The sequence below is a fragment of the Thalassophryne amazonica genome, chromosome 7, assembly GCF_902500255.1.
Source record: "Thalassophryne amazonica chromosome 7, fThaAma1.1, whole genome shotgun sequence".
In the NCBI taxonomy this organism is placed as follows: domain Eukaryota; kingdom Metazoa; phylum Chordata; class Actinopteri; order Batrachoidiformes; family Batrachoididae; genus Thalassophryne; species Thalassophryne amazonica.
The window spans coordinates 87,155,500-87,207,049 of record NC_047109.1 but is presented as its reverse complement, the minus strand read 5'-3'; the positions used below and the strand labels follow the sequence as shown (position 1 = coordinate 87,207,049).

General features: G+C 40.0%; 2 protein-coding genes and 1 long non-coding RNA gene across 3 annotated transcripts; 2 read left to right on the top strand and 1 right to left on the bottom strand.

Annotated features, from left to right (window-relative positions):
- Positions 1-8,288: 8,288 nt before the first annotated feature.
- Positions 8,289-24,420, bottom strand: LOC117514462. The gene is made up of 3 exons (XR_004561888.1): positions 24,277-24,420; positions 14,742-14,747; positions 8,289-8,299 (listed from the first exon to the last, which is right to left on the bottom strand). It is a non-coding gene; the product is annotated as an uncharacterized LOC117514462 (long non-coding RNA).
- fabp4b (fatty acid binding protein 4b) lies at positions 23,177-24,028 on the top strand. Its single transcript, XM_034174934.1, has 4 exons — positions 23,177-23,335; positions 23,457-23,632; positions 23,711-23,812; positions 23,890-24,028. The coding sequence occupies exons 1-4, from the start codon at positions 23,263-23,265 to the stop codon at positions 23,938-23,940; spliced, it is 402 nt and encodes a 133-aa protein (XP_034030825.1). The 5' UTR covers positions 23,177-23,262; the 3' UTR covers positions 23,941-24,028.
- Positions 24,421-25,556: 1,136 nt separating the features above from the next.
- LOC117514460 (protein FAM8A1-like) lies at positions 25,557-50,749 on the top strand. The gene is made up of 5 exons (XM_034174932.1): positions 25,557-26,097; positions 49,339-49,459; positions 49,579-49,702; positions 49,777-49,916; positions 50,020-50,749. The coding sequence occupies exons 1-5, from the start codon at positions 25,629-25,631 to the stop codon at positions 50,162-50,164; spliced, it is 999 nt and encodes a 332-aa protein (XP_034030823.1). The 5' UTR covers positions 25,557-25,628; the 3' UTR covers positions 50,165-50,749.
- Positions 50,750-51,550: the final 801 nt, after the last annotated feature.

Here is a 51,550-nt window from a genome sequence, read left to right as displayed (position 1 = left end):
TGTCTTGTATCATAACATGACATTAAAATCTGCTCCAGTAATATATGGGGTACAGCAGGGTTCTGTATTTGGCCTTCTGCTATTCTCTCTTCACAGAGTAGTACCTCTTGGACAGACACTGAATCACTATGGAATTACTTTTCACTTTTATTCTGATGACACTCAGCTTTACATGCCAACTATTGCAAATAATCTGTCTCAAAATAGGATTTTAGAGGATTGTCTGGCATCAGTGAAAAACGGGATGCTCTGTAATTTCTTACTTTTACAATCAGACAAGACTGAGATGATGACCATTGTTCTTGCAAGACCCAGACAGACAGTCTGATCAGCTAACGTTAACACTGGATGCATGTGTCGTCATAACAATAAAGCAAAAACTCTCGGGGTGATCTTTGATGTCACACTGTCCTTTGACCTACACATTTGAGAAATTACAAGGAATGCTTTCTTTCAACTCTGTGGGCAGCATGATGGCCAAGTTGGTACACATGCTTCCAAAACAGAAGATAAAACAGTGAGATTCTGTGGCAGTATTTAAATCCAGATTAAAGACTCATCTGTTCGCTTTATCTTATAATTGATATAGACTTAGTTGTATTGAATCATTGTATTTTTGAGCATATTGAGGACTTATGGAAGCAGTCATAAGTTGGCAATTGACTGACTGGCCAGTGGTGTGTTTGCTGTTCCCCTGTTTTGATGTCTTATGAGCCATAGGTCCTTGAGATCACTGCACTCTATGTGTGTACGGTTGCTTAGCTGCCACATTTCTGTCATTACATGTGTGATGGTTCTTTGTTCTGATTTGTTTTATTAATTATTTTGTTATTGTTACTGCAGCCAGAGCAGATGGCCACTTCACTGACTGGTCTGATTGAGGTTTCTTCCTAGGGATGGTAAAGTTATTGTAATGAAGTGAGATGGAGTGACTTATGTTGTGATTTGGTGTTGTACAAATAAATTGAATTGAGCTGAATTACTCTACCAGTTTGACACCTTCATATTATATATAGATACACTTCTAATGGCTCCAATAAGTCAAGCCCAGTTGCCATCGCTCACTTCTCTTCTCCTCTGCAGTACTATAAACAGAAATAAGTTAGCAGAAAAAGACATGTAACTGATTAAATAAGTGTTTTAAGAATATGCACTCAAAAACTAGTTATTAGAACCTAAATATCTTAAGTTAGTGTTCCATTAATCCTGTGATCTGTGTGAATTTAGTTGTAATTTTACACAGAGTTTTATAAATGAGGCCCCTGGTGCTTTTGGGAGCATGTGATGGGACAGAATTAGATTGGAAGCCCATCCACATTGTTCTAGTTCTCTCGTTACCATTTATCCCAGACTAACCCACGTATGGCTTTTCTGACAGACTGACCTTATGTGGCATCACAGGGCACCACATTTTTGGCCATCAGGGCCAACTCTACAAGTCATGATCATATCTTGCACTTGCCTGACCAGGTTCTTAACATGAGGATGTTTTCTCCTTTGAATAACAAACAACCTTTTCTCACTCATGGCATCACATTATTTCATCAGCCTATATGCTTAAAATGAATCTTAAATCAGATTGATTTTGCTGACATGCATGTGAACAGTTTTGTGCATACTTGTGATTCTGTTTGAGTTACAATGATAATGTTTTCGTCTGTGCTTTGTAAAGTATCAATGCTGTCAATAAACTGAAGAACATGCCAACCTGTCTGTTGACTGCAGGTCGAAATCAGGCACCAGTCTGAAGCGATCGCTGCCAGTGCCAGGAAGCTAAGAGGTATAAGCAGGCATTTGTTTGAACCTGGCGTGTGCCCAGCTGCCTTCCTCAATCTTCTCTTAGGTTTCCCTTGGCGACTCTTTGTGTGCAAGAGTGCGCCTGAATGTGTGCTGGTACGTCTGTATGTGTTTATGTGCGTGTCACCGACAGTGTGCGAGTAAGTTTAGGAGATGCTGTTTCCCACAGCCCTGATCTAATTCAGTGGTAACTCAATCTCCGTGTGAGCGCTACCCGGCGAGTGTTCTCCCGCCCGTCCACAGTCTCACCCTGGCTGCATGAGTGGCTGAGTGTGTGTCTGACAGAGGCCGACTCAGTCCCATAGGAACCCCCCCACACACACACACACAAACTAGGATTGATTTACTATGTCAACCGTCGGGGCTTGCAGCAGCAGCGACGCTCGCAGCCGTGCCTGCATCCTGTGTGCACACCATCCTGACATCTTATACCTGTCATTCAACAACTGCTGGCGTTAAGTTTGCATTTGTGTTGGGGGTACGGTCGTGTGTGTGTGGGTGTGTGGGTGCATTTATTTTTGAGTGTTCCCTAATATTAAGTAGACTGTAGGTGGATGTGAAAAAGGATGAATGCTCCTGTGAACGATGCCTTATGTTAGACTGTGAAACTTTTTTGAATGCCACCCATGTTGGACTTGAATAGCTTGTCAGACTGAGGGAAACATCTCCCAGATGGCTTCCATACAACAATGTTATCCTATGGGCCACAGCTTCCTGCTTGACCACTTTGGTTCCAGTCAGCACCCAGGCGCTATATTGGGCAGGGACCAGACAAGACTGAGACCCATTCCCACCGTTTGACTGTAATACACCCACCTTCTCATTCTCTACCTTCCTGTCTTTGTTGGCACCCATTTTCCTTGTGCTTTTTGGCTAGGGAAAGCCACAGAGGATATGGTGACTTCCTTGTTTCTTTGTTAAGCAGGTGTTTTTTTTTTTTTTTTACCTTTTTTTTCTAAACATGGCTTCTCAGGTGATAATACTGAAATCAGGATCTCAACACCGTCTGCCAATTTCAGGGTTTAGAGTCAATTACATGGCTCAAACAAGGGTTTGAAAAGTTTTACACTGGGAATCCTAACCTCCCAGCTTGATTGTTGAACTTCAAAAAGGAGATCGGACTAACTTGAGTAACTCCTCAGTGAATAAAATCTATTTCGTCAGTTTTTCCACAGTGCTGCACGCTCCTTCACAAAGGCCTGGAGCAATTATATTGTTCATAAGCTTTCCCGGTACGCTGCCCATTACGAGGTAACACATGCACGTCCACAATAGAGGGAAGGCAGATCACAAGACCAGTTCCCAAATAAGTACAACAGAAGACAGCACGTGATGTTCACACAGAGAAACGAGGACGGCGGAGCACGGTACTTTTAAAGCCACACATTGTGTTGCCACAGGAAAAACATTGTTTGCATATCAATGGGAGTGTGTGTGTGTGTGTGTCTGCATGTGTGGGGTGAAATGGGGAGGGGGTTATGGCTCTAATTGAAATGTATCGCCTGTTTTACATCACAGAAGAAGAATTTCACAGCCATTGGCTGCATGAATTATATGTGGAATCAAGCTGTCAAAAATTAGAATGACTTATTTTGTGCGACCGGTGGCGCAGTGTAGTATGAGATGGGTCACATACGAAGGAATTTTAAAGCAAATGCATCCTGTCTTACGTTACACAGTGTTCTTTCCCAGTGTCTTAGGTGCAGTTGCACAGTTGACCAGTGCACTGAGGTATCTGTCACACAATCTGATTGGTAGTGGTGGCAAACACTGATATTTTTAGACAGCGTAAAGAATCAGAAAAGAATCAATTCATGATGTCTCACAAGTTTCTATATATTTTTAAAAACTGCCTTTTTTGTGAGCCGGCTCCTTTCTCAGTGGATGCTCTGTGCCAGCTGTCCACGCTGGAGTAAAGTACTGCTTTCCTGAGCTCCGACCTATGGGAAAATCTGTTGTAGCCAGTAATTGATTCCGCCCTGCCAGCCCCATTACTCTCCACTGCAGTCAAATTGCCAGTGATATGCAGAAAGCCTGTTACCACAGCCCCTTACACTCTCTCCAGTCCTAACATTAAGTCCAATCTTTATTTCTGCTTTTGTCTGTTCACTACTTCTAATTCACATGCTTTTCGGACTGGATCGTGCACTGGTAATGAGTTGCTATTGCATATTTAACTTCACTGTCATCTTTCGTCTTTTGAAAATTGGTATCTGCAACAAAATGTGTACTTACTGTACAATGTTTTCTATGGATGACTGATTTTATAACATTGTAACACTGCCTATTTGTTTTTCTTCATTATGCCACTATGTCACCGTGCCGTCCCTATGTGACATATTGATTTTAATTTTACCTCAGAATATTTATGTTGACATGGCAGGATTGACTAAGAGACTGAAATGAAAACTTCACCTTCATCAACAAAGCTATCACCTCCCACCTATCACAGATTCCAGAGAGCTGTTTGGGTGTGATTAAAGCTGCCTCAAGAATAGACAGCTGCTATTACTACAACTACTACTACTAGCACTACTACTACGCTACTGTTACTTGTAAAAATGAAGAGGCAAAAAGTTCAAAAGAAAAAGAAGAGTATAGAAAAGTATGACACAAACCTTTTAGCACACTTGCTGATGATGCAGCACAAAAGTGTTACTATGCTTAACTACTACTACTACTAAAGTACTCAATAGCCTGTGTCAGTCCTCCTACTGAAATTTTCAAAAGTGCCACAGAGAGTATTTATGACAGCTATCAAGCTGAGAACTATGATTTGATTGGGCTGTTTTGAACTTGAACAAGAAATGGAGAAGCAATGTTGCTTTGAGAATGTCTTCATCTATCACCGTGCCCAACAGTAAATATCAGACTGTGCCATAATGCAAATGCTGAACCTATAATTCATATCTTGAATCAACACTTAATTATTTCTTTTGTCATTTTACATGTACAATCAAGCCTTCCCAAGCAGAGAGCACATACGTGGGTAGGAAGTCATATAGTATATCTGACTGGGTTAAGGTCATGGCATACTCCATCACAAAGCTTGTGGGGACTGTTGAAAAGAGTTCAACAAAAGCTCTTGTTTTGATGGTGAAAAGAGGGTAGATATGCACACCCCCAAAATTGAAACCTTTGTACTCTAGTGCTTTGACAGTTATGACACTGAAATAATGTGGACAACAATGAAAAATAGATCACAAAGATGAGAAAGCTGTGGAACCTGTCTGCGGTATTCTAATGTAAGATAACCTCATATGTGAGGACAAGTTGTTCTGTCCCATCTTGGGACAGACTGAGAAGAGAAGTAAATGTACTGTACAGAGACTTTTTGACATTTCCCAGTGCTCAGACCAGCTCATGAAAATAAATTATGCTGCTACCTTTAGATTAAATGAGGTTGAACCCACTTGGTTGCATCATAGTCTAATTTAATGCAGAATACCCCACTGATCTGATCAGCCATTTCCATTAAGGAGCCTTATTACACTTAAAATAGATGGGTGTATTTCAGTCTTCTGGGTCAGCAGGTCCCTCCTTAATAATTGGTGTTTGTTGACTTCACTTGAGAACGCTCAACATTGTGTTCCAGTGCCCTAGAACCTCTTTGTCTCTGCTACATTTTCCAGAGTGATGTAATGACTATTAAGGATCTTTGTCATCTTCTTTAAAGGACCTTACACGGCACCGGCGTTGGCTGCACCCACACCGGCTCCACTGTAACTACGGGCAGCTCAGTTACAGTCAACGGCACCCACACCGGCTCCACGGTAACTACGGGCAGCTCAGTTACAGTCAACGACACCCACACCGACTCCACGGTAACTACGGGCAGCTCAGTTACAGTCAACGACACCCACACGACTCCACGGTAACTACAGTCAGCTCAGTTACAGTCAACGGCACCCACACCGATTCCACGGTAACTAAGGGCAGCTCAGTTACAGTCAACTGCACCCACACCGACTCCACGGTAACTACGGGCAGCTCAGTTACAGTCAATGACACCCACACGAATCCACGGTAACTACGGTCAGCTCAGTTACAGTCAACGGCACCCACACAGACTCCACGGTAACTACGGGCAGCTCAGTTACAGTCAACGGCACCCACATGACTCCACAGTAACTACGGGCAGCTCAGTTACAGTCAACGGCACCCACACCGGCTCCACGGTAACTACGGGCAGCTCAGTTACAGTCAACGGCACCCACACCGGCTCCACGGTAACTACGGGCAGCTCAGTTACAGTCAACGGCACCCACACCGACTCCACGGTAACTAAGGGCAGCTCAGTTACAGTCAACGGCACCCACACGACTCCACGGTAACTACGGGCAGCTCAGTTACAGTCAACGGCACCCACACCGACTCCACGGTAACTACGGGCAGCTCAGTTACAGTCAACGACACCCACACGACTCCACGGTAACTACGGTCAGCTCAGTTACAGTCAACGGCACCCACACCGACTCCACGGTAACTACAGGCAGCTCAGTTACAGTCAACGACACCCACACAGACTCCACGGTAACTACGGGCAGCTCAGTTACAGTCAACGGCACCCACACAACTCCACCGTAACTACGGGCAGCTCAGTTACAGTCAACGGCACCCACACGACTCCACGGTAACTACGGGCAGCTCAGTTACAGTCAACGGCACCCATACAGACTCCACGGTAACTACGGGCAGCTCAGTTACAGTCAACGGCACCCACACCGGCTTCACGGTAACTACGGGCAGCTCAGTTACAGTCAACGGCACCCACACCGACTCCACGGTAACTAAGGGCAGCTCATTTACAGTCAACGGCACCCACACCGGCTCCACGGTAACTACGGGCAGCTCAGTTACAGTCAACGGCACCCACACCGGCTCCACGGTAACTACGGGCAGCTCAGTTACAGTCAACGGCACCCACACCGACTCCACGGTAACTACGGGCAGCTCAGTTACAGTAAACGGCACCCGCAACCACTCCACCTACTGCTTTGGAAGCTGTCAAGTTACCTGACTTTCCTGTTCACTCAGGGCCATCAGGAAGTGACACGTCACCTGCTCTGCCTTCACCAGGGCGCCGACTCCGGAAAGCTCTGGTTCCGACACCTCTGCACGTCTCAGTGGGACTCTCTGCAGCACCACCCGCCGACATCATCAAGGCATGCACGCCGCCATGGACTCCTGCTACGCCGGTCACAACAATCATGACACGCAATAGCGACACAGCTGCCCACAGCGTTGGACAAGACAGCCCCAGCACACACATCGGAGGATTCTACAGCCCCACCTGCCAAAGCCGTCATGGTGCACATGCTGCCACGGATCACGGCAGCAGCGACTGCATCTACCATGACATGCACAACTCTGCCATATTCCCCGGCGATGGATGAAACCATCCTGGGGCGCGCTTTGCCACCAACAGCAGTGGCATCAGCTGACGCAATCACAATGCCCGCCGCTTCAAAGACGTCTACGGCGCTGACGGAGACAATTCCAGCACCCCCATATGATGAGAGGGAGAGAGAAGGAAGAAGTACATCTGCTTCTGCAACATTTACAGAAATTCATTTGTGTGTTGAGTTTTACAGCATAACCAACGCAAAATAATAAGAAAGAAATGGTTCTGTAATTTAGTACATTTCAGTGTGGACAAAGTCTCTCTGTTACTGACAGCCACACCTGCTCCTAATCCATTATCAATTCAGCATCCACTCACCATCCAGTAGTTTATGGTATATTACACAAGTAAAACAAATCTGCGTTTTCAATTGACTTGGTAAATGGACTGCATGTATGTAGCACTTTTCTATCTGAATCAGAAGCTCAAAACGCTTTACAATGATGCCTCACATTCACCCCATCACAGACACACTCACACACAGATGTCAGGATGCTGCCATGAAAGGTACTCACTACACACCGGAAGCAAATTGGGCATCAAGGACCTTGCCCAAGGGCCCTTAGTGTCTGTCTGGTCTGCCTGGGGTTTGAATCGAGGATCCTCTGGTACCCAACGCGTAACCACTAGACCATCACCTCCCCCACAAAAACCATCGTTACTCGACTGTGTGGTCCTTCGAAACTCATGTGTGCATTCATAATTCATTATATAATTTTATATCTTAGTATGCAGAGTGCACAGAGTATATATACATCATCTCTCTGATGCCTTTCACTTAATTCTCTATTCGCTCAATGTATTTTAAGGGGTACTTTCCCAGACTTTTCCCAAGCCTAAGAAAATGCATTGGTTATAGGCTGGGGAGTTGTACTGGGAAATCCCTGACAAATCTCCCCTCCCTCAAAATTAGCCATGAAATACTAAGCAGTCATCTGCAGAATGGCTTAGTTGCTTGTAGCAGAATAACACTTATCACATGTCTAAATAAACATAAGGAGCTCCCTACCCCCTCCCAATCCAATTAATCTTCAATTAGGGGCTTTGTATCTGTGTCTCCTATTCCTGGCTCCACAGGTGGGGTATGTTTTGTGTGTGCTTGTGTGAGAGTGCATTGGTGTGGGTGTGTGCATGCGTAATTATTAGGTTCAAGCCGGGGATTTCTATCATACATATTCATCTCATGGCTAATACTGTTCCATGACTACCAAGACTTTTTTTGTATCTCAGCACAGTCTGCCAGCTTCAGCAGAACGAGACGCATGATACTGACCTGTCAAAGGTAAATATATTGTGTACGATGCCGAGAAAATGTGAGGCCTCAAACCGAGTGATTTATCAGGGATTTTCGTTAGTCTTTGCAGGCTTTATATAACTACCAGCTGAGGTATGCACTTTCCCATGTTGTAAGAGGTCAGGAGGTCACTCTCTAAGGACTGTGGCAGTTGTTTTTCACACAAGAATCCTAGCCCACTGTTCAGGATCTAAGAGAGCATTAAAGAGCAGTGGAGAACTGCACACTGTGCATCACTTTAGCTCCCGGTGAACCCTCCACCCACTGTGCTCTGCACCCGGTGGCTGTGCTCACGGCCAGCTCTTCCTGCACGTCTCCGTGTGTCGACAGAACAAGCAGTGTCTCTGTCAGAGGCAGCTTGCCCCCCCTTTAGCTCCCCATCAGCCCCACAGTTGGTGTGCTGCAAACCAGAAGCCTGAGGCACATGGAGCATGTGGGACGACGGGATGAGAGAGAAGATCAAAGCAAGAAGCATGAAAAGCTCAAAGCACACAAGCAAGAGGCACCTCTCCAACCTCCGCCAGACACACACGCGCACACACATGTACGCACACACATGCACCCACTCTCTCTTTCAGGGTAAGTGGGAATTAGACCTGAAGTGATGCCCCCTGCTGGTGTCAGGTGTTTATGCACTATCCCATTCCAGGGTTTGCAAACTAAAACACATTAATCAGATAATAAACATACATAAAATTAAATTGAATTTAAATTTTAAATTGAGCTTGTTTTGTTCTGCTTGGGTTTATTTTAATCTCCATTCTAATTGCTATAACACGTTGCATAGGATTAAAGCTTAACCAGCAGAGTATCAAGTACATGAGCTTTATGAAGTGTGCTTTGTGTGTTTATTTAGCTTAAAACCTGTTGTTTTCATATTAACAGTGAGCTGTGGTCTCCTCGCTCCACTCTGAGCCTAGAAACCTTTTATGGAAGTGCATTTTTAATTAGCTTACACTTACTCTTAAGGGCACGGTCAGACGACACACGGCGGAAGCTGAACGAAGGAAAAAATGTCACAAAGTCACAAATCGTCGAGAAAAAGTGGACGAATGAGCCTGCACTTCTCCCATCATTTCTGCAGCCAGCCTGTGGTGTCCGCGGCACCTGCAGGTGTGAGATCTGGTTGTCTTGACAACAGGTTTATCTTTACTAAAACGTGTGCACCGCAGACGGCTGCAACATGTATAAATAGTTAAAGTAGTTGATCAAATGTTCTTGCCGCTATTGTTTCTGTATGAAAACGTTGCTTTTCGTTCCACACATGTATGAGTCACGTTCAGCTCGTCTGAGCTTTAGTTACTGATCCATTCAGATATCGTCAATGTTCGTGCAAGACGTCGGACTTGGGAGGTTGGACGAAGTTGGACAACAACCAAACAGAACGTTGACGTACGGGAACTATGCAAATGATGAGGAACCATCAACACAGAAAGCAAAATTGATGAATTGAGGTTGTCGTCAGGATTCGTTCACATTTTTCAACAGTTTGAAAATTTATACATCAGAGGAAATTTAGTTGATAAGCTTCCTGATTTAATAATAATTCACGTGAACATTTGCTGATAAAGTCATGTGGGATGCAGAGGGCACACACTGTGGACTGTGATGTCATGGAAATTTGTCATATGCTACTGGAGGTCTTGAGGAAATTCTCTTGTACCTACATTAATGGCCACTGTCCACCAGGTGGAGATATTGCTCTATTTCAAGAACCTTGAGTACTGGCTGCTGTGGGACAAGATGACAACTAACCTGTTACTTATATTAGTAGATAGACATAATTATGTCAGCTGCTAGTTTTGAAATTTTGAATTTGACTGCTATGTGGAAAAGGTTTAAGTCACACTCTGAGCAAAGACAACACATACAAAGTGCACATGAGGATGACACATTAATTACAAGGTGCCCTCAGAGAGCACATAGCTCCTCTGGGGTAATAATCGCCAACCATTATTGATGCAGAAGTTCCATAAAGGGCTCCTTCCAGTGCCAGATTATCTCCTCAGTTGAGGTCAACAGAGTCCCATCCTTACTGTATACAGCTTGGATGGTTCTCTGTTTTCCTCTGCTGAGGAGCCTCACGGTCCTCCAGAAGCACCTTGGTGCTGACCAAAAGTCCTCTGTGGTTTTTCCGAATTCTTCCCACACCACTGGTTTGCCTCCCTCATAGCACAGGCTGCCGCCCTTTAGGCCTGTCGGTACCTCACAACTGCCTCCAGAGTCCTCTGAGATAACATATCCATATCTTCAGTCGGACAGCTTCCCTGACCAACAGTGTCCACCATGGTGTTTGAGGATTGAGGCCCCTTGAGGCACCGAAGACCTTCAGGCTACAGCTCCCTACTGCAGCTCCAGCAGTGGAAGCTTTGAACGTTGCCCATTCTGGTTCAATACCTCCAACCTCCACAAGGATGTCAGAAAAGGTCTGCCGGAGGTGTGAGTTGAAGATCTGTTGGACAATGAGCTTCTTCAGATGTTCCCCCTTTCACCCACACTATCCATTTGGGGTTACCAGCTCTGTCCAAAATCCTCCCCCATCCTCTGATCCAACTCACCACCAGATGGTGATCAGTTGACAGCTCTGCACTTCTCTTCTCATGAGTGTCCACAACATACGGCCTCAGATCAGATCATACGATCACAAAATTGATCATCGACCTTCAGTCTAAGGTGCTGTGGTACCAAGTACACTTATGAGCATCCTTATGTACATGGTGTTCATTATGGACAATCCATGACTTGCACAGCAGTCCCCTAACAAATGACCGCTCAAGTTTAGATCTGGAAGGCCTTTTTTCCCAATCACACCCCTGCAGGTGTCCCTGTCATTGCCCACATGTGCGTTGAAGTCCCCCAGCAATGGAGCCCCCCACTGAAGTCCCATGCAGGACTCCAGTCAGGGATTCCAAGAAGGCCAAATACTCAGAACAGCTCTTCGGTACATACGCACACACAACAGTCAGAGTCCTCCCCCCTCTCCCCCTCACAACCCGAAGGCTGAGGAACCAGAAACATAAATGTCACTGCTAAGACAAGTCACTGAAGACATGGATCTTAGTTTTGATTCAGGAGCAGTATACATGTTTTGATGTCATGGATGATGGAAAAAATGTAAACTCACCATCATCATGATCACCTTTGACTGGAGCTTTACCATGCTGTTTAGCTTTATAAGGAGTCTAGTCAGACTTATGAACACCCCACTGGCCTTTAGGATCCTCTCTCCATTATTCATGAGTGCTCAGGTTGGACCCTGGGAACAAGCTGAGTGGGGCACTGTGTCAATACAAAACATTGGCCGCCACAATAGGCTCGGCCTCCAACTACACTGTTGACAGACACCAACACAAAGGAGTTGAAAGGGGTCCCCCTTCGTTCTCACACACACTGAAGAATGAGTCAGTGTGCTGCCGCTCAGAGCTGTGTTTGTACAGTATATACAGCTTTTGTCCCGGGCCACTGTTCTCCCATCAATGGGGACTGAAGTGTTGATGAAAACCAGGAGCAAAGGACTTCTCTGTGGATGCCAGTAAGAGTTCATTTTCATTAGATGGGCTCTGCGCCTAGCTGCTGGATGGCATCTAACATGCACGTGAGATCAAAAACGCATATATCAGGTACGCAGCATTCCATAATATATCACCATTCAGCTTTTCTGAGCCCTTCTTGAGTAAAAAAAAAAACATAAATGCAATGGTGGGCACAGCAAACCAAATGGTTTAATTCAGTATCCGCTACTCCTCTAACTGAAGAGTTAATTCAGTCATTCATGTTCTGCCACTTATCCTGGTCCACGTCGTAGTGGCAGTAGATAAAGCTGCTCATCTCACACTTCCCTATCCTCAGCTAAATCTGCTATCTCTTCCTGGGGGATCCCAAGGCATTCCCAAGGCAGATGGAAAGTATAATCCCTCCAGCGTGTCCTGGGTCTTCCCTGGGGGCCTTCTCCCAGTCGGACATTTGGTGACAATATTCAGTCAGAACCAGTCAGACCACTGGGGTCCTCATGGATTACTGAGAGAGAGAGAACGAGAGAGAGAGAGAGCGCAAAAAGATGAAGCTGCTAATGCTAACGCTGGCTAATGCACAAAATTTCCCTGGAAGTCTTGGCCAACAAAAGGGACAGATGGAACTTAGCGTATTTGTGCAGAAACACATACAGCACTGCTGTGTTATGATTAATAAATGTAGCTCATCCCAATAATGTTGAGAGGCTAAAAAGGCTAGCACAACTTTATATACATACAAAAATAACTGTTGCACAAGCATAAGCATTTCTGATCAATACAGTTCACTGAAATTGTAATGTTTATCAATAAAATGCCCCCCGTGACATTGGTGTCAATGATCTATAACCTCAAACAGGAACAGATATGTGATTTTAAACTTTATACATATTTTTAAATGCTAAACTTTATTTAAAAAATTGTTAGTGGACTTAAAGTTAGCGGTACTAAATTTACCAGAAGGTAATTGGTTCACTAATGGTTTTCAGTGTTCACTGAAAAACTAATATGCTGATGAAAACCCTAACTATGTTCATTAGCAGTTAGCAGATTAGCGGAACTGTGCCCTCCACTGTGAAAAACAGTAACATATTTTTAGCAGTGTTTTGAATTGATGACTAGAAAAAAACTGAGGACTAACACATCAAAGTGTGTCATCATACAGTGTTATAGCGTTACGATATAAATCAAGAGGACAAGTTTCTTGTCTTTGAAGTTGCCGCTAAATGGCGCCATCTCCATCCCAAATTATTGTTCACTGAGAATTTGTGTGTTTTTAAAAATCTTTTGAGTACTTATTATTGTTCTTCTTCAAAGAATCTGTAGTGTGCATGTAAGAGTCATCAAAGGCCCACTTCATCATGAATAACGTTTTTGTTGCATATTTGCAAAACTAAAAAAATAAAAATCACAACACTACTGTCATTTTGGATGGTCATGATGTGACTAATCAGTTTTGTGATTTTTATCAAGGTCCCTAATAGTGTCTGAAATACTTTTTAAAAAAGTAAATGCCACACAGCTGCACAGTGGTAAGCACTGAGTGTTTGATCTATTTATCCTTTTTAACGCGCAAAGGACCAATGTCACAGAGAGATCGTCTGACTTTGATCTGAATCTGGTTTCTTCCGAGCATCTCAAATCATTTCTTTATGCAAACTGTTTCTCCATTTTGGTCTTCCAAAGCAGTCATCAGCAACACTCGTGAGTGCTGATAACTGCTGATAACAGGCATAAATAACTGGAGGAAAGAACAGTCCACCCAAATAAAAAGGAGAAGAATTAAAGTGATACAGTTTCAAGTAACACTGTAAAACACTGAACTGTTTACTGTATTAATGTGCTCAAATAAGAACCATGGCTATTACACTCAAGCCAGTTTGAGTTTAAGATGCCTTAATTGGACCCTGGGAACAAGCTGAGCGGGCCACATTTTTTTCCTGTGAGCCTTGTGGTTTTGACTCTTGCTTGCCTCTACTGGTGGTTGGCTCTCACCTGCGATATTGTATCACTTCCTGTTCCGGAGCACAGCGGTGTTTTGCTGTATCTGTTAGCTGTTTAATCTGCGCAGTTAGACTGATGTAGTTAACTAGATAACGATTTGTTTCCCAGTGTAATCTTCACGTGCCTTAACTAAAGCACTCCCTCTGCTGAATCACCTCTAAATTATTTACACATTATTCACTTTGTTTGTAGGAATCCGCTAGCTTAGCGCAGCTACTAGCTCTTAGCCGGTTTAGCATGGCGGCTTCTCCTGTCTCTCCCGCACTTTTCTGCTCTGGGTGTGAAATGTTTAGTTATTCGTCGGCCTCCTTTAGCAGTAATGGTACTTGTAATAACTGTAGCTTATTCGTAGCTTTGGAGGCCAGGCTGGGCGAATTGGAGACTCGGCTCCGCACCATGGAAAATTCTACAGCTAGCCAGGCCCCTGTAGTCGGTGCGGACCAAGGTAGCTTAGCCACCGTTAGTTTCCCTCTGGCAGATCCCGAGCAGCCGGGAAAGCAGGCCGACTGGGTGACTGTGAGGAGGAAGCGTAGCCCTAAACAGAAGCCCTGTGTACACCGCCAACCCGTTCACATCTCTAACCGTTTTTCCCCACTCAACGACACACCCGCCGAGGATCAAACTCTGGTTATTGGCGACTCTGTTTTGAGAAATGTGAAGTTAGCGACACTAGCAACCATAGTCAATTGTCTTCTGGGGGCCAGAGCAGGCGACACTGAAGGAAATTTGAAACTGCTGGCTAAAGCTAAGTGTAAATTTGGTAAGATTGTAATTCACGTCGGCAGTAATGACACCCGGTTACGCCAATCGGAGGTCACTAAAATTAACGTTGAATCGGTGTGTAACTTTGCAAAAACAATGTCGGACTCTGTAGTTTTCTCTGGGCCCCTCCCCAATCGGACCGGGAGTGACTGGCCAATTTTCTTAAATCCTCCAAACCGTGACTATCCAGGGTTGGGACCAGGAAGCAGAGTTGTAGTCTTACACACCTCTCTGCAGCTTCTCTCCCCCTGCCATCCCCTCATTACCCCATCCCCGTAGAGACGGTGCCTGCTCCCAGACCACCAATAACCAGCAAAAATCTATTTAAGCATAAAAATTCAAAAAGAAAAAATAATATAGCACCTTCAACTGCACCACAGACTAAAACAGTTAAATGTGGTCTATTAAACATTAGGTCTCTCTCTTCTAAGTCCCTGTTAGTAAATTATATAATAATTGATCAACATATTGATTTATTCTGCCTTACAGAAACCTGGTTACAGCAGGATGAATATGTTAGTTTAAATGAGTCAACACCCCCGAGTCACACTAACTGCCAGAATGCTCGTAGCACGGGCCGAGGCGGAGGATTAGCAGCAATCTTCCATTCCAGCTTATTAATTAATCAAAAACTCAGACAGAGCTTTAATTCATTTGAAAGCTTGACTCTTAGTCTTGTCCATCCAAATTGGAAGTCCCAAAAACCAGTTTTATTTGTTATTATCTATCGCCCACCTGGTCGTTACTGTGAGTTTCTCTGTGAATTTTCAGACCTTTTGTCTGACTTAGTGCTTAGCTCAGATAAGATAATTATAGTGGGCGATTTTAACATCCACACAGATGCTGAGAATGACAGCCTCAACACTGCATTTAATCTATTATTAGACTCAATTGGCTTTGCTCAAAATGTAAATGAGTCCACCCACCACTTTAATCATATCTTAGATCTTGTTCTGACTTATGGTATGGAAATTGAAGACTTAACAGTATTCCCTGAAAACTCCCTTCTGTCTGATCATTTCTTAATAACATTTACATTTACTCTGATGGACTACCCAGCAGTGGGGAATAAGTTTCATTACACTAGAAGTCTTTCAGAAAGCGCTGTAACTAGGTTTAAGGATATGATTCCTTCTTTATGTTCTCTAATGCCATATACCAACACAGTGCAGAGTAGCTACCTAAACTCTGTAAGTGAGATAGAGTATCTCGTCAATAGTTTTACATCCTCATTGAAAACAACTTTGGATGCTGTAGCTCCTCTGAAAAAGAGAGCTTTAAATTAGAAGTGCCTGACTCCGTGGTATAACTCACAAACTCGCAGCTTAAAGCAGATAACCCGTAAGTTGGAGAGGAAATGGCGTCTCACTAATTTAGAAGATCTTCACTTAGCCTGGAAAAAGAGTCTGTTGCTCTATAAAAAAGCCCTCCGTAAAGCTAGGACATCTTACTACTCATCACTAATTGAAGAAAATAAGGACAACCCCAGGTTTCTTTTCAGCACTGTAGCCAGGCTGACAAAGAGTCAGAGCTCTATTGAGCCGAGTATTCCTTTAACTTTAACTAGTAATGACTTCATGACTTTCTTTGCTAATAAAATTTTAACTATTAGAGAAAAAATTACTCATAACCATCCCAAAGACGTATTGTTATCTTTGGCTGCTTTCAGTGATGCCGGTATTTGGTTAGACTCTTTCTCTCAGATTGTTTTGAGTTATTTTCATTAGTTACTTCATCCAAACCATCAACATGTCTATTAGACCCCATTCCTACCAGGCTGCTCAAGGAAGCCCTACCATTATTTAATGCTTCGATCTTAAATATGATCAATCTATCTTTATTAGTTGGCTATGTACCACAGGCTTTTAAGGTGGCAGTAATTAAACCATTACTTAAAAAGCCATCACTTGACCCAGCTATCTTAGCTAATTATAGACCAATCTCCAACCTTCCTTTTCTCTCAAAAATTCTTGAAAGGGTAGTTGTAAAACAGCTAACTGATCATCTGCAGAGGAATGGTCTATTTGAAGAGTTTCAGTCAGGTTTTAGAATTCATCATAGTACAGAAACAGCATTAGTGAAGGTTACAAATGATCTTCTTATGGCCTCAGACAGTGGACTCATCTCTGTGCTTGTTCTGTTAGACCTCAGTGCTGCGTTTGATACTGTTGAGCATAAAATTTTATTACAGAGATTAGAGCATGCCATAGGTATTAAAGGCACTGCACTGCGGTGGTTTGAATCATATTTATCTAATAGATTACAATTTGTTCATGTAAATGGGGAATCTTCTTCACAGACTAAGGTTAATTATGGAGTTCCACAAGGTTCTGTGCTAGGACCAATTTTATTCACTTTATACATGCTTCCCTTAGGCAGTATTATTAGACGGCATTGCTTAAATTTTCATTGTTACGCAGATGATACCCAGCTTTATCTATCCATGAAGCCAGAGGACACACACCAATTAGCTAAACTGCAGGATTGTCTTACAGACATAAAGACATGGATGACCTCTAATTTCCTGCTTTTAAACTCAGATAAAACTGAAGTTATTGTACTTGGCCCCACAAATCTTAGAAACATGGTGTCTAACCAGATCCTTACTCTGGATGGCATTACCCTGACCTCTAGTAATACTGTGAGAAATCTTGGAGTCATTTTTGATCAGGATATGTCATTCAAAGCACATATTAAACAAATATGTAGGACTGCTTTTTTGCATTTACGCAATATCTCTAAAATTAGAAAGGTCTTGTCTCAGAGTGATGCTGAAAAACTAATTCATGCATTTATTTCTTCTAGGCTGGACTATTGTAATTCATTATTATCAGGTTGTCCTAAAAGTTCCCTGAAAAGCCTTCAGTTAATTCAAAATGCTGCAGCTAGAGTACTAACGGGGACTAGAAGGAGAGAGCATATCTCACCCATATTGGCCTCTCTTCATTGGCTTCCTGTTAATTCTAGAATAGAATTTAAAATTCTTCTTCTTACTTATAAGGTTTTGAATAATCAGGTCCCATCTTATCTTAGGGACCTCATAGTACCATATCACCCCAATAGAGTGCTTCGCTCTCAGACTGCAGGCTTACTTGTAGTTCCTAGGGTTTGTAAGAGTAGAATGGGAGGCAGAGCCTTCAGCTTTCAGGCTCCTCTCCTGTGGAACCAGCTCCCAATTCAGATCAGGGAGACAGACACCCTCTCTACTTTTAAGATTAGGCTTAAAACTTTCCTTTTTGCTAAAGCTTATAGTTAGGGCTGGATCAGGTGACCCTGAACCATCCCTTAGTTATGCTGCTATAGACTTAGACTGCTGGGGGGTTCCCATGATGCACTGAGTGTTTCTTTCTCTTTTTGCTCTGTATGCACCACTCTGCATTTAATCATTAGTGATTGATCTCTGCTCCCCTCCACAGCATGTCTTTTTCCTGGTTCTCTCCCTCAGCCCCAACCAGTCCCAGCAGAAGACTGCCCCTCCCTGAGCCTGGTTCTGCTGGAGGTTTCTTCCTGTTAAAAGGGAGTTTTTCCTTCCCACTGTCGCCAAGTGCTTGCTCACAGGGGGTCGTTTTGACTGTTGGGGTTTTTACGTAATTATTGTATGGCCTTGCCTTACAATATAAGGCGCCTTGGGGCAACTGTTTGTTGTGATTTGGCGCTATATAAATAAAATTGATTGATTGAAATTGATTGATTAAAATAATCCTGTTATTTACAGATTCAGCAACTTAACCCGACTCAGTTTTAAAGTCATTATGTTCCTCTAATATTTCCTTTAACTTATACTGTGACATACATATGTGGTTCATGATCCCTGGAAGCCTGTTTTCAAATCTAAAATTCTAAAAGCTCATTTAAATTATTTAACATTTATTTAACTTCATGTACTTAAAATATTTTAAGGGTTCAGATGCAAAACCCAGTATCTCCATTTTTTTCTAATGGAGAAAAATGCTGTTGAAAATGCATAGCTTTCCATAAATAAAAAAAAGAAAAAAAAAAGAAAAAAGAAAAAGAAAATGTTTAAATTCTAAAACATGTTGAAGACTGATGGTTAGCTAAGCAGCCAAGTGCATGTTGGCCTCAACTACAAATGTGTGGTTTCAGAGATAGGGTCTGGTGCAGATTTTGGTGTAGTTTAGGTGAAGCCATAGTTTCAGAGTTTACATATCAATGACTGGCAGATGTTACACTCCAACTGATATGTTATGTCAGTGAAAAGTATACAGTGAATATGTGTTTCAAATTTCAGGCGAATTGGATGATCCGTGGCAGAGATACAGGCTTTTTAGATGTGTGGAAAAGTCTATTTTCCACTTTTTAGCGTGACATGCACAGTATAGGCATTTTAAAAGCTAAAAATATAATGAAAAAACAGTAAATATCACTGACAAACTAATCCCCACAACATTTCCCATCAAATTGTGATTCCAAATATGATTTGCTTGTCATTGTAGTTCCAAAATTAACAAAGTTATTCCTGCTGAAAGCCAAATTCATCAATGAAGCCAAAATAATTGTTTTTTTTTTTTTTCATTTTTAATGTGAATGGCTTCCATTCTTTTAAATGGTTGCAGGTCTTTGTAGTTTTATGCTCCTTGTACAGTTGAAGTGGTCATCTTTCTCTCAATTTACCTGCTTTCTTCCTCTGTGCATGTCATGGCTCTCTGCATGTATCCTTTAAAAAATTAAAAAATGTCCCAGTCCTAATGCTTCAAACTTCACTCTGCACAAGTTTATGCAGATTTGAGTAACTCTTAACCTTTAGTCAGCTATACCCCATAATAGGTGATGGCTGAATTGTTCTCCCATTCTACCTATAGCGGGAAATAGTGGCTTGTCCCAACCCTAACACCTGCTTGCTCGCTGCTCACACAGTGCACCTTTTCTGTGTTCTTTGCATGCTGTAATTCCAATGCATTCTTCCACCAACAAAAATAATTTTTAAACACATGGACAGTACTTGGAGTGGTCTTTTTTCACTTGTTTGCAAATTAACGAAGGCTCAGATTTGTATACTGACATCGGTGAACTTCATAATCAGGAGACAAACACAAAAAATGACCAAAAACATCCCTGTTATCAGTACTGCAAGACAGAAACTTAGGTAAGGGTATTGTCTAGGCAGATAGTCTCAACATGCAAGAGAAAACCTCAGCATACGAGGTCTGTTAGAAAAGTAACGGACCTTTTTATTTTTTGCAAAAACTATATGGATTTGAATCATATGCGCTTGCATCAGCCAAGCTTGAACCTTCGTGCGCATGCGTGAGTTTTTTCACGCCTGTCGGTTGCGTCATTCGCCTGTGGGCAGGCTTTGAGTGAGCACTGGTCCTCCCCCTTCGTCGGATTTTCATTGTCAGGAAAATGTCTGAAAGATTGGAGCAGCGCTGCATCAAATTTTTTTCAGAAACTGTGAGAGACAGCCAGGTGGAAACCATTCGGAAAATTCAGATGGCTTTCAGTGAAGATTCTATGGGCGTCACAAGGATTAAGGAGCATTACAACGGGATTAAAGACGGCCCACAGCGGCTGAGGGCGCACCGTGCTCCGAGCGGCCATCGACAGGCTGAAATGACCAGATCATTTCCAAAGTGAAGGCTGTGTTGATCTGGGACGTCGTGTGACCCAAGAATTGTGGGCATAGCCATTTTTAGGCACATTCCACTGTTAAAGGAGATTTTGTAATGAAAGACGTGCGGCAGAATTCGCGCTTCGGGACAAAGCCGCAATGGCGGAGAACAAAAGCAAGTCCGTGTTGGAAGTCTCACGGCACATGTTGACATGCCCAGCTCTCCACAATTTCTTGGATACTCACTCGACTAAAAAGCCACCGAAAGCTGTCTGAATCTTCTGAATGGTGGAAGACATGTCCCGTGAGACTTCCAACACGGACTTGCTTTTGTTCTCCGCCATTGCGGCTTTGTCCCGATGCGCGAATTCCGCCGCACGTCTTTCATTACAGAATCTCCTTTAACAGTGGAATGTGCCTAAAAATGGCTATGCCCACCTCTTCCGCAATTTCTCTGGGTCACACGACGTCCCAGATCAACACAGCCTTCACTTTGGAAATGATCTGGTCATTTCAGCCTGTCGATGGCCGCTCAGAGCGCGGCGCGCCCTCAGCCGCTGTGGGCCGTCTTTAATCCGGTTGTAATGCTCCTTAATCCTTGTGACGCCCATAGAATCTTCACAGAAAGCCATTTGAATTTTCCGAATGGTTTCCACCTGGCTGTCTCTCACAATTTCTGAAAAAATTAGATGCAGCGCTGCTCCAATCGTTCAGACATTTTCCTGACAATGAAAATCCGACGAGGGGGGAGGACCAGTGCTCACTCAAAGCCTGCCCACAGGGGAATGACGCAACCGACAGGTGTGAAAAAACTCACGCATGTGCACGAAGGTTCAAACTTGGCTGATGCAAGCGCATATGATTCAAATCCATATAGTTTTTGCAAAAAATAAAAAAGTCCGTTACTTTTCTAACAGACCTCGTAGTAGGTCCATTAGGGTTGGGACATGATTGGTGCATCAGGTGAAATATGCTGCTACATCAAGCTTTGACATGTCCAGTATGTTGCAGTCACTAGTCACGATGGCCAAGGTGAAAATGAACTTTGAATGAAAATGAATGAGCTACATATACTACATACAATGAGCTGGAAAAACGACCCTAATCCTAACAGTAAAGCACACAGCATTTTTTAAACTGTTTGGGCTGTAACTTCCACCTTTGTTCCCTGCTAGGTATAAAAAGATCTTAGACATATGAAGATTATTGGAGATGTCAATCATTTACCTGTTCAACAGAAGACATTTTATTAACAGAGTTAGCTGAATAAATTCATTCACTGTCATCATCACACACTGTCTGGTTTTTGGGTTTTATGTATTTATTATCGAAGGCAGAAGGTATGATTTTAGATGCCCAGAGCACTGGTCTCATGCCCTTAGCTGTCCATGAAGACACAACCAACATTAGAGTGGCAGTAGTCCTTTTACTGTGTATATAAAGATACTGTCCAAACCCTAAAAGCAACAAGGTATTTTTCATGCAAATTGTTTAAGGCTCTAACTTCCTCAGTAGTAAGACTATCACCACCAAATTTGTGCTGGATGTTCTATAATGACTTTCAGATCAAGAGAAACCATGAGTTGTATCCTAGTACTAACACTTCCAGAAGGATTATTTTTAATTGATGTTGACTCTAAACAAAATGGTTACTCCTCGGGAGATAAAAACATTACAGTTTTGCTAATTTTACAGTCACAGCCAAATATTTTGAGAGTCTATTATGACCCATAGGATCAAGTTAATAGTGAGTTGAGACGTGAGAGTTTATCAAGTTTGATTATGAGATCCATGTATCTGTTAATTGGTCGCACAAATTGTCTGAGTGATTTAAGCAGTTCAATACACTTGCACACCTGTTGCCGACTGATGGGAAGTGATGGCGACCAAGAAGGATCTTTTTTGTGACCATGGAGACCTCACTGAGACTAGCCTGCAACCCCAGTCAGTGAGAGTGGCAGCGAGCAGAGTCCATTTTTTGATTGTGGACTTGGTCGTGGACTCTGTGTAAACGGGGTGTTAGCAAGGCGAAATGCAGATTGAAATATGTTTTTAATTGATTGGTGAGTTGGGATTCCCATTTTGCCTACCTGGTAATGCACTGGTCTCAAGAGCAAGAGACCATGAAGATATGTTGCACAAGCGTAAAAATTTTGCAAACTTTCGTGCCCTTTTTCATCTCGATGACCATGCTGTTGGGTGTCACAACATGGTGGATCATGCACTTCGGTGGGGGCTGTCAGAGAACTATAAATCGAGGCAGTTCAGGCCTGAATTTTGCGAATAATATAAAATGGAGAATACTCACAGCAGAGGAGGATTTTGGCGATTTTAACATGAAATCCCAAAATATTTCCCTGATAACAATATAGAAACAAATTTTGCGCAAAAGGCCCTCTTTAAATACCATGTAACTCAGTGGCTTAATAATTATCAATACCATCATATGAACACAAAATTTAGTCTGATCTTACAAAGCTGTTAACAACTATGTTGAACAGAAATGTTTATTTGTTGTTCACAGGCGCCATCTGCAGGACAAAACCAAAATCACAGCCCCTCACATAAAGAACTAAAGAGTGGCGTAAAAACAAATAAATTAAACAAAACTTGCGCACCTCCTTCCATGTGACTATGCATAATAAATACCATCAGGGTTTCCCCCAAATAATTCCGATCAAAATAGGCCATTTAATCAACTCACATTTATTAAAAAAAAAAAGTTCTTAAAGCCCGAGCCCGCCTACCCGTTGATCCGTTGATTCCAAGAAATAGTCAGCGCTCGCTCTTGATTGGTGGGAATGAGAGACACGTGCTGTCCGTGGCTTTAAAGCGGAACCTTTGCCTTTGATTCGGTTTTTGAGTGAAAACTGGAGACTTTGAAGTGTCTGTGGCACAAACTGAGATCTGCAGCTTTGATATCATGGTCGATCAGTTTGTTGGAACCTGGAAGCTCAGTGCCAGTGATAACTTTGATGACTACATGAAGGCCATTGGTGAGTTTGTATTTTGTTCTAGCTTTATTTTATTCTTTTGTAGTTATCACTTTTTTAACACTTAAGGCCACATAGAAACATTTTTTGAGGGCAAACTGCATTAACGCTCGCCGTACCACAGGTGTCGGCTTTGCCACTCGTCAGATGGGTAACATGGCCAAACCTAACCTGGTGATCAGTGAGGATGATGCTGGCTTCGTTTCAATGAAGTCTCACAGTACTTTCAAAACAACAGAGATAAAGTTCAAGCTGAATGAGGAATTTGACGAAACGACTGCAGATGACCGGAAGACCAAGGTGGGTCAACTGCACAACTCTTAATTTACTTAATCGCTTGATTGCAATCAGCACTGTTGACAACTGAATTGTCTCCAGACAACATTTATCCTTGAAAATGGCAAACTTGTGCAGAAGCAGATGTGGGATGGAAAGACAACCATACTGGAACGAGAGATTCGAGATGGGAAACTGATAGCGGTGAGCTGACAACTGGGGCTGGATGCATTTTTGAGTAGTTCCATTAAATCTATTTAACACCTGTGTTTTCTCTACAGACGTGCACCATGGATGATGTTGTTGCAGTGAGGACCTATGAGAAAGCATAATTCTTGTGTCGCACTCTTCCAGTGTCGTGATGACAAACTGAGATCTTGCAAACGTGCGAGTACAAGAGTGCCGATTGGTCTGTTTGCACATTGTCCATGAGCATCCTTGTAAAACCGATCAAAGCTAGAATAGTAAAACTTCATTTTATGTCAATGAAAATGCCTTTTATATACCATTTGTCAGGCTACAGGTTGGATCCTGCAGTGGTTCAAGAGTAACAAAGTACAAAGGCCTTTTGTTCAATGTCGGGACCATGTGCTTAATCAAAGCAGCAGTCTGAGGGATTCAAAAGCCAAATCCTTACTCTGGGCCAGCAGTGCCCCCTCCCCACCCACGCTTTCTTTTTTTTTTTTTACTGTCTGTACCCTGTGTTCAAGCAAGTGCACTTAATTAGTTCTAATCAGTGTTCCTTGTTGGGGACTTAAATTCTTAGAATTACAAGGCTTTCCTGAATGAATGTGACCCCAGGTGGTCATCTGACAACAAGGGGTATTAATGGTCTTGGGCACCATATGGGTAGTTTTAATACACTGTAATGAGACAAAACATGATCCTCTTTTACAACTACATTTGGTAAAATATTCCATCTAGATTTTACTGGAGGAATTGCTCAAAATGTGCACACAACTGAAATGAATGTAAGCTAAATTTTGAGTTCTCTGCACCATGGTGCATACTCTTCAAGCAGAAGCTATGCAGGCTTCAAGACTGTCCTCTGTGGAATTATCACTTCAGTATATGCAACAGTGGCATTATGGCCTTCAGGACCCTCTGATGGGTAACAAAGCTACAACAATCTGGAGTTGTACCAACAAATGTTCACTATACCAACCTTCCTGTATCAAATATATAGAACTGCAACTGTTGAATAATGTCCCAAAAATGGCAGGATCATTGATCCGCGCCAGTATCTGACAATACAAAATTTGTAAAGCTGACTGGTGCAGTAGTGCCCCATCACCCCCCCCCCCCCCCAAAAAAAAACAGGGTTACTGACAGAATTGCTGCAGACGTACTGTGCTTACAGCATGTGGGTGCTTGTTCTGCTAGTAGACAAACCATCACAGCCACGCCATGAGCTGAAAAGGTCTTAGGTCTAAATCAAATGACTACCTGGTCAAAACACAAATGGCTTTGTGCAGTTTTAATTTACAAACTGATTTAATTCATAAAAAAATGTAAACATGCATAAAATGATACAAAAAATGTATTAACTAAATACGTAAAATGCAGGGTAATGCAAAAAAAAAAAAAAAAGCTTGTTTCCATTGTGGCCTAACAAAATACACTCAGGCAAACATGCATTCATACATCCATTAAAAACCCATAAGTTAATAATAGTATTTTATATAGTAAATCGCACATGATTTAATCTATGAAATATTGCATTTTAATTAGTAACTTTACATTTACAAATAAACATTCCCCCCCACACTTGTGTTCTTAATTGAATTAACCTTCAGAATGCGGAGCCACATTTCTGCAGTATCTGCTACCCCCTGGTGGTTGAATGTTGTAATAGCTGGCAAAAGTTGGACCTGTGGAAGAGGGTGGAGTTGCAGAATAATGGTTTTCTTTTTATATGAAGACTTAAGGCTTTCTAACTTTAAATATCAATTGTTTATTATAACATATAAATCGCGATACGTTTCCACAGATTTCTTACAGTTAATGTTGAGATAAAAGAATGACTAAGAGTGACGTAAACGATACGCATCTACCGTCAAACATGGCCGACAAGGCAAACACAAACATGGAAGGCGAGGAGGAAAACGTGAGGTCTTTCGCTGAGAAAGTTAAGCCACATGGTGAGGTTAATCGAACGCTAAACAGCCAAAAGTCCACCGAAGCCGCGAAAGAAGCGGCTGACAGCCGAAGCAGCACCACGGAATACTGCGAGAAGCTGCAGGCGTGGATGTGGCAGTACTACAGCGGCTACGTGAGCTGGCAGAGCTGGCTGGCAGCTTCAGCCGTGTGCTGCACCACACCATCCCTGGATTTAAACACGTTCAACACTCCGTTTGCTTTATTTCATCCACCTGGCGTCACCACCGCGTCCTCAGCGGGCAGCCGGCCAGGTGACGCTGCTGGCGGGGCTGCGGTGCCGCTTCAACCGCAGCAGAGACCGCAGGAGAATGGAAACGTGCAGAGACCAGGTGAAGACTTTATAGCTGCAAACATATTTAATAATCAGTCAGTGGGATGTTAATGTTCGGACCGGGAGTGACATGTTTAGCCGCATGTTCTCCCTGAATTGCTGTCTGTCTGAGTGGTGTCCAAAAAATGAGGTGGGCTTCATAGATAATTGGCAAAGCTTCTGGGGAAAACCTGGTCTTGTTAGGAGAGACGGCATCCATCCCACTTTGGATGGAGCAGCTCTCATTTCTAGAAATCTGGCCAATTTTATTAAATCCTCCAGTGACTATCCAGGGTTGGGACCAGGAAGCAGAGTTGTAGTCTTACACACCTCTCTGCAGCTTCTCTCCCCCTGCCATCCCCTCATTACCCCATCCCTGTAGAGACCGTGCCTGCTCCCAGACCACCAATAACCAGTAAAAATCTGTTTAAGCATAAAAATTAAAAAAGAAAAAATAATATAGCACCTTCAACTGCACCACAGACTAAAACAGTTAAATGTGGTCTATTAAACATTAGGTCTCTCTCTTCTAAGTCCCTGTTAGTAAATGATATAATAATTGATCAACATATTGATTTATTCTGCCTTACAGAAACCTGGTTACAGCAGGATGAATATGTTAGTTTAAATGAGTCAACACCCCCGAGTCACACTAACTGCCAGAACGCTTGTAGCACGGGCCGAGGCGGAGGATTAGCAGCAATCTTCCATTCCAGCTTATTAATTAATCCAAAACCCAGACAGAGCTTTAATTCATTTGAAAGCTTGACTCTTAGTCTTGTCCATCCAAATTGGAAGTCCCAAAAACCAGTGTTACTTGTTATTATCTATCATCCACCTGGTCATTACTGTGAGTTTCTCTGTGAATTTTCAGACCTTTTGTCTGACTTAGTGCTTGGCTCAGATAAGATAATTATAGTGGGCGATTTTAACATCCACACAGATGCTGAGAATGACAGCCTCAACACTGCATTTAATCTATTATTAGACTCAATTGGCTTTGCTCAAAATGTAAATGAGTCCACCCACCACTTTAATCATATCTTAGCTCTTGTTCTGACTTATGGTATGGAAATTGAAGACTTAACAGTATTCCCTGAAAACTCCCTTCTGTCTGATCATTTCTTAATAACATTTACATTTACTCTGATGGACTACCCAGCAGTGGGGAATAAGTTTCATTACACTAGAAGTCTTTCAGAAAGCGCTGTAACTAGGTTTAAGGATATGATTCCTTCTTTATGTTCTCTAATGCCATATACCAACACAGGGCAGAGTAGCTACCTAAACTCTGTAAGTGAGATAGAGTATCAATCAATCAATCAATCAACTTTTTTCTTGTATAGCGCCAAATCACAACAAACAGTTGCCCCAAGGCGCTCCACATTGCAAGGCAAGGCCATACAATAATTATGAAACACAGTCTACGTCTAAAGCAACATAACCAAGGGATGGTCCAGGGTCACCCGATCCAGCCCTAACTATAAGCCTTAGCGAAAAGGAAAGTTTTAAGCCTAATCTTAAAAGTAGAGAGGGTATCTGTCTCCCTGATCTGAATTGGGAGCTGGTTCCACAGGAGAGGAGCCTGAAAGCTGAAGGCTCTGCCTCCCATTCTACTCTTACAAACCCTAGGAACTACAAGTAAGCCCGCAGTCTGAGAGCGAAGCGCTCTAATGGGGTAATATGGTACTACGAGGTCCCTAAGATAAGATGGGACCTGATTATTCAAAACCTTATAAGTAAGAAGAAGAATTTTAAATTCTATTCTAGCATTAACAGGAAGCCAATGAAGGGAGGCCAACACGGGTGAGATATGCTCTCTCCTGCTAGTCCCCGTCAGTACTCTTGCTGCAGCATTCTGAACCAACTGAAGGCTTTTTAGGGAACTTTTAGGACAACCTGATAATAATGAATTACAATAGTCCAGCCTAGAGGAAACAAATGCATGAATTAGTTTTTCAGCATCACTCTGAGACAAGACCTTTCTGATTTTAGAGATATTGCGTAAATGCAAAAAGGCAGTCCTACATATTTGTTTAATATGCGCTTTGAATGACATATCCTGATCAAAAATAACTCCAAGATTTCTCACAGTATTACTAGAGATCAGGGAAATGCCATCCAGAGTAACGATCTGGTTAGACACCATGCTTCTAAGATTTGTGGGGCCAAGTACAATAACTTCAGTTTTATCTGAGTTTAAAAGCAGGAAATTAGAGGTCATCCATGTCTTTATGTCTGTAAGACAATCCTGCAGTTTAGCTAATTGGTGCGTATCCTCTGGCTTCATGGATAGATAAAGCTGGGTATCATCTGCGTAACAATGAAAATTTAAGCAATACCGTCTAATAATACTGCCCAAGGGAAGCATGTATAAAGTGAATAAAATTGGTCCTAGCACAGAACCTTGTGGAACTCCATAATTAACTTTAGTCTGTGAAGAAGATTCCCCATTTACATGAACAAACTGTAATCTATTAGACAAATATGATTCAAACCACCGCAGCGCAATGCCTTTAATACCTATGACATGCTCTAATCTCTGTAATAAAATTTTATGGTCAACAGTATCAAAAGCAGCACTGAGGTCCAACAGAACAAGCACAGAGATAAGTCCACTGTCCGAAGCCATAAGAAGATCATTTGTAACCTTCACTAATGCTGTTTCTGTACTATGATGAATTCTAAAACCTGACTGAAACTCTTCAAATAGACCATTCCTCTGCAGGTGATCAGTTAGCTGTTTTACAACTACCCTCTCAAGAATCTTTGAGAGAAAAGGAAGGTTGGAGATTGGCCTATAATTAGCTAAGATAGCTGGGTCAAGTGATGGCTTTTTAAGTAATGGTTTAATTACTGCCACCTTAAAGGCCTGTGGTACATAACCAACTAACAAAGATAGATTGATCATATTTAAGATTGAAGCATTAAATAATGGTAGGACTTCCTTGAGCAGCCTGGCAGGAATGGGGTCTAATAAGCATGTTGATGGTTTGGATGAAGTAACTAATGAAAATAACTCAGACAGAACAATCGGAGAGAAAGAGTCTAACCAAATACCGGCATCACTGAAAGCAGCCAAAGATAACGATACATCTTTGGGATGGTTATGAGTAATTTTTTCTCTAATAGTCAAAATTTTGTTAGCAAAGAAAGTCATGAAGTCATTACTAGTTAAAGTTAATGGAATACTCAGCTCAATAGAGCTCTGACTCTTTGTCAGCCTGGCTACAGTGCTGAAAAGAAACCTGGGGTTGTTCTTATTTTCTTCAATTAGTGATGAGTAGAAAGATGTCCTAGCTTCACGAAGGGCTTTCTTATAGAGCAACAAACTCTTTTTCCAGGCTAAGTGAAGATCTTCTAAATTAGTGAGACGCCATTTCCTCTCCAACTTACGGGTTATCTGCTTTAAGCTACGAGTTTGTGAGTTATACCACAGAGTCAGACACTTCTGATTTAAAGCTCTCTTTTTCAGAGGAGCTACAGCATCCAAAGTTGTCTTCAATGAGGATGTAAAACTATTGACAAGATACTCTAACTCCCTTACAGAGTTTAGGTAGCTACTCTGCTCTGTGTTGGTATATGACATTAGAGAACATAAAGAAGGAATCATATCCTTAAACCTAGTTACAGCGCTTTCTGAAAGACTTCTAGTGTAATGAAACTTATTCCCCACTGCAGGGTAGTCCATCAGGGTAAATGTAAATGTTATTAAAAAATGATCAGACAAAAGGGAGTTTTCAGGGAATACTGTTAAGTCTTCTATTTCCATACCATAAGTCAGAACAAGATCTAAAATATGATTAAAGTGGTGGGTGGACTCATTTACTTTTTGAGCAAAGCCGATAGAGTCTAATAATAGATTAAATGCAGTGTTGAGGCTGTCATTCTCAGCATCTGTGTGGATGTTAAAATCGCCCACTATAATTATCTTATCTGAGCTAAGCACTAAGTCAGACAAAAGGTCTGAAAATTCACAGAGAAACTCACAGTAACGACCAGGTGGACGATAGATAATAACAAATAAAACTGGTTTTTGGGACTTCCAATTTGGATGGACAAGACTAAGAGACAAGCTTTCAAATGAATTAAAGCTCTGTCTAGGTTTTTGATTAATTAATAAGCTGGAATGGAAGATTGCTGCTAATCCTCCGCCCCGGCCCGTGCTACGAGCATTCTGACAGTTAGTGTGACTCGGGGGTGTTGACTCATTTAAACTAACATATTCATCCTGCTGTAACCAAGTTTCTGTTAGGCAGAATAAATCAATACGTTGATCAATTATTATATCATTTACCAACAGGGACTTAGAAGAAAGAGACCTAATGTATAATAGACCACATTTAACTGTTTTAGTCTGTGGTGCAATTGAAGGTGCTATATTAGTATCTCGTCAATAGTTTTACATCCTCATTGAAGACAACTTTGGATGCTGTAGCTCCTCTGAAAAAGAGAGCCTTAAATCAGAAAGGCCTGACTCCGTGGTATAACTCACAAACTCGCAGCTTAAAGCAGATAACCAGTAAGTTGGAGAGGAAATGGCGTTTCACTAATTTAGAAGATCTTCACTTAGCCTGGAAAAAGAGTCTGTTGCTCTATAAAAAAGCCCTCCGTAAAGCTAGGGCATCTTACTACTCATCACTAATTGAAGAAAATAAGAACAACCGCAGGTTTCTTTTCAGCACTGTAGCCAGGCTGACAGAGTCAGAGCTCTATTGAGCCGAGTATTCCTTTAACTTTAACTAGTAATGACTTCATGACTTTCTTTGCTAATAAAATTTTAACTATTAGAGAAAAAATTACTCATAACCATCCCAAAGACGTATCGTTATCTTTGGCTGCTTTCAGTGATGCCGGTATTTGGTTAGACTCTTTCTCTCCGATTGTTCTGTCTGAGTTATTTTCATTAGTTACTTCCTCCAAACCATCAACATGTCTATTAGACCCCATTCCTACCAGGCTGCTCAAGGAAGCCCTACCATTAATTAATGCTTCGATCTTAAATATGATCAATCTATCTTTATTAGTTGGCTATGGACCACAGGCTTTTAAGGTGGCAGTAATTAAACCATTACTTAAAAAGCCATCACTTGACCCAGCTATCTTAGCTAATTATAGGCCAATCTCCAACCTTCCTTTTCTCAAAAAAATTCTTGAAAGGGTAGTTGTAAAACAGCTAACTGATCATCTGCAGAGGAATGGTCTATTTGAAGAGTTTCAGTCAGGTTTTAGAATTCATCATAGTACAGAAACAGCATTAGTGAAGGTTACAAATGATCTTCTTATGGCTTCAGACAGTGGACTCATTTCTGTGCTTGTTCTATTAGACCTCAGTGCTGCTTTTGATAGTGTTGACCATAAAATTTTATTACAGAGATTAGAGCATGCCATAGGTATTAAAGGCACTGCGCTGCGATGGTTTGAATCATATTTATCTAATAGATTACAATTTGTTCATGTAAATGGGGAATCTTCTTCACAGACTAAGGTTAATTATGGAGTTCCACAAGGTTCTGTGCTAGGACCAATTTTATTCACTTTATACATGTTTCCCTTAGGCAGTATTATTAGACAGCATTGCTTAAATTTTCATTGTTACGCAGATGATACCCAGCTTTATCTATCCATGAAGCCAGAGGGGACACACCAATTAGCTAAACTGCAGGATTGTCTTACAGACATAAAGACATGGATGACCTCTAATTTCCTGCTTTTAAACTCAGATAAAACTGAAGTTATTGTACTTGGCCCCACAAATCTTAGAAACATGGTGTCTAACCAGATCCTTACTCTGGATGGCATTACCCTGACCTCTAGTAATACTGTGAGAAATCTTGGAGTCATTTTTGATCAGGATATGTCATTCAATGCACATATTAAACAAATATGTAGGACTGCTTTTTTTTGCATTTGCGCAATATCTCTAAAATTAGAAAGGTCTTGTCTGAGTGATGCTGAAAAACTAATTGATACATTTATTTCCTCTAGGCTGGACTATTGTAATTCATTATTATCAGGTTGTCCTAAAAGTTCCCTGAAAAGCCTTCAGTTAATTCAAAATGCTGCAGCTAGAGTACTGACAGGGACTGGAAGGAGAGAGCATATCTCACCCATATTGGCCTCTCTTCATTGGCTTCCTGTTAATTCTAGAATAGAATTTAAAATTCTTCTTCTTACTTATAAGGTTTTGAATAATCAGGTCCCATCTTATCTTATGGACCTCATAGTACCATATCACCCCAATAGAGCGCTTCGCTCTCAGACTGCAGGCTTACTTGTAGTTCCTAGGGTTTGTAAGAGTAGAATGGGAGGCAGAGCCTTCAGCTTTCAGGCTCCTCTCCTGTGGAACCAGCTCCCAATTCAGATCAGGGAGACAGACACCCTCTCTACTTTTAAGATTAGGCTTAAAACTTTCCTTTTTGCTAAAGCTTATAGTTAGGGCTGGATCAGGTGACCCTGAACCATCCCTTAGTTATGCTGCTATAGACTTACACTACTGGGGGGTTCCCATGATGCACTGAGTGTTTCTTTCTCTTTTTGCTCTGTATGCACCACTCTGCATTTAATCATTAGTGATTGATCTCTGCTCCCCTCCACAGCATGTCTTTTTCCTGGTTCTCTCCCTCAGCCCCAACCAGTCCCAGCAGAAGACTGCCCCTCCCTGAGCCTGGTTCTGCTGGAGGTTTCTTCCTGTTAAAAGGGAGTTTTTCCTTCCCACTGTTGCCAAGTGCTTGCTCACAGGGGGTCGTTTTGACCGTTGGGGTTTTTCCGTAATTATTGTATGGCCTTGCCTTGCAATATAAAGCGCCTTGGGGCAACTGTTTGTTGTGATTTGGCACTATATAAATAAAATTGATTTGATTTTGATTTGATGTTAATGTGCACAGACAAGGTGAAGACAGTTTATCGCTGCAAAAACAACATTTAATAATCAGTCAGTGGGATGTTAATATGCAGAGACCAGGTGAAGACTGTTTATCGCTGCAAAAATAATATTTAAGAACCAGTCAGTGGAATGTTAATGTGCAGAGACCAGGTGAAGACTGTTTATAGCTGCAAAAATAATATTTAATAGTCCGTCGGTGGGATGTTAAGAGACCAGGTGAAGACTGTTTATAGCTGCAAAAATAATATTTAATAACCAGTCGGTGGGATGTTAAGAGACCAGGTGAAGACTTTATCGCTGCAAAAATAATATTTAATAATCAGTCAGTGGGATGTTAATCTGCAGAGACCAGGTGAAGACTGTTTATCGCTGCAAACATAATATTTGATAATCAGTTGGTGGGATGTTAAGAGACCAGGTGAAGACTTTATCGCTGCAAAAATAATATTTAATAGTCAGTGGGATGTTAATGTGCAGAGACCAGGTGAAGACTTTATCGCTGCAAAAATAATATTTAATAAGCAGTCAGTGGGATGTTAATGTGCTGAGACCAGGTGAAGACTGTTTATCGCTGCAAAAATAATATTTAATAATCAGTCAGTGGGATGTTAATGTGCAGAGACCAGGTGAAGACTGTTTATAGCTGCAAAAATAATATTTAATAGTCAGTGGGATGTTAATGTGCAGAGACCAGGTGAAGACTGTTTATAGCTGCAAAAATAATATTTAATAGTCAGTGGGATGTTAATGTGCAGAGACCAGGTGAAGACTGTTTATAGCTGCAAAAATAATATTTGTCAGTCGGTGGGATGTTAAGAGACCATGTGAAGACTGTTCATAGCTGCAAAAATATTTAAGAACCAGTCAGTGGGATGATAATGTGCAGAGACCAGGTGAAAACTGTTCATAGCTGCAGAAATAATATTTAATAACCGGTCAGAAGGATTTTAATGTTCAGAGATCAGGTGAAGACAGTTTATGTTAAGACTGTTTATAGCTGCAAAAATAATATTTAATAATCAATCAGTGGGACGTTAATGTGCAGAGACCAGGTGAAGACAGTTTATAGCTACAAACATAATATTTAATCAGTCAGTGGGATGTCAATGTGCACAGACCAGGTGAAGACTGTTTATCGCTGCAAAAATAATATTTAATAATCTGTCAGTGGGATGTCAATGTGCAGAGACCAGGTGAAGACTGTTTATCGCTGCAAAAATATTTAATAATCAGTCAGTGGGATGTCAATGTGCAGAGACCAGGTGAAGACTGTTTATAGCTGCAAAAGTAATATTTAATAATCAGTCAGTGGGATGTTAATGTGCACAGACCAGGTGAAGACTGTTTATAGCTGCAAAAATAATATTTAATAATCAGTCGGTGGGATGTTAAGAGACCAGGTGAAGACTGTTTATAGCTGCAAAAATAATATTTAATAATCAGTCAGTGGGATGTTAAGAGACCAGGTGAAGACTGTTTATAGCTGCAAAAATAATATTTAATAATCAGTCAGTGAGATGTTAATATGCAGAGACCAGGTGAAGACTGTTTATCGCTGCAAAAATAATATTTAAGAACCAGTCAGTGGAATGTTAATGTGCAGAGACCAGGTGAAGACTGTTTATAGCTGCAAAAATAATATTTAATAGTCCGTCGGTGGGATGTTAAGAGACCAGGTAAAGACTGTTTATAGCTGCAAAAATAATATTTAATAACCAGTCGGTGGGATGTTAAGAGACCAGGTGAAGACTTTATCGCTGCAAAAATAATATGTAATAATCAGTCAGTGGGATGTTAATGTGCAGAGACCAGGTGAAGACTGTTTATCGCTGCAAACATAATATTTGATAATCAGTTGGTGGGATGTTAAGAGACCAGGTGAAGACTTTATCGCTGCAAAAATAATATTTAATAATCAGTCGATGGGATGTTAAGAGACCAGGTGAAGACTGTTTATAGCTGCAAAAATAATATTTAATAATCAGTCAGTGGGATGTTAATGTGCAGAAACCAGGTGAAGACTGTTTGTAGCTGCAAAAATAATATTTAATAATCAGTCGGTGGGATGTTAAGAGACCAGGTGAAGACTGTTTATAGCTGCAAAAATAATATTTAATAATCAGAGCGATGCTAATGTGCAGAGACCAGGTGAAGACTGTTTATAGCTGCAAAAATAATATTTAATAACCAGTCAGCAGGATTTTAATGTTCAGAGATCAGGTGAAGACGGTTTATCACTGCAAAAATATTTAGTAATCAGTCAGTGGGATGTTAATGTGCAGAGACCAGGTGAAGACTGTTTATCGCTGCAAACATAATATTTAATAATCAGTCAGTGGGATGTTAAGAGACCAGGTGAAGACTTTATCGCTGCAAACATAATATTTAATAACCAGTCAGAGGGATGTTGATGTGCAGAGACCAGGTGAAGACTGTTTATCGCTGCAAAAATAATATTTAAGAACCAGTCAGTGGAATGTTAATGTGCAGAGACCAGGTGAAGACTGTTTATAGCTGCAAAAATAATATTTAATAGTCTGTAGGTGGGATGTTAAGAGACCAGGTAAAGACTGTTTATAGCTGCAAAAATAATATTTAATAACCAGTCGGTGGGATGTTAATGTGCAGAGACCAGGTGAAGACTGTTTATCGCTGCAAACATATTTGATAATCAGTTGGTGGGATGTTAATGTGCTGAGACCAGGTGAAGACTGTTTATCGCTGAAAAAAATTTAATAATCAGTCAGTGGGATGTTAATGTGCAGAGACCAGGTAAAGACTGTTTATTGCTGCAAAAATAATATTTAATAATCAGTCGGTGGGATGTTAAGAGACCAGGTGAAGACTTTATCGCTGCAAAAATATTTAATAATCAGTCAGTGGGATGTTAATGTGCAGAGACCAGGTGAAGACTGTTTATCGCTGCAAACATATTTGATAATCAGTTGGTGGGATGTTAAGAGACCAGGTGAAGACTTTATCGCTGCAAAAATAATATTTAATAATCAGTCAGTGGGATGTTAATGTGCAGAGACCAGGTGAAGACTGTTTGTAGCTGCAAAAATAATATTTAATAATCAGTCGGTGGGATGTTAAGAGACCAGGTGAAGACTGTTTATAGCTGCAAAAATAATATTTAATCAGTCAGTGGGACGTTAATGTGCAGAGACCAGGTGAAGATTGTTTATAGCTGCAGAAATAATATTTAATAATCAGTCAGTGGGATGTTAATGTGCAGAGACCAGGTGAAGACTGTTTATAGCTGCAAAAATAATATTTAATAACCAGTCAGAGGGATGTTAATGTGCAGAGACCAGGTGAAGACTGTTTATAGCTGCAAAAATAATATTTAATAATCAGAGCGATGCTAATGTGCAGAGACCAGGTGAAGACTGTTTATAGCTGCAAAAATAATATTTAATAACCAGTCAGCAGGATTTTAATGTTAAGAGACCAGGTGAAGACTGTTTATAGCTGCAAAAATAATATTTAATAACCAGTCAGCAGGATTTTAATGTTAAGAGACCAGGTGAAGACTGTTTATAGCTGCAAAAATAATATTTAATAATCAGAGCGATGCTAATGTGCAGAGACCAGGTGAAGACTCTTTATAGCTGCAAAAATAATATTTAATAACCAGTCAGCAGGATTTTAATGTTAAGAGACCAGGTGAAGACTGTTTATAGCTGCAACAATAATATTTAATAACCAGTCAGCAAGATTTTAATGTTCAGAGATCAGGTGAAGACGGTTTATCACTGCAAAAATATTTAGTAACCAGTCAGTGGGATGTTAAGGTGCAGAGACCATGTTAAGACTGTTTATAGCTGCAAAAATAATATTTAATAACCAGTCAGAGGGATGTTAATGTGCAGAGACCAGGTGAAGACTGTTTATCGCTGCAAAAATATTTAGTAACCAGTTAGTGGGATGTTAAGGTGCAGAGACCATGTTAAGACTGTTTATAGCTGCAAAAATAATATTTAATAACCAGTCAGAGGGATGTTAAGAGACCAGGTGAACACTGTTTATAGCTGCAAAAATAATATTTAATAACCAGTCAGAGGGATGTTAATGTGCAAAGACCAGGTGAAGACTTTATCGCTGCAAAAATAATATTTAATAATCAGTCAGTGGGATGTTAATGTGCAGAGACCAGGTAAAGACTGTTTATAGCTGCAAAAATAATATTTAATAATCAGTCGATGGGATGTTAAGAGACCAGGTGAAGACTGTTTATTGCTGCAAAAATAATATTTAATAACCAGTCAGAGGGATGTTAATGTGCAGAGACCAGGTGAAGATTGTTTATAGCTGCAAAAATAATATTTAATAATCAGTCAGTGGGATGTTAATGTGCAGAGACCAGGTGAAGACTGTTTGTAGCTGCAAAAATAATATTTAATAATCAGTCGGTGGGATGTTAAGAGACCAGGTGAAGACTGTCTATAGCTGCAAAAATAATATGTAATAATCAGTCAGTGGGACGTTAATGTGCAGAGACCAGGTGAAGATTGTTTATAGCTGCAAAAATAATATGTAATAATCAGTCAGTGGGACGTTAATGTGCAGAGACCAGGTGAAGATTGTTTATAGCTGCAAAAATAATATTTAATAATCAGTCAGTGGGATGTTAATGTGCAGAGACCAGGTGAAGATTGTTTATAGCTGCAAAAATATGTAATAATCAGTCAGTGGGACGTTAATGTGCAGAGACCAGGTGAAGATTGTTTATAGCTGCAAAAATAATATTTAATAATCAGTCAGAGGGATGTTAATGTGCAGAGACCAGGTGAAGACTGTTTATAGCTGCAAAAATAATATTTAATAATCAGTCAGTGGGATGTTAATGTGCAGAGACCAGGTGAAGACTGTTTATAGCTGCAAAAATAATATTTAATAATCAGAGCGATGCTAATGTGCAGAGACCAGGTGAAGACTATTTATAGCTGCAAAAATAATATTTAATAACCAGTCAGCAGGATTTTAATGTTCAGAGATCAGGTGAAGACTGTTTATAGCTGCAAAAATAATATTTAATAATCAGTCGGTGGGATGTTAAGAGACCAGGTGAAGACTGTTTATAGCTGCAAAAATAATATTTAATAATCAGTCAGAGGGATGTTAATGTGCAGAGACCAGGTGAAGACTGTTTATAGCTGCAAAAATAATATTTAATAATCAGTCAGTGGGATGTTAATGTGCAGAGACCAGGTGAAGACTGTTTATAGCTGCAAAAATAATATTTAATAATCAGAGCAATGCTAATGTTCAGAGATCAGGTGAAGACGGTTTATCACTGCAAAAATATTTAGTAACCAGTCAGTGGGATGTTAAGGTGCAGAGACCATGTTAAGACTGTTTATAGCTGCAAAAATAATATTTAATAACCAGTCAGAGGGATGTTAATGTGTAGAGACCAGGTGAAGACTGTTTATAGCTGCAAAAATAATATTTAATAGTCAGTGGGATGTTAATGTGCAGAGACCAGGTGAAGACTGTTTATCGCTGCAAACATAATATTTAATAATCAGTCGGTGGGATGTTAAGAGACCAGGTGAAGACTTTATCGCTGCAAAAATAATATTTAATAACCAGTCGGTGGGATGTTAAGAGACCAGGTGAAGACTTTATCGCTGCAAAAATATTTAATAATCAGAGCGATGCTAATGTGCAGAGACCAGGTGAAGACTATTTATAGCTGCAAAAATAATATTTAATAACCAGTCAGCAGGATTTTAATGTTCAGAGATCAGGTGAAGACTGTTTGTAGCTGCAAAAATAATATTTAATAATCAGTCGGTGGGATGTTAAGAGACCAGGTGAAGACTGTTTATAGCTGCAAAAATAATATTTAATCAGTCAGTGGGACGTTAATGTGCAGAGACCAGGTGAAGATTGTTTATAGCTGTAGAAATAATATTTAATAATCAGTCAGTGGGATGTTAATGTGCAGAAACCAGGTGAAGACTGTTTGTAGCTGCAAAAATAATATTTAATAATCAGTCGGTGGGATGTTAAGAGACCAGGTGAAGACTGTTTATAGTTGCAAAAATAATATTTAATAATCAGTCAGTGGGATGTTAATGTGCAGAGACCAGGTGAAGGCTGTTTATAGCTGCAAAAATAATATTTAATAACCAGTCAGAGGGATGTTAATGTGCAGAGACCAGGTGAAGACTGTTTATAGCTGCAAAAATAATATTTAATAATCAGTCAGTGGGATGTTAATGTGCAGAGACCAGGTGAAGACTGTTTATAGCTGCAAAAATTATATTTAATAATCACAGCGATGCTAATGTGCAGAGACCAGGTGAAGACTGTTTATAGCTGCAAAAATAATATTTAATAACCAGTCAGCAGGATTTTAATGTTAAGAGACCAGGTGAAGACTGTTTATAGCTGCAAAAATAATATTTAATAATCAGAGCGATGCTAATGTGCAGAGACCAGGTGAAGACTGTTTATAGCTGCAACAATAATATTTAATAACCAGTCAGCAAGATTTTAATGTTCAGAGATCAGGTGAAGACGGTTTATCACTGCAAAAATATTTAGTAACCAGTCAGTGGGATGTTAAGGTGCAGAGACCATGTTAAGACTGTTTATAGCTGCAAAAATAATATTTAATAACCAGTCAGAGGGATGTTAATGTGTAGAGACCAGGTGAAGACTGTTTATAGCTGCAAAAATAATATTTAATAACCAGTCAGAGGGATGTTAAGAGACCAGGTGAACACTGTTTATAGCTGCAAAAATAATTAATAACCAGTCAGAGGGATGTTAATGTGCAAAGACCAGGTGAAGACTGTTTATAATTGCAAAAATATTTAATAATCAGTCAGTGGGATGTTAATGTGCAGAGACCAGGTGAAGACTGTTTATCGCTGCAAACATAATATTTAATAAAACGTCGGTGGGATGTTAAGAGACCAGGTGAAGACTTCATCGCTGCAAAAATAATATTTAATAACCAGTCGGTGGGATGTTAAGAGACCAGGTGAAGACTTTATCGCTGCAAAAATAATATTTAATAATCAGTCAGTGGGATGTTAATGTGCAGAGACCAGGTAAAGACTGTTTATAGCTGCAAAAATAATATTTAATAATCAGTCGATGGGATGTTAAGAGACCAGGTGAAGACTGTTTATTGCTGCAAAAATAATATTTAATAACCAGTCAGAGGGATGTTAATGTGCAGAGACCAGGTGAAGATTGTTTATAGCTGCAAAAATAATATTTAATAATCAGTCAGTGGGATGTTAATGTGCAGAGACCAGGTGAAGACTGTTTGTAGCTGCAAAAATAATATTTAATAATCAGTCGGTGGGATGTTAAGAGACCAGGTGAAGACTGTTTATAGCTGCAAAAATAATATGTAATAATCAGTCAGTGGGACGTTAATGTGCAGAGACCAGGTGAAGATTGTTTATAGCTGCAAAAATAATATGTAATAATCAGTCAGTGGGACGTTAATGTGCAGAGACCAGGTGAAGATTGTTTATAGCTGCAAAAATAATATTTAATAATCAGTCAGAGGGATGTTAATGTGCAGAGACCAGGTGAAGACTGTTTATAGCTGCAAAAATAATATTTAATAATCAGTCAGTGGGATGTTAATGTGCAGAGACCAGGTGAAGACTGTTTATAGCTGCAAAAATAATATTTAATAATCAGAGCGATGCTAATGTGCAGAGACCAGGTGAAGACTATTTATAGCTGCAAAAATAATATTTAATAACCAGTCAGCAGGATTTTAATGTTCAGAGATCAGGTGAAGACTGTTTATAGCTGCAAAAATAATATTTAATAATCAGTCGGTGGGATGTTAAGAGACCAGGTGAAGACTGTTTATAGCTGCAAAAATAATATTTAATAATCAGAGCGATGCTAATGTGCAGAGACCAGGTGAAGACTGTTTATAACTGCAAAAATAATATTTAATAACCAGTCAGCAGGATTTTAATGTTCAGAGATCAGGTGAAGACGGTTTATCACTGCAAAAATATTTAGTAACCAGTCAGTGGGATGTTAAGGTGCAGAGACCATGTTAAGACTGTTTATAGCTGCAAAAATAATATTTAATAACCAGTCAGAGGGATGTTAATGTGTAGAGACCAGGTGAAGACTGTTTATAGCTGCAAAAATAATATTTAATAGTCAGTGGGATGTTAATGTGCAGAGACCAGGTGAAGACTGTTTATCGCTGCAAACATAATATTTAATAATCAGTCGGTGGGATGTTAAGAGACCAGGTGAAGACTTTATCGCTGCAAAAATAATATTTAATAACCAGTCGGTGGGATGTTAAGAGACCAGGTGAAGACTTTATCGCTGCAAAAATAATATTTAATAATCAGTCAGAGGGATGTTAATGTGCAGAGACCAGGTGAAGATTGTTTATAGCTGCAAAAATAATATTTAATAATCAGTCAGTGGGATGTTAATGTGCAGAGACCAGGTGAAGACTGTTTGTAGCTGCAAAAATAATATTTAATAATCAGTCGGTGTGATGTTAAGAGACCAGGTGAAGACTGTTTATAGCTGCAAAAATAATATTTAATCAGTCAGTGGGACGTTAATGTGCAGAGACCAGGTGAAGATTGTTTATAGCTGCAGAAATAATATTTAATAATCAGTCAGTGGGATGTTAATGTGCAGAAACCAGGTGAAGACTGTTTGTAGCTGCAAAAATAATATTTAATAATCAGTCGGTGGGATGTTAAGAGACCAGGTGAAGACTGTTTATAGCTGCAAAAATAATATGTAATAATCAGTCAGTGGGACGTTAATGTGCAGAGACCAGGTGAAGATTGTTTATAGCTGCAAAAATAATATGTAATAATCAGTCAGTGGGACGTTAATGTGCAGAGACCAGGTGAAGATTGTTTATAGCTGCAAAAATAATATTTAATAATCAGTCAGTGGGATGTTAATGTGCAGAGACCAGGTGAAGATTGTTTATAGCTGCAAAAATAATATGTAATAATCAGTCAGTGGGACGTTAATGTGCAGAGACCAGGTGAAGATTGTTTATAGCTGCAAAAATAATATTTAATAATCAGTCAGAGGGATGTTAATGTGCAGAGACCAGGTGAAGACTGTTTATAGCTGCAAAAATAATATTTAATAATCAGAGCGATGCTAATGTGCAGAGACCAGGTGAAGACTATTTATAGCTGCAAAAATAATATTTAATAACCAGTCAGCAGGATTTTAATGTTCAGAGATCAGGTGAAGACTGTTTATAGCTGCAAAAATAATATTTAATAATCAGTCGGTGGGATGTTAAGAGACCAGGTGAAGACTGTTTATAGCTGCAAAAATAATATTTAATAATCAGAGCGATGCTAATGTGCAGAGACCAGGTGAAGACTGTTTATAACTGCAAAAATAATATTTAATAACCAGTCAGCAGGATTTTAATGTTCAGAGATCAGGTGAAGACGGTTTATCACTGCAAAAATATTTAGTAACCAGTCAGTGGGATGTTAAGGTGCAGAGACCATGTTAAGACTGTTTATAGCTGCAAAAATAATATTTAATAACCAGTCAGAGGGATGTTAATGTGTAGAGACCAGGTGAAGACTGTTTATAGCTGCAAAAATAATATTTAATAGTCAGTGGGATGTTAATGTGCAGAGACCAGGTGAAGACTGTTTATAGCTGCAAAAATAATATTTAATAGTCAGTGGGATGTTAATGTGCAGAGACCAGGTGAAGACTGTTTATCGCTGCAAAAATATTTAGTAACCAGTCAGTGGGATGTTAAGGTGCAGAGACCATCTTAAGACTGTTTATAGCTGCAAAAATAATATTTAATAACCAGTCAGAGGGATGTTAAGAGACCAGGTGAACACTGTTTATAGCTGCAAAAATAATATTTAATAACCAGTCAGAGGGATGTTAATGTGCAAAGACCAGGTGAAGACTGTTTATAATTGCAAAAATATTTAATAATCAGTCAGTGGGATGTTAATGTGCAGAGACCAGGTGAAGACTGTTTATCGCTGCAAACATAATATTTAATAATCAGTCAGTGGGATGTTAAGAGACCAGGTGAAGACTTTATCGCTGCAAAAATAATATTTAATAACCAGTCAGTGGAATGTTAATGTGCAGAGACCAGGTGAAGACTGTTTATAGCTGCAAAAATAATATTTAATAGTCCGTCGGTGGGATGTTCAGAGATCAGGTGAAGACTGTTTATAGCTGCAAAAATAATATTTAATAATCAGTCGGTGGGATGTTAAGAGACCAGGTGAAGACTGTTTATAGCTGCAAAAATAATATTTAATAATCAGAGCGATGCTAATGTGCAGAGACCAGGTGTTGACTGTTTATAACTGCAAAAATAATATTTAATAACCAGTCAGCAGGATTTTAATGTTCAGAGATCAGGTGAAGACGGTTTATCACTGCAAAAATATTTAGTAACCAGTCAGTGGGATGTTAAGGTGCAGAGACCATGTTAAGACTGTTTATAGCTGCAAAAATAATATTTAATAACCAGTCAGAGGGATGTTAATGTGTAGAGACCAGCTGAAGACTGTTTATAGCTGCAAAAATAATATTTAATAGTCAGTGGGATGTTAATGTGCAGAGACCAGGTGAAGACTGTTTATAGCTGCAAAAATAATATTTAATAGTCAGTGGGATGTTAATGTGCAGAGACCAGGTGAAGACTGTTTATCGCTGCAAAAATATTTAGTAACCAGTCAGTGGGATGTTAAGGTGCAGAGACCATGTTAAGACTGTTTATAGCTGCAAAAATAATATTTAATAACCAGTCAGAGGGATGTTAAGAGACCAGGTGAACACTGTTTATAGCTGCAAAAATAATATTTAATAACCAGTCAGAGGGATGTTAATGTGCAAAGACCAGGTGAAGACTGTTTATAATTGCAAAAATATTTAATAATCAGTCAGTGGGATGTTAATGTGCAGAGACCAGGTGAAGACTGTTTATCGCTGCAAACATAATATTTAATAATCAGTCAGTGGGATGTTAAGAGACCAGGTGAAGACTATCGCTGCAAAAATAATATTTAATAACCAGTCAGTGGAATGTTAATGTGCAGAGACCAGGTGAAGACTGTTTATAGCTGCAAAAATAATATTTAATAGTCCGTCGGTGGGATGTTAAGAGACCAGGTAAAGACTGTTTATAGCTGCAAAAATAATATTTAATAACCAGTCGGTGGGATGTTAAGAGACCAGGTGAAGACTTTATCGCTGCAAAAATAATATTTAATAATCAGTCGGTGGGATGTTAATGTGCAGAGACCAGGTGAAGACTGTTTATCGCTGCAAACATAATATTTGATAATCAGTCGGTGGGATGTTAAGAGACCAGGTGAAGACTTTATCGCTGCAAAAATAATATTTAATAAGCAGTCAGTGGGATGTTAATGTGCTGAGACCAGGTGAAGACTGTTTATTGCTCAAAAAATAATATTTAATAATCAGTCAGTGGGATGTTAATGTGCAGAGACCAGGTAAAGACTGTTTATCGCTGCAAAAATAATATTTAATAATCAGTCGGTGGGATGTTAATGTGCAGATACCAGGTGAAGACTGTTTATAGTTGCAAAAATAATATTTAATAATCAGTCAGTGGGATGTTAATGTGCAGAGACCAGGTGAAGACTGTTTATAGCTGCAAAAATAATATTTAATAACCAGTCAGAGGGATGTTAATGTGCAGAGACCAGGTGAAGACTGTTTATAGCTGCAAAAATAATATTTAATAATCAGTCAGTGGGATGTTAATGTGCAGAGACCAGGTGAAGACTGTTTATAGCTGCAAAAATAATATTTAATAATCAGAGCGATGCTAATGTGCAGAGACCAGGTGAAGACTGTTTATAGCTGCAAAAATAATATTTAATAACCAGTCAGCAGGATTTTAATGTTCAGAGATCAGGTGAAGACTGTTTATAGCTGCAAAAATAATATTTAATAATCAGTCGGTGGGATGTTAAGAGACCAGGTGAAGACTGTTTATAGCTGCAAAAATAATATTTAATAATCAGAGCGATGCTAATGTGCAGAGACCAGGTGAAGACTGTTTATAGCTGCAAAAATAATATTTAATAACCAGTCAGAGGGATGTTAATGTGCAAAGACCAGGTGAAGACTGTTTATAATTGCAAAAATATTTAATAATCAGTCAGTGGGATGTTAATGTGCAGAGACCAGGTGAAGACTTTATCGCTGCAAACATAATATTTAATAATCAGTCGGTGGGATGTTAAGAGACCAGGTGAAGACTTTATCGCTGCAAAAATAATATTTAATAACCAGTCAGTGGAATGTTAATGTGCAGAGACCAGGTGAAGACTGTTTATAGCTGCAAAAATAATATTTAATAGTCCGTCGGTGGGATGTTAAGAGACCAGGTAAAGACTGTTTATAGCTGCAAAAATAATATTTAATAACCAGTCGGTGGGATGTTAAGAGACCAGGTGAAGACTTTATCGCTGCAAAAATAATATTTAATAATCAGTCGGTGGGATGTTAATGTGCAGAGACCAGGTGAAGACTGTTTATCGCTGCAAACATAATATTTGATAATCAGTTGGTGGGATGTTAAGAGACCAGGTGAAGACTTTATCGCTGCAAAAATAATATTTAATAAGCAGTCAGTGGGATGTTAATGTGCTGAGACCAGGTGAAGACTGTTTATCGCTCAAAAAATAATATTTAATAATCAGTCAGTGGGATGTTAATGTGCAGAGACCAGGTAAAGACTGTTTATCGCTGCAAAAATAATATTTAATAATCAGTCGGTGGGATGTTAATGTGCAGATACCAGGTGAAGACTGTTTATAGTTGCAAAAATAATATTTAATAATCAGTCAGTGGGATGTTAATGTGCAGAGACCAGGTGAAGACTGTTTATAGCTGCAAAAATAATATTTAATAACCAGTCAGAGGGATGTTAATGTGCAGAGACCAGGTGAAGACTGTTTATAGCTGCAAAAATAATATTTAATAATCAGTCAGTGGGATGTTAATGTGCAGAGACCAGGTGAAGACTGTTTATAGCTGCAAAAATCATATTTAATAATCAGAGCGATGCTAATGTGCAGAGACCAGGTGAAGACTGTTTATAGCTGCAAAAATAATATTTAATAACCAGTCAGCAGGATTTTAATGTTCAGAGATCAGGTGAAGACTGTTTATAGCTGCAAAAATAATATTTAATAATCAGTCGGTGGGATGTTAAGAGACCAGGTGAAGACTGTTTATAGCTGCAAAAATAATATTTAATAATCAGAGCGATGCTAATGTGCAGAGACCAGGTGAAGACTGTTTATAGCTGCAAAAATAATATTTAATAACCAGTCAGAGGGATGTTAAGAGACCAGGTGAAGACTGTTTATAGCTGCAAAAATAATATTTAATAACCAGTCAGAGGGATGTTAATGTGCAAAGACCAGGTGAAGACTGTTTATAATTGCAAAAATATTTAATAATCAGTCAGTGGGATGTTAATGTGCAGAGACCAGGTGAAGACTGTTTATCGCTGCAAACATAATATTTAATAATCAGTCGGTGGGATGTTAAGAGACCAGGTGAAGACTTTATCGCTGCAAAAATAATATTTAATAACCAGTCGGTGGGATGTTAAGAGACCAGGTGAAGACTTTATCGCTGCAAAAATAATATTTAATAATCAGTCAGTGGGATGTTAATGTGCAGAGACCAGGTAAAGACTGTTTATAGCTGCAAAAATATTTAATAATCAGTCGATGGGATGTTAAGAGACCAGGTGAAGACTGTTTATTGCTGCAAAAATAATATTTAATAACCAGTCAGAGGGATGTTAATGTGCACAGACCAGGTGAAGACTGTTTGTAGCTGCAAAAATAATATTTAATAATCAGTCGGTGGGATGTTAAGAGACCAGGTGAAGACTGTTTATAGCTGCAAAAATAATATTTAATAATCAGTCAGTGGGATGTTAATGTGCAGAGACCAGGTGAAGATTGTTTATAGCTGCAAAAATAATATTTAATAATCAGTCAGTGGGACGTTAATGTGCAGAGACCAGGTAAAGACTGTTTATAGCTGCAAAAATAATATTTAATAATCAGTCAGTGGGATGTTAATGTGCAGAGACCAGGTGAAGACTGTTTGTAGCTGCAAAAATAATATTTAATAATCAGTCGGTGGGATGTTAAGAGACCAGGTGAAGACTGTTTATAGCTGCAAAAATAATATTTAATAATCAGTCAGTGGGATGTTAATGTGCAGAGACCAGGTGAAGATTGTTTATAGCTGCAAAAATAATATTTAATAATCAGTCAGTGGGACGTTAATGTGCAGAGACCAGGTGAAGATTGTTTATAGCTGCAAAAATAATATTTAATAATCAGTCAGTGGGACGTTAATGTGCAGAGACCAGGTGAAGATTGTTTATAGCTGCAGAAATAATATATAATAATCAGTCAGTGGGATGTTAATATGCAGAAACCAGGTGAAGACTGTTTGTAGCTGCAAAAATAATCACCAGCTGTGACCTCAGTTTGTTCTGCCACATAAATGATAAATGTACATTACCAACTGGCATCGACTTATGAGCCAGTCCATCTCTCATTGTATGTGGCCGAGCGATGAGCCAGGTTCTTCAGAACCCAGTCTCAGAAGAGCCTTCAGAAGCAGCTGCACATCTTTCCTAACCAATACCACCGTCTTACTTGTTCGTTTCTCACCTCCCGGGGTCAATCGCGAAATCAGGAAATAAGTCACTTTAACTGAAGTGTTTCCTCTGTGTTTAAGCTCTGCCCCGTCAATGCCTCAAACCTCTTCCTCATTTGGTTACACTGCTAGCTGTGTGCAGACAAGGGGGGAGCCCCCAGTTAAAAAAAAAGAAAGTAAAATTAAAAAAATGAAGATGCAGACCTCCACGTACACATTCTAAATTAACACAACGTTCAGAGTCACAGCTATATTCGGAAGGTTTGTGTCACTGACTAACTCAAAGGTGGACTGAGCTGGAAGATGTGCCAATCTGAAAAAGTAAGGAGCAAAATAAGTATAAGTGAGTAATAAGTATGAGAAAATAAAATAAGTTAAAACTGCTGGTTTGGACCTTTAGTATCTTTTTAATCATGTACTTGAGATGTGAGTAAAGGACAACAACAAATATTGCACACCCGTTCAGCATTATTTGTTCTCACAACGTGAAGGAATGAGCTTTACTGATGTGATAATTACATAATGACACTTTATGATCCCATTTATCTGCGCAGAGTACGTCAACATGTTTCTTCCTTGTACATGAACAATGTAGAAGGACACAACATAATTAGGGACTATTAAATGCGTTTGGAACGTATGACTTCAAAATTTTGAATGAGTCCTTTAATTAACAAACACAAATGAGTAACAAGTTAAGTGCCTTTCACACTGAACGTGGGCGTTAAACGTGTCGCACATTACTCTAAAAACCCATTATTTTCAATAAGAAGCGTTGCGTTTTTAACAAGCTAGCGTAACGCTCCACCGGGAGTGCGCATTGCTGCTTGTCATCAAGCCACCACAGTCAAAGTTCATCCCAATACAAATTTCAACCGTGCGCATTGTGACATAACTTTGCATGTCCATTAGAAATGCGGCATCAAGCCAAAACACTGAAAAACTGCAGAAATGTGTATATACAGCAGTTTTCTGAAGAAACTCCTTATAAATGTAGTGTTCTTTTTATTAGTGGAATTTATTCTTTCAGTGTTGGAGTTTATTTTATTTTGTTGCTTTGATTCCTTGGGAAAGCCCTGTAAATAGTTCTTCTTCTTAGTAATAATTAATGCATCATTTTTCGTCCCAAACTAGTAAAAAAATTACTTGTGATTTATACACTGGAAAATAAAGTATTGTTATGGCATATCTCAGTAGATGATATTCATCTTTGATATATCTTATTAATGAAGATTCTGCAACAACAACCACGGTGATGATGGCATGAAGCCTTGTTGAGCCTCTCAGCCAGTTGCTTCACCAAAAGCTTTATTACTTGAAGCCTCATTTAACACCTCTTTTTTATTGGCATGTAACGGCAAGCAATATTGTCGGTGCTGACTATAGACTTAATTGACTGCAGACCAGAAACTTGTTTCATAACTAAAAATGTATTATTTAACTAAAGTTGTATATGGACATCACTCCATTGGTGCCTGTTAATTTTGCTTTTATAGGACAATTCCTTGAGTAGGGGAAGTAAAAATGTTCTCAAACCTGTCCTGTAGCTGTCTTGAAGCATATTCATTACTTGTTGTGGTTCATGTTTGTGTTCTGCTCCACTTTGCTGTCTTGAAGCATATTCATTACTTGTTTTGGTTCATGTTTGTGTTCTGCTCCACTTACCAGGCCGGGAGTACAGCATTCCTTCACTTCTCCAAAGACTCCTTGCAGAAATGGTGGATTTCTTCATATTGTTTTTCATTAAAGCGACTATCATCATCAGTATCATGCACCTTAGTGGAATCAAGTGAGTGCATTGAAAGTCTGCTTAAAGTGAGGTGTTGAAATGGTCTTGAGCTTAACAGTAATGATAAAACAATGCCAACTGTCCATTTGACAAACACATCTACTTCCTTTGGTGGTCAGGGATGTTTCCAAGTTCGCTATGCATTTTATTGTGGAAGAAATCGATGAGGACACGTCGATGGAAGAACTGCAGAAGATGATGCTTGTTGCCCTTGTGTACCGGATTTTAGTGTGTTTTTATGAGGTGAGAGTGCAGATTCTGCATGCTAATTCCAATATGACTGCAAACTGACAGCCTCCACATCTTCTCTACTTCAGATTGTGTGCATTTGGGGAGCAGGAGGAGCCACTCCAGGAAAATTTCTCGTTGGCCTCAGAGTTGTTACATGTGATTCATCAGTCCTGGTTCAGCCTAACAGGGTGCTTGTAGTTCCAGCAACTAATGTCTCTTTGTCAGCGTGAGTATTGAGTTTTAGGGTTCATTTTATTGTAGTTGTAAGTGTAACAACAGTGCAAGATAATTTTCCTTCTTTCTAATACTGCCACTTTCTTTCTATACAGGTCAACTGTTCGAGCCCTGAACAAAAACTTTTCAATTGCCTTCTTTTTTCCCGCTTTCATCACACTTTTGTTTTTCCAGCACAACAGGACTGTGTATGACATGGTAGCTGGTACTATTGTTGTGAAACGCCCCAGGGTCAGATGACCTGGAAGAATATGGGGAGAAGCTAACAATTTTAAACATAGTTAACAGTCAAAAAAAAAAAACATGAACACATCGCCTTTTCAAAGTATGATTGGGGCAGGCTGGAGCTTTATCGCGTCAGAGTTTGATGCACATAAGTATCAGTTAACATCGTTCACCTCTTTGAATCCTGGGCTTATTCTGTGCCAAATATATGTCTACTTGAAAGACAGAAAAAAAAAATTTTATACACCACTTTTTCATAAACACAACATATGCCTCTGATGTTTGCCTCCAGATTAAAGAGAGAATGTCTTGTCTACATTAGTGTTTTTGGCTATTTGGTTGCAGATTAATGTGTTCATGAGATTATTCATAAAGTATTTCTTCGTATTAAAGAAAAGTTGCTTCACATTCTTAACTCTTGGTGTTAACCTCTCGCTGTAAGAGTGACACACCGTACTCACATTTTTTTCACCTGGTGAAATAATGTTATTTAAAAACCACTCTGACAGCATGCATCTGAATGAAAAGCAATTGTATTTGCATATTTTATTGCTGGATTGTTTTTGCATTTAATGAGATTAAATGAAAACACTGCATGTTTGTGTGTCTTCTTGAGTAAGGTGACTGACACTTTTTTAATTACAATATTTTGATACTACTTACACAGCCACTGTAGGATGTCATTCTGTCATATTTTTAGGGAGTCGTGCGTCCATCTGTAATTGGGTCCTTGAGTTTTTTTTAAATAAGATGTCTAAAAAAATATGTGCTGTTATCTTGTACATCTCCAAATTAAAAAGGTTCCATAATGAGGATAAAATGATTAAAATCTGGGGAAATTGGATGCAATAGATCAGCTCAAAAAGCAGAGTTTTTACTTATGCAGTATCCCTGAGATCTGCCTCCACCTCCCACTTGGTGAACACTGCCACCAGCTGCATCGTTGCTGGATTTTGGATGGATGATGTAAATGAGGAGCAGGTGTAATTGGCACTAAGCAAAGCAGATGCTTTCTACACAGAAAATTGCTGATCAAGATAGACTGAAAGGACTAGATGTTCTATATCCCTCTTTTTTTCACCGCGTCTGAAACCTACTTTCTTTAGGGATGGCTGTACAAAGCTTTACCAACGGGACACATAGTCAGTTGTGTACCTCAGCATCATTGGGTGTTTCAGCCAGTTATCACAAGGCATCCTCTGCTGAGGCTGGCCCACCACAGGTTGATCAAGCCTGGGTGTGTGTCCCATGGTTAACTATTAGCTTTAGCAGGCCAGATGGTGTCATTCCTCTTTAGTCACAGCCAATGGCTTGTCCTCTCTGCAGTATCGGCCAGCTTTTAATGGCCTGTCTATGAGCCTGCCCCCTGACTCCAACCTCCCTGAGGAACTTTGATGTGGT

Coding starts and splice junctions, on each gene's coding strand:
- fabp4b (XM_034174934.1), top strand. CDS start 23,263: ATGGTCGATCAGTTTGTTGGAACCTGGAAGCTCAGTGCCAGTGATAAC. Junction 23,633..23,710: donor CAGATGACCGGAAGACCAAG/GTGGGTCAACTG, acceptor AATTGTCTCCAG/ACAACATTTATCCTTGAAAA. Junction 23,813..23,889: donor GAGATGGGAAACTGATAGCG/GTGAGCTGACAA, acceptor TTTTCTCTACAG/ACGTGCACCATGGATGATGT.
- LOC117514460 (XM_034174932.1), top strand. CDS start 25,629: ATGACTAAGAGTGACGTAAACGATACGCATCTACCGTCAAACATGGCC. Junction 49,460..49,578: donor ATGCACCTTAGTGGAATCAA/GTGAGTGCATTG, acceptor TTTGGTGGTCAG/GGATGTTTCCAAGTTCGCTA. Junction 49,703..49,776: donor TTTTAGTGTGTTTTTATGAG/GTGAGAGTGCAG, acceptor TCTCTACTTCAG/ATTGTGTGCATTTGGGGAGC.